At 52.3% G+C, this 61,029-nt stretch overlaps 2 protein-coding genes across 2 annotated transcripts; both read left to right on the top strand.

Moving 5' to 3' along the window:
* The first annotated feature begins 2,773 nt into the window (after nucleotides 1-2,773).
* LOC133362927 (claudin-15-like) lies at nucleotides 2,774-13,295 on the top strand. Its single transcript, XM_061581908.1, has 4 exons — nucleotides 2,774-3,095; nucleotides 3,347-3,428; nucleotides 10,845-10,958; nucleotides 11,840-13,295. Exons 1-4 carry the CDS (start codon nucleotides 3,011-3,013, stop codon nucleotides 11,952-11,954), a joined length of 396 nt encoding a protein of 131 aa, XP_061437892.1. The 5' UTR covers nucleotides 2,774-3,010; the 3' UTR covers nucleotides 11,955-13,295.
* Nucleotides 13,296-38,724: 25,429 nt separating this feature from the next.
* On the top strand, nucleotides 38,725-52,506 carry LOC133362974 (claudin-15-like). The gene is made up of 4 exons (XM_061581953.1): nucleotides 38,725-38,935; nucleotides 49,950-50,114; nucleotides 51,725-51,806; nucleotides 52,389-52,506. Exons 1-4 carry the CDS (start codon nucleotides 38,725-38,727, stop codon nucleotides 52,504-52,506), a joined length of 576 nt encoding a protein of 191 aa, XP_061437937.1.
* Nucleotides 52,507-61,029: the final 8,523 nt, after the last annotated feature.

The following is a 61,029-nucleotide window of genomic DNA, read 5'->3' as shown; positions in this document are numbered from 1 at the left end:
AGAACCAAGAAGATGAATCCCTGCAGTCACAAAAGAAGCTTTAAATCGAAATTTAGGCTGGAAGGGGTTCACGTGAGCTGGGCAGAGCGCTCAGGGCCGACCCTCCGGCTTTATTTTCTTTAAACGCCGAATGTCTCGCTCGGAATCGGTCGAAGCGACGTTGCTATCTTCTCACCGGCAGTGCAACGCCGCGTGGAAGCCGCGTGGGATCCCGTGCTTCCAAGGGTCATTCTCAAAGGCCTCCGAGCGATGATGGAGACAACCAGGATCGTAACGCAACTCGAGTTTCAATTCGTCTTCTTTCTTCCTTCTTCATGCTTCTTCATTCGTATTTTTCTTCTCCTCCAATTCATTCATTCTTCTTTCTCTCATTCTTCTCTTCATTCTAATTCTGCTTCTCTTCCTCTTCATCCTTCTTCATTCTTTTCCTCTTCCTCTTCTTGCGCGTGTCATTTGCGGGGACTCTGCACGCGATGGCAAAAACGTGACGTCCACGACCTGACGTCCCGTCCGACTGCTTCGCCAGTTGGCCGCGTGGAATTTGTTTCCAGAAATCGCCCGTCGAACGATCCGATCGTTCGCGAGTTTCATCGGTGCCGGAAATCACCATCACAAGAGTCATCGTGACCCCCCCCGCCCCCTACGTGTGAGTGAGCGAGTGAGCCGTGGAGTGGAGTGGAGAGCGGGTGGATACCGATGAATTGCTCTCAATAGCAAAACAACAACAACAATAACAACTTCTCACTCGAGTTTCAATTGCCACTGGAAATCCCCGTGTCGAAAGCCGTGACCCACCCCACGCTACGCAGGCCCAGACCTCATGGCATCATCGCATTCAACCTTTGTGGCAAAGCGTTAGAGCAAAAGCACCTGCCTGTAACGTCAGAGGGCTCGTGACCACTGCACGCCCAGTTAATGTGCCAACGTTGGCAACATCGGCGCCACGGTGGCTAGGAGATGTTGACTACCTCGCCTGGTGTACAGGAGGTCGTGGGTTCGATCTCGACCCTGACGGCTGCTGCTGCTGTGTGTTTGGAGTCTGTGTCTCTCTCTCATCATCACGGTGGCTAGGAAATGTTGATTACCTCGCCTGGTATGGAGGAGGTTGTGGGTCCGATTCCGACCCCGACGCCACGGTAGCTAGGAAATGTTAACTACCTCGCCTGGTCTACAAGAGGTCGTGGGTTCAATCCCGACCCTGACGGCTGCTGCTGTAGATTTGGAGTCTGCGTCTCTCTCTCATCATCACGGTGGCTAGGAGATGTTAATTACCTCGCCTGGTATGCAGGAGGTCGTGGGTTCGATCCCGACCCTGACAATGGCTGCTGCTGTATATTTGGAGTATGCGTCTCTCTCTCATCATTACGGTGGCTAGATGTTGACTACCTCGCCTGGTATGCAGGAGGTCGTGGGTTCGATCCCGACCCTGACAATGGCTGCTGCTGTATATTCGGAGTTTGCGTGTCTCTCGCTTTCTCTCTCCGTGGCCGCGTGAATATTTTTTCTCCGGTTTCCTCTGGGTTTTTCCCCTCCATATTTAGTGAACATGCCAGGGTCGCTTCTGTAAAAGAAAAAAAAGTAGCTACCCAGCTCAGTGTCTCATTATTACCTGCTAAAAATACAATCTATTTGTTTTAGTGTTTTATTAATGTAATAGTTAAACCGACGTTGGCTTGTGGCTGGGAGCGAACATTCACCATCCGCCGGGCGCCTACCAACCTCGGGCACCAGTCTGACCTTTGAACCTGGGCCACCATCCTGTGCCGCCCAACCCACAACCCCCAATCACGGCCGCCTTGGCAACCCCGGCTGCCTTGGCCTCGTGGTACACCAATTAGCGCCGTCAGCTCGATGGCCTATCAGTCGGAGACGAAGATGACAGACGTAAAGCCGCCAAGATCGCTCAGGACACGTTGACGCACCATCTCTGTGGCAATCGTTACCCCCCCACCCCCCATGCCCGTGGTGTTTGCTCAGAGCTCTTGGCGTTATCTCGAGATTACTTCACCAAATCCAGAGTCCCCAGGGCTTTAGTCTGCCCTGACCAACTGCAGGTTGGAGGAGGGGGAGGAATTGAGACGCTGTTTTAACATCACGGCCATGCGCAGACAACCACCCCTGTGAATGTTTATTGGGGCCGTAAAGTCAAGTTGAGTTATTTGCCCGTCTGTCTGACCTTCTACCCATCTCTCGGTCCATGCTGACTCTTGTTTATCCATCCGCGCGTTTGTCCGTCTCGCCGTCCGTGCACGAATCTGTCCGTTTGTCTCTCCATGCGTTCACTTACCCATCCATCCAGCAAGCCGTCTGTAAAACCATCCGTCCGTTGTTCTATAGATAGTGCTTCCAGCCGTCCGTCACTCTAACCCTCCGTCCGACCATCCGTCGAACCCTTTGTCCGTCTATCTGTCTAACCCTCCGTCTATCCATCTCACCCTCCATCCGTCTTTCTAACCCTCCTTCCGTCTAACCCTCCGTCCGTCCGTGGGTCCATCCATCTAACCCTCCTTCCGTCTAACCCTCCGTCCGTCCGTGGGTCCATCCATCTAACCCTCCTTCCGTCTAACCCTCCGTCCATCCGTTGGCCCATCCATCTAACCGTCCGTCCGTCTAACCCTCCATCCATCCGAGGGTCCATCCATCTAACCCTCCTTCCGTCTAACCCTTCGTCCAGTCCGTGGGTCCATCCATCTAACCCTCCTTCCGTCTAACCCTCCGTCCGTCCGTTGGCCCATCCATCTAACCGTCCGTCCGTCTAACCCTCCGTCCACCCGTGGGTCCATCCATCTAACCGTCCGTCCGTCTAACCCTCCATCCATCCGAGGGTCCATCCGTCTAACCCTCCTTCCGTCTAACCCTCCGTCCGTCCGTGGGTCCATCCATCTAACCGTCCGTCCGTCTGCCCTCCCGTCCGCCCCCACGTGCGCCAGGCCACGTGCAGGCGTGCCGGGCTCTGGTCATCACGGCGATCGTGCTCGGATTCTTCGGCACGCTGCTCGCCTTCCTGGGTATGCGCTGCACCAACATCGTGAGCAGCGACCCCGCGGTGAAGGGTCGCATCGTCTTCTCCGCGGGCATCATCTACATCCTGGAAGGTGAGAGAGCGCGCCCGTGGCCGCTGTTGCAGCACTTGGCCCCAAAACAGTCTGTCAAGGCTACATGGGGGAGCTTTACCTGTGCATTTGTGTGTCCGACTCAGCCTCAAATGAGTACCTGGTGCGGTGTGTAAACGTCGTCACTGCGGAGACAAAGGCGTGCCGGCCTTCATAGGTGCTCGCGAATAGCACTTGCCCAAACAGTCTCTTAAGGCTACACGGGGGACCTTTGTCTTTTGCGTGTCCGGCAGGGCTGAGCTCCATCATCGCGGTGTCGTGGTACGCGGCGCAGGTGGTTGCAGAATTCTTCGACCCCTTCTACGCCGGCACAAAGTGAGTGCTTGTACTGACCTACCGGAGCCCCTGACCATGACCCTGACACTACCAGTCCAGCAAACACAAGTCCTGACCCTGACACTATCAATCCAGCAAACACAGGTCCTGAACCTGACCCTGACACTATCAATCCTGCAAACACAGGTCCTGAGCCTGACCCTGACACTATCAATCTAGCACACACAGGTTCTGACCTTGACCCTGACACTATCAATCCAGCAAACACAGGTCCTGAACCTGACCCTGACACTATCAATCCAGCAAACACAGGTCCTGAACCTGACCCTGACACTATCAATCTAGCACACACAGGTTCTGACCTTGACCCTGACACTATCAATCCAGCAAACACAGGTCCTGAACCTGACCCTGACACTATCAATCCAGCAAACACAGGTCCTGAACCTGACCCTGACACTATCAATCCAGCAAACACAGGTCCTGACCCTGACCCTGACACTATCAATCCAGCAAACACAGGTCCTGACCATGACCCTGACACTATCAATCCACCAAACACAGGTCCTGAACCTGACCCTGACACTATCAATCCAGCAAACACAGGTCCTGAACCTGACCCTGACACTATCAATCTAGCACACACAGGTTCTGACCTTGACCCTGACACTATCAATCCAGCAAACACAGGTCCTGAACCTGACCCTGACACTATCAATCCAGCAAACACAGGTCCTGAACCTGACCCTGACACTACCAGTCCAGTACACACAGGCTCTGACCTTGACCCTGACACTATCAATCCAGCAAACACAGGTCCTAACCCTGACCCTGACACTATCAATCCAGCAAACACAGGTCCTGACCCTGACCCTGACACTATCAATCCAGCAAACACAGGTCCTGAACCTGACCCTGACACTATCAATCCAGCAAACACAGGTCCTGAACCTGACCCTGACACTATCAATCCAGCAAACACAGGTCCTGAACCTGACCCTGACACTATCAATCCAGCAAACACAGGTCCTGAACCTGACCCTGACACTATCAATCCAGCAAACACAGGTCCTGACCCTGACCCTGACACTATCAATCCAGCAAACACAGGTCCTGAACCTGACCCTGACACTATCAATCCAGCAAACACAGGTCCTGAACCTGACCCTGACACTATCAATCCAGCAAACACAGGTCCTGAACCTGACCCTGACACTATCAATCCAGCAAACACAGGTCCTGAACCTGACCCTGACACTATCAATCCAGCAAACACAGGTCCTCAACCTGACCCTGACACTATCAATCCAGCAAACACAGGTCCTGACCCTGACACTATCAATCCAGCAAACACAGGTCCTGACCCTGACACTGACACTATCAATCCAGCAAACACAGGTCCTGAACCTGACCCTGACACTATCAATCCAGCAAACACAGGTCCTGACCCTGACACTGACACTATCAATCCAGCAAACACAGGTCCTGACCCTGACACTATCAATCCAGTACGTAGGTCCTGAGCCTGACCCTGACACTATCAATCCAGCAAACACAGGTCCTGAACCTGACCCTGACACTATCAATCCAGCAAACACAGGTCTTGAACCTGACCCTGACACTATCAATCCAGCAAACACAGGTCCTGAACCTGACCCTGACACTATCAATCCAGCAAACACAGGTCCTGAACCTGACCCTGACACTATCAATCCAGCAAACACAGGTCCTGAACCTGACCCTGACACTATCAATCCAGCAAACACAGGTCCTGACACTGACACTATCAATCCAGCAAACACAGGTCCTGAACCTGACCCTGACACTATCAATCCAGCAAACACAGGTCTTGAACCTGACCCTGACACTATCAATCCAGCAAACACAGGTCCTGAACCTGACCCTGACACTATCAATCCAGCAAACACAGGTCCTGAACCTGACCCTGACACTATCAATCCAGCAAACACAGGTCCTGAACCTGACCCTGACACTATCAATCCAGCAAACACAGGTCCTGACCCTGACACTGACACTATCAATCCAGCAAACACAGGTCCTGAACCTGACCCTGACACTATCAATCCAGCAAACACAGGTCCTGAACCTGACCCTGACACTATCAATCCAGCAAACACAGGTCCTGAACCTGACCCTGACACTATCAATCCAGCAAACACAGGTCCTGAACCTGACCCTGACACTATCAATCCAGCAAACACAGGTCCTGACACTGACACTATCAATCCAGCAAACACAGGTCCTGAACCTGACCCTGACACTATCAATCCAGCAAACACAGGTCTTGAACCTGACCCTGACACTATCAATCCAGCAAACACAGGTCCTGAACCTGACCCTGACACTATAAATCCAGCAAACACAGGTCCTGAACCTGACCCTGACACTATCAATCCAGCAAACACAGGTCCTGAACCTGACCCTGACACTATCAATCCAGCAAACACAAGTCCTGAACCTGACCCTGACACTATCAATCCAGCAAACACAGGTCCTGAACCTGACCCTGACACTATCAATCCAGCAAACACAGGTCCTGAACCTGACCCTGACACTATCAATCCAGCAAACACAGGTCCTGAACCTGACCCTGACACTATCAATCCAGCAAACACAGGTCCTCAACCTGACCCTGACACTATCAATCCAGCAAACACAGGTCCTGACCCTGACACTATCAATCCAGCAAACACAGGTCCTGACCCTGACACTGACACTATCAATCCAGCAAACACAGGTCCTGAACCTGACCCTGACACTATCAATCCAGCAAACACAGGTCCTGACCCTGACACTGACACTATCAATCCAGCAAACACAGGTCCTGACCCTGACACTATCAATCCAGTACGTAGGTCCTGAGCCTGACCCTGACACTATCAATCCAGCAAACACAGGTCCTGAACCTGACCCTGACACTATCAATCCAGCAAACACAGGTCTTGAACCTGACCCTGACACTATCAATCCAGCAAACACAGGTCCTGAACCTGACCCTGACACTATCAATCCAGCAAACACAGGTCCTGAACCTGACCCTGACACTATCAATCCAGCAAACACAGGTCCTGAACCTGACCCTGACACTATCAATCCAGCAAACACAGGTCCTGAACCTGACCCTGACACTATCAATCTAGCACACACAGGTTCTGACCTTGACCCTGACACTATCAATCCAGCAAACACAGGTCCTGAACCTGACCCTGACACTATCAATCCAGCAAACACAGGTCCTGAACCTGACCCTGACACTATCAATCCAGCAAACACAGGTCCTGACCCTGACCCTGACACTATCAATCCAGCAAACACAGGTCCTGACCATGACCCTGACACTATCAATCCACCAAACACAGGTCCTGAACCTGACCCTGACACTATCAATCCAGCAAACACAGGTCCTGAACCTGACCCTGACACTATCAATCTAGCACACACAGGTTCTGACCTTGACCCTGACACTATCAATCCAGGCAAACACAGGTCCTGAACCTGACCCTGTCACTATCAATCCAGCAAACACAGGTCCTGAACCTGACCCTGACACTACCAGTCCAGTACACACAGGCTCTGACCTTGACCCTGACACTATCAATCCAGCAAACACAGGTCCTAACCCTGACCCTGACACTATCAATCCAGCAAACACAGGTCCTGACCCTGACCCTGACACTATCAATCCAGCAAACACAGGTCCTGAACCTGACCCTGACACTATCAATCCAGCAAACACAGGTCCTGAACCTGACCCTGACACTATCAATCCAGCAAACACAGGTCCTGAACCTGACCCTGACACTATCAATCCAGCAAACACAGGTCCTGAACCTGACCCTGACACTATCAATCCAGCAAACACAGGTCCTGACCCTGACCCTGACACTATCAATCCAGCAAACACAGGTCCTGAACCTGACCCTGACACTATCAATCCAGCAAACACAGGTCCTGAACCTGACCCTGACACTATCAATCCAGCAAACACAGGTCCTGAACCTGACCCTGACACTATCAATCCAGCAAACACAGGTCCTGAACCTGACCCTGACACTATCAATCCAGCAAACACAGGTCCTCAACCTGACCCTGACACTATCAATCCAGCAAACACAGGTCCTGACCCTGACACTATCAATCCAGCAAACACAGGTCCTGACCCTGACACTGACACTATCAATCCAGCAAACACAGGTCCTGAACCTGACCCTGACACTATCAATCCAGCAAACACAGGTCCTGACCCTGACACTGACACTATCAATCCAGCAAACACAGGTCCTGACCCTGACCTGACACTATCAATCCAGCAAACACAGGTCCTGACCTGACCCTGACACTATCAATCCAGCAACACAGGTCCTGACCTGACCCTGACACTATCAATCCAGCAAACACAGGTCCTGAACCTGACCCTGACACTATCAATCCAGCAAACACAGGTCCTGAACCTGACCCTGACACTATCAATCCAGCAAACACAGGTCCTGAACCTGACCCTGACACTATCAATCCAGCAAACACAGGTCCTGAACCTGACCCTGACACTATCAATCCAGCAAACACAGGTCCTGAACCTGACCCTGACACTATCAATCCAGCAAACACAGGTCCTGAACCTGACCCTGACACTATCAATCCAGCAAACACAGGTCCTGAACCTGACCCTGACACTATCAATCCAGCAAACACAGGTCTGAACCTGACCCTGACACTATCAATCCAGCAAACACAGGTCCTGAACCTGACCCTGACACTATCAATCCAGCAAACACAGGTCCTGAACCTGACCCTGACACTATCAATCCAGCAAACACAGGTCCTGAACCTGACCCTGACACTATCAATCCAGCAAACACAGGTCCTGACCCTGACACTGACACTATCAATCCAGCAAACACAGGTCCTGAACCTGACCCTGACACTATCAATCCAGCAAACACAGGTCCTGAACCTGACCCTGACACTATCAATCCAGCAAACACAGGTCCTGAACCTGACCCTGACACTATCAATCCAGCAAACACAGGTCCTGAACCTGACCCTGACACTATCAATCCAGCAAACACAGGTCCTGAACCTACCTGACACTATCAATCCAGCAAACACAGGTCCTGAACCTGACCCTGACACTATCAATCCAGCAAACACAGGTCTTGAACCTGACCCTGACACTATCAATCCAGCAAACACAGGTCCTGAACCTGACCCTGACACTATCAATCCAGCAAACACAGGTCCTGAACCTGACCCTGACACTATCAATCCAGCAAACACAGGTCCTGAACCTGACCCTGACACTATCAATCCAGCAAACACAGGTCCTGAACCTGACCCTGACACTATCAATCCAGCAAACACAGGTCCTGAACCTGACCCTGACACTATCAATCCAGCAAACACAGGTCCTGAACCTGACCCTGACACTATCAATCCAGCAAACACAGGTCCTGAACCTGACCCTGACACTATCAATCCAGCAAACACAGGTCCTGAACCTGACCCTGACACTATCAATCCAGCAAACACAGGTCCTCAACCTGACCCTGACACTATCAATCCAGCAAACACAGGTCCTGACCCTGACACTATCAATCCAGCAAACACAGGTCCTGACCCTGACACTGACACTATCAATCCAGCAAACACAGGTCCTGAACCTGACCCTGACACTATCAATCCAGCAAACACAGGTCCTGAACCCTGACACTGACACTATCAATCCAGCAAACACAGGTCCTGACCTACCCTGACACTATCAATCCAGTAACACAGGTCCTGAGCCTGACCCTGACACTATCAATCCAGCAAACACAGGTCCTGAACCTGACCCTGACACTATCAATCCAGCAAACACAGGTCCTGAACCTGACCCTGACACTATCAATCCAGCAAACACAGGTCCTGAACCTGACCCTGACACTATCAATCCAGCAAACACAGGTCCTGAACCTGACCCTGACACTATCAATCCAGCAAACACAGGTCCTGAACCTGACCCTGACACTATCAATCCAGCAAACACAGGTCCTGACACTGACACTATCAATCCAGCAAACACAGGTCCTGAACCTGACCCTGACACTATCAATCCAGCAAACACAGGTCTTGAACCTGACCCTGACACTATCAATCCAGCAAACACAGGTCCTGAACCTGACCCTGACACTATCAATCCAGCAAACACAGGTCCTGAACCTGACCCTGACACTATCAATCCAGCAAACACAGGTCCTGAACCTGACCCTGACACTATCAATCCAGCAAACACAGGTCCTGACCCTGACACTGACACTATCAATCCAGCAAACACAGGTCCTGAACCTGACCCTGACACTATCAATCCAGCAAACACAGGTCCTGAACCTGACCCTGACACTATCAATCCAGCAAACACAGGTCCTGAACCTGACCCTGACACTATCAATCCAGCAAACACAGGTCCTGAACCTGACCCTGACACTATCAATCCAGCAAACACAGGTCCTGAACCTGACCCTGACACTATCAATCCAGCAAACACAGGTCCTGAACCTGACCCTGACACTATCAATCCAGCAAACACAGGTCCTGAACCTGACCCTGACACTATCAATCCAGCAAACACAGGTCCTGAACCTGACCCTGACACTATCAATCCAGCAAACACAGGTCCTGAACCTGACCCTGACACTATCAATCCAGCAAACACAGGTCCTGAACCTGACCCTGACACTATCAATCCAGCAAACATAGGTCCTGAACCTGACCCTGACACTATCAATCCAGCAAACACAGGTCCTGAACCTGACCCTGACACTATCAATCCAGCAAACACAGGTCCTGAACCTGACCCTGACACTATCAATCCAGCAAACACAGGTCCTGACCCTGACCCTGACACTATCAATCCAGCACACACTTGTCCTAACCCTGACCCTGACACTATCAATCCAGCATACATAGGTCCTGACCATGACCCTGACACTACCAGTCCAGCATACACAGGTCCTGAACCTGACCCTGACACTATCAATCCAGCAAACACAGGTCCTGAACCTGACCCTGACACTATCAATCCAGCAAACACAGGTCCTGAACCTGACCCTGACACTATCAATCCAGCAAACACAGGTCCTGACCATGACCCTGACACTATCAATCCAGCACACACAGGTCCTAACCCTGACCATAACCTCAACCCAGAGCCTGTGTACGTGTGTGTATGTACACAAGTACCTGTGTGTGTACACAAGTACCTGTGGGTGTACACAAAGGCAGCAGAGCCGGTGGGCGGGCGTGGTGTTGGGCGGGCGTGGTGTTGGCCACCCACCCCCTCGTGTGCCACAGTGTTGGCTGGCCTCCATAGGCGCTACAAATCGCGAACAACAACTTGCCCCAAAAGTCTGTTAAGGCTATACGGGGGGAAAACAAATCTTTGTCTCTTGCGTGCAGGTATGAGCTGGGGCCCGCTTTGTACATGGGTTGGGCCGGCTCGGGTCTGGCCATCCTAGGCGGCGGGTTGCTGTGCTGCGTCTGCTGTACTGGGGCCCGGTCTTCTACGCAGAGGTAACTGGGCTGAGCCTCGATTGCTTGCATCACACGAAAGATCAGAGTTCGGAGCGGAGGTTTTCTTATTAAAACCTGGCCCTCAGAACGAGGTCACTCACGCGGAGAGAGAATGGTGGTCGCCCTACCGGTGAACCATCGCCGGGGCAGTGTGTGTGTGTGTGTGGCTGATGGGATGAGTCAAATAACAATGCTTGTGCATCTTCTTGGTTCTTTCGGTAAAGTCACGTAGAAGGGAAATAATAAAATAATGAAAATAAAACATTATAAAATAATTCTCACGACGTTTCGGCCACAACGCAAGCAGCCGTCCTCAGGTGAAGAACAGGTCTGTCGGAAAGACAGAAAGACATTCAGACGCTGTCTTTCCGACAGACCTGTTCTTCACCTGAGGACGGCTGCTTGCGTTGTGGCCGAAACATCGTGAGAATTGTATTTTATTATGTTTTATTTTTATAAATTAATTATTTCCCTTCTACGTGACTTTACCGAAAGAACCAAGAAGATGAATCCCTGCAGTCGTGAAAGCCTTAAATCGAAAAATGCTTGTGCATTTCGCATGCACGGCCTGAGTGACGTGGGAAGGAAGCGTGCTGTCCACGTGTTGGCTTTGCTGCTAAACCACGTGTCCATTGTGAGGTCACAATGGTCCATTGTGAGGTCACGGTGGTCGCCATCCCATTAATCGATGTGGAAAACTTGCCGAGGCGTTCGCGCGGTGACTCAATGAGCATCGCTCCGACAGTGACGAGCATCCGCTGAGCGGGGGCATCGGTAATTGTTTGGCCTGGAGTCGCAGGTCGCGTGCAGCGGTGTGCTAAAGTGTGGGTACCCCCCCCTTCCCCGTCCACCCTCCCCCCTCCGCCCCATGCACTCCGCAGAGACCACACGTTCAAGTACGCGGCGGCGCGTGCGGCGACCCCGATCAGCGCTGCCGCCCCACGGACGATCCTCGATATGGAGGGGCAGACGTACGCCCGGCAGGGCTACGTCTAGCAGCCTCCCCCAGAGGGGGGGCGGGGGGGAGGGGGCCGACATGGTGGCTCCCCCAGAAGGCCGCCCTGCCCTGCCACCCACCACCAACCCCGTCGTCTGGGAGGCCCTGCACCGGCGACTGGGTCGTCGTGAACTTCTCACCCCCCCAGACTTCCCTCGGTGACGCCCGCGCCCCCAACAGTGGCAGCTCCGTGCAAGGATTGTGGGAGGTTTTACGGTGACCCCGGCCGCCATTGCATCACAACCCCGGCCGCCACTGGGTTAGGACGTTGGCCTCTACTGCTTTATGACCATGGCCGCCATTGCATCACGACCATGGCCGCCATTGCGTCACGACGACGTCAACCCGCGGCCAGGACTTTCACGAGGCCGCCCCTGGGCCCCGACGGCAAAATCTTTGCACAAAGTTTGAAATCCCGCCGGTGATGAACAGAGAGTTGGCGGGGGGCGGGGGAAGGGGAGGGGAGTGGCAGCAGCATGGGCCGGGTGCACGACAGAAGAGACTGTTTTGGATTCCGCATTGTTTGCTCGCCGCCCCCACGAATCGGAGGCGGCGATCGTCGTCTGTCGCCACACATTTCCGATCGTGGGTGCCGATGTCCTCCGCCGTCGTCCTCGTCGTCCTCGTCGTCCTCGTCGTCCTCGTCGCCGCCATCGCGGTTGTCCCGCAAGATGTTTAATCATTTCCATCTGCAACGTAATCAAGGGATGTTGCTGCTGCCGCTGCTGCCGTGGTGTCATGGTTAGCAGAGCGGACTTGCGATCCACTCACGGGAGTTGGCCACTTCCTCCGTCGTACGAGGCCCCGGGATCAATCACACACCGATACACATGCAGGCATGCTTGCTGCTGCTAATGGTGCTGCGGTGGTGTGATGGTTAACAACGCTGGGAACTCCGGAGGTCACCCGGTTCGATTCTGTCTCCCAGCACGGCAGTCGAAACAATGGCGCAAGCCCCGCACACCATCACGGCCTCCGTCTCCACCCGGTGATGTTAAGTGGGTTCACTACGATTAAGTTAACTTGCGGGTCGCACGCGATGGGGGGTTAAAATGTGGGCACTCCTATCCCTTCCAAGATGCCAAGCCGGCTTGGAAGAGGAGGCTGAAATGCTCTTAAAAAAGGGCTGCTTTGAGCAAGCAATAGCAGAGCTCCACCCGTATCGTTTTTGTTTGCATTTGACTGCAAGTATTGTGATTAATGTAAGCATGATTCCTTGAAAAAGGTGTCAGTTTTGTTGCCAGAAAAAAGGGGAAAAACCCTATTAGTATATTTTGGTACCGGCAAAGGAGGTCCCATGATGCACCTTCTAACACTTAACGGGGGTTGCGGGGGGTGGTGGCGGGCGGGGGGGGGGGGATGAATTCTCGTCGGTATTTTTGTTGTATTTTATCAGGGCCTGGTGTTTACAGAATTTGCTGTTTTCGTTAATGGAATCGCGGTTGCGACGGTTCGTCTGTGAGAATAACGTGGACACGTTACGTTTGTGTGCCAGCGAAAAGACGCGCGCGCACAAACCTTCCCGCGCACTCGCAACACACACACTCAGGCCCCTGGTTCACAGGTGTGTGTGGTTTGGCTCAGGTTTGGGTCTGGCTTAAAAGCCACGCCACTTAACTTGAGCCCGCTCGGAGCACGGCGGTTCTCCACGAGCTCGAGGCCAGGACCAGGAACTCGGCTGAGCGTCTTTGTAAGCAACTGAGCGACTCAAGCCTGAGCTGGGCTGTGATAGAGGCTAATTCTGAGCCGGATCGCGTTGGAGGCCAATGCTGAGCTGGGCTGTGATAGAGGCCAAACCTGGGCTGGCTATGTTAGATGCAAAACCTGGACCGGGCAATGTTAGAGGCCAAGTCTGAACTGGGCCATGATAGAGGCCAAGCTTGAGCCGGCTGTGTTAGAGGCCAAGTCTGAACTGGGCCGTGATAGAGGCCAAGCTTGAGTCAGGCTGTGTTAGAGGCCAAGCCTGAGTCAGGCTGTGTTAGAGGCCAAGCCTGAGTCAGGCTGCGTTAGAGGCCAAGCTTGAGTCAGGCTGTGTTAGAGGCCAAACCTGAGTCAGGCTGTGTTAGAGGCCAAGCCTGAGTCAGGCTGTGTTAGAGGCCAAGCCTGAGTCAGGCTGTGTTAGAGGCCAAGTCTGAACTGGGCCATGATAGAGGCCAAACCTGAGTCAGGCTGTGATAGAGGCCAAGCCTGCGCTAGGCCGTATCCATAGTCACGACCCCAAGTCCATCGACCCTCTGTCCCGTGTACAAAACTTCACGAACCTCTCACCGCAACAACAACAACCAACAACAAAAAACGCCACAGAGGCAATCTGGATTGTCGCCGTCAGACTTTGGACTCCCACGGGGCACGTGCCAAGAAACCGCGCCGCCAATTCTCAAATTCCCCCCCCCCCTCCCCCCCTCCCGTCGGCTCCAAATTGTAGCTGGAAGCAGCGACAAAAAAAACAAATACTCGACACATTCGTTAATTACGCCGCCGTTTCAGATAAATGTTTTTTTTTCACAGCACAAAAAAGGCAGGCCTGAAGGAGAGCGAGTGGACAATAAGGGTTGTGGACTACACTCCGTGGGATAATGTGCAGTCTCCAACTCGTATTATCCACTGCATCCCTTCCGCTCGCTCAGAAATTACTTCACGGGATCTTTAAATGCCCGTTGCTGCGAGTGAAGCGGACGGTGCGTGGGTAGTTGCACTAATTGCTACGGTTAATTCCCGCCTCGCGGCATTAACCAGGGCGGCCTGTCGGATTCAATCCGGGCACATTTTAATGTCCTGCTCCCTTGCTTTGTTCCAACGCCATACGAACTGTTGAGACTCGCACATTCGCACGATTCAATCCAGCAACCCAGGATCACATCCACTGTGAACCTCCTATCACCCATGGGGGAGGTTCTCCCAAACCCAATTAGTGCTTCAGATTCCCGCCAGCACCTCCGGTTTAGCATGCTTGGCTACGTACGTTGGGAAAGAGGTGATCTCTCTACTGGAGGTCAGATGACTGGAGGTCCTACAGAAGGCCAAAGGGAGGCTCACGTGTGAGCCCACACTGACTGGGCTGGCCCTTTGGACACTTAAGCAAGTCCTGATGGCCATAATGGCATCCTTATGGCATGAAGACACACACACGCACACAGGAGACAAAGATTTCCCATGCAGCCTACCAAAAGCTCTTGCTTTGAGCAAGTGCTTTGAGCGAGCACCTATGGAGGCCAGCACTGCACACCTATAAGGGTGGTGTAGCCAGAAATAAAAGCTCGGCCGCCTTTGTCTCTACATACAAACCCAAGAGGTCGATCACTCGATCTCCTCTGCTGCTCCCCCCCCCCCCCCCCATACCCATATCAACGACCCCGGTGTCTGGAATTCCCTCCCCGCGGTTGAACCCGTTTCCATCCCAAAATGTTTCGCGGCCACATCTCCACCTCTCCCGGCTCCATTCCGACCGCCAGCTCTCCGTCCCCCGCAAAAACACGGAAATCTCCCGGCTGGCCGCTTCGAACCATAGCACCGACCGATGGCCAGGAACCGGAAGGTTCCATCCATCCGTCGCCGGTAAAGTGTGGCGAGCGCGGCGCTGTCCGCCCGGCAGAGGTCACAACCGGGTACCCGATACCCGTACCCTACCCGATACCCGGCTACCCGTAACCGGCCGGGTACAGTTATCCGTTTGTGAACCTGGTGCGGCCGGGTACGGGTAGACCGTGAGTCACTGGTGAGTAACTGTTTGTCACTCATTTCCCAACGTCTTGTCTCTTCTCACAATTCAAGTTCCTAGAATCAACCCACCCGCAACTGCAACATGGCTTAATCTCAGAGGTCGCAATCGGGTACCCGATACCCACACCCTACCCGATACCCGGCCGGGTACGGGTAGGGTACCCGTTTGTGACCCTGGTGCAGCCGGGTACGGGTACGGGTAAGGAATGAAAACCCGTTTGCGACCTCTGTCCGCCCGGTCTCTCCCACCCCCGTTGTCCGTCGTCGCGAGTAGTTTTTAACCGCTTTTGTCGTTGTCGTCGTCGTCGTCGTTAAATATTCGTTTTCCATTTGTTACTCTCGCGTTTTCGCTGTCGGTACAGGTCGTCTCGTACGACGTCTTGAGTAAAGGCACTTGTATTTTTAGGGGGAGGGTTTGGGGGGGGGTGGTGGTTCTGTATATTCGGATCGTCGTTTTCCCGTCGTTATTTGTCGTCGTCGATTGGTTCTTAGGTGAATTCCGCTGGTGATAGGATGGGTGCGTGTGGTTTTTGTCACAGTAACGAGGTGGGAAAGGCGGCGATCGCTTGCCCATGTGTATCATCCACAGTTGAGTAAAAAAAAACTAAGAAAATAAGCTGCGGTGTAATCGTTTGAATGTGGACCGTGGCGCTGTAACAGGATGAAAGGAATCTGCGACAAGAATTAACGATGATATTCTTAGGTTTTTTCGGTAAAATCACGTAGGTAAAAATTTTAAATTAATAAAAGTAAAATAAAAAGAAAATAACAATCACGACGGTTTCGGAGGCAACACAAGCTTCCGTCTTCAGGTGGAACCGTCACAGCATGATTGATGTATCAAGTAAAGAGTATCAAATAAATTTATTTAGATATTTACACGATCTAACCCCCCAACAAAACCTGTATCATGCATGATATTGGTCGTGAAAGCCTCTTACATGTTAAACGTCGAAATCCGCTCCGTCACAATCAAGTCGTCGGCTCTGGACACAAATCGATTTGCCGCTACCCCGAAACAACCGGATAGGTAATATCCCCCGGACGGGCCCAGGTCAAAACCGTGCAGCGATCGATTTGGCCGCATGAGGCCTTGCCTGGCTGTGGGAACACGGAGCCCAGAGGTCGCAACTGGGTACCCGATACCCGTACCCTACCCGATACCCGGCTACCCGTACCCGGCCGGGTACGGGTACCCGTTTGCGACCCTGGTGCGGCCGGGTACGGGTAGGCCGTGAGTCACTGGTGAGTAACTGTTTGTCACTCATTTCACAACGTCTTGTCTCTTCTCACAATTCAAGTTCCTAGAATCAACCCACCCGCGCCTGCAACATGGCTTCATCCCAGAGGTCGCAATCAGGTACCCGATACCCGTACCCTACACGATACCCGGCCGGGTACGGGTATCCGTTTGCGACCCTGGTGCGGCCGGGTACGGGTAAGGAATCAAAACCCGTTTGCGAACTCTGCCTTGCTTGGGCCACCACGGCAAGATGGCTGATGGGTCCTACGGAAGGCCCAAGCAAGGCCCACGCTTGAGCCCATGCAGACGGTAGTGACCTTGTGGCAAGAAGTCTCAACAGCAATACGTGCCATGCGCCACCTGGTGACGGTGGCGTCACCACGGCGCCTGTGCCAGGCCAGGTGCACGAAGTCTCAACAAAGCTCCTCTGGATAGCCCAGTGCCGGATGAAACCAATGCGGGGACTGGAGCATAAAGTGGCTTTAAATTAACGAAAAAAAAACACGTAAATATTAAAAACACTAATTTTTTTGCTTGCACAGTAAAGTAATTGTATTTTTTTCATTTGCTATGCAGCCGGATAATACGACAAACCGCTAAACTTCAACACCCAGCCGTTCGTAAAAGTCGGAGGCAGTATAGACCTATAGTAATAGAGCAAGTGCAGAATCACTGAACCGGAATTGATAGCTTGAAAGCATTTAGCGCGGGGCCCTTGAAACTTCGGGGCCCGTAGCTACTGCATATATCGAAGCTACTACTTTTGTTGTAGCTACTACATTTGTTGTAGCTACGACATGTGTTGTAGCTACTTTTGCTTCCGGATAATCCGGCATTGACCCACCACCCACCCACATCCCCCCCCCCCAAAAAAAATGTGCCGAAGCCAGTCCGGGATTTGTCCGTGGTGTCTAAAAAGCTTTCTGGTCTAAATTTCGATTCAAAGCTTTCGTGACTGCAGGGATTCATCTTCTTGGTTCTTTCGGTAAAGTCATCACGTAGAATGGAAATAATAAAATAATAAAAAGAAAACTTCGTGAGAAATTTTTAAATCATGTTAATTTTTTATTATTTTATTACTTCCATTCTACGTGACTTTACCGAAAGAACCAAGAAAACTTTCTGGTCTAGTCCAGGGCGATGGGGGGTAGAGGTGAAAGTGGAAGACAAGAGAGGAAGAGGGGGGGCACAGTGAAGGTGGCGTTTCAAAACGCTGGGGGCAGTCGATTTTTTCTCCTACACCACCACCACCCCCCCCACAACTCCCCTGTTCTCATTCAGCAAGTTGAACGCCGTTGAGCCATTGGTACAGCAAAGAGCTGAGAATGGCGCCTGGCACACTTAATAAAAGACTCCGTTTACTGCCTGCCTGCCTGCTTGCCCCCATAATACTCGCTCTCTCTTAAACGAGGGGGGGGGGGATTAAAGGTTAAATTCCGTAAACGATAATCTCGGCCGACGGTGGTACGTTGGTTGGTTGTGGTTTGGGAGCGCTTAAAACGTGGCTTAGACCGGTGGTGGAGGTGGTGGTGGCGATGATGGTGGCAGCGGTGGCAAACTCCACGTTGCCACCACGGTTATTACCTCCCCCCGTTTTCTTGCACAGGCGAATTGAGTTTGCAGGTCTGCGAGGCTTGCAGCCGTTTCAATGCGGGCTTTTTAGGGTGAAGGTTGTGATTGATAGGGGCACGGGGTGGCCAATAAGGTCTGAGTTGGTCTGTGGTTGGTAAGGTATGGCACTGATAAGGGGTTGACAGGTATGTCGTAGTGTAGTGTATAGTAGTGTCGTGTGTAGTGTATAGTGTAGTGTATAGTAGTGTAGTGTATAGTAGTGTAGTGTATAGTAGTGTAGTGTATAGTATAGTATAGTAGTGTAGTGTGTAGTGTATAGTGTAGTGTATAGTAGTGTAGTGTGTAGTGTATAGTGTAGTGTATAGTAGTGTAGTGTATAGTAGTGTAGTGTGTAGTGTATAGTGTAGTGTATAATAGTGTAGTGTATAGTAGTGTAGTGTATAGTAGTGTAGTGTGTAGTGTATAGTAGTGCAGTGTATAGTAGTGTAGTGTATAGTAGTGTAGTGTATAGTATAGTAGTGTAGTGTGTAGTGTATAGTGTAGTGTATAGTAGTGTGTAGTGTATAGTGTAGTGTATAGTAGTGTAGTGTATAATAGTGTAGTGTATAGTAGTGTAGTGTATAGTAGTGTAGTGTGTAGTGTATAGTAGTGTGGTGTATATCAGTGTCGTGTATAGTTGTGTGGTGTACAGTATAGTGTAGTGTGAGGGTGGGGATGGTGGGGCTGGGTGGGGGGTGGGAGGGGAGGGGCTGGGTGGGGAGGGGTGGGGAGGGGTGGGGCTGGGTGGGGAGGGGCTGGTCACCCCGTGGTGCCCTTATAAACTCAACGTTTCACCTACTCACGCCGGCTTGTGCCCGCCCTCACAGTCGGGCATATTTGCGGAATACACCACGCCGCCGTTGACCCTGCAGGCCGTTGACCGAGCAACCCGACGTTCCTACCAGCTCCCTCCGCAGGAATGTGTTAACGTACAACCATAATCACAATCACATAAGCAGAAATCTATTATAATTATGGTCTTGGTTCGAAGAGTGAATCCACACCATTTAGAATTAAAGTAGTACAACGTTGATCAACGGAAGGTTGAAATCGGATCAATTGCTTATGCGGTAAACGCTATATTGGACAGACTGGACGTAACATCAGCGAAAGATTTAAAGCTTTCGTGACTGCAGTGATTCATCTTCTTGGTTCTTTCGGTAAAGTCACGTAGAAGGGAAGTAATAAAATAATAAAAATAAAACATAATAAAATAATTCTCATGTTTTATTTTTATTATTTTATTACTTCCCTTCTACGTGACTTTACCGAAAGAACCAAGCAGATCAGCGAAATACTAAAATAATATTTTTAAAAAACTTGATGATGATCAGAGAGAGAGAGAGAGACGCAGACTCCAAATATACAGCAGCTGCAGGCGTCGTCAGAGTCGGGATCGCACTCACGACCTCCTGCACCCCAGGCGAGGTAGTCAACATCTCCTCGCCTCCGTGGGGGGGGGGGGGGGGGACGCGATGTGCGTCTCGCTCGCCTCTCCTGCCAAGACTCACAGGATGAAACGGGGAAGTAATATTCATTTGAACTGTCACCGCTGTTTCCAGAGCAATCACACAACAACAACACACACACACACACAAATACACAAACACTAATGGCCCAATTAGAATTTGAGCTGAGCATGTAATTGGTTCAGCTTCAGGCAGGCCCGAGTGTTGGCTAGGAGATGTTAATTACCTCGCCCGGGATGCAGGAGGTCGTGGGTTCAATCCCGTCCCCTGACGCCTGCTGCTGTATATTTGGAGTTTGCGTGTCTCTCTCATCATCATCATTACGGTGGCTAGGAGATGGTTGACTACCTCGCCTGGTCTACAGGAGGTCGTGGGTTCAATCCCGACGCTGACGACGCGTGCTGCTGCTGTATATTTGGAGTCTGCGTCTCTCTCTCTCATCATCATCATCAGGGTGGCTAGGAGATGTTGACTACCTCGCTTGGTATACAAGAGGTCGTGGGTTCAATCCCGACCATGATGCCTGCTGCTGCTGTATATTTGGAGTCAGCGTCTCTCTCTCTCATCATCATCATCAGGGTGGCTAGGAGATGTTGACTACCTCGCTTGGTATACAAGAGGTCGTGGGTTCAATCCCGACCATGATGCCTGCTGCTGCTGTATATTTGGAGTCTGCGTCTCTCTCTCATCATCATCATCACGGTGGCTAAGAGATGTTGACTACCTCGCCCAGTATGCAGGAGGTCGTGAGTTCCATCCCGACCCTGATGCCTGCTGCTGCTGTAGATTTGGAGTCAGCGTCTCTCTCTCATCATCATCATCACGGTGGCTAGATGTTGACTACCTCGCTTGGTCTACAGGAGGTTGTGAGTTCCATCCCGACCCTGACGCCTGCTGCTGTATAATTGGAGTCTGCGTCTCTCTCTCATCATCATCATTACGGTGGCTAAGAGATGTTGACTACCTCGCCTGGTGTGCAGAAGGTCGTGGGTTCGATCCCGACCCTGACGACGCCTGCTGCTGCTGTAGATTTGGAGTCTGCGTCTCTCTCTCTCTGTGTGTCTCTCCCCGGGTCCTCCCGGTTTTTCCTCCTCCACCTTTAGAGTCTCCCTCTCACGTTGAGGTTGATAAGCGGCACGGGGTGAGGAGCGAGGTCTGAGTTGGTCTGTGATAAGGTAGGGCGCTGATAAGGGGTTGACAGGTGTGGTATAGAAGTGTAGTGTGTAGTAGTGTAGTGTATAGTAAAGTGTGTAGTAGTGCAGTGTTTAGATGTGTAGTCTATAGTAGTGTAGTGTATAGTGTGTGTATAGTAGTGTAGTGTATAGTAGTGTAGTGTATAGTGTAGTGTATAGTAGTGTAGTGTATAGCAGTGTAGTGCATAGTGTAGTGTATAGTAGTGTATAGTATATAGTAGTGTATAGTAGTGTAGTGTATAGTAGTGTATAGTGTGTGTATAGTAGTGTAGTGTATAGTAGTGTATTGTATAGTAGTGTAGTGTATAGTATAGTGTATAGTAGTATAGTGTATAGCAGTGTAGTGTATAGTGTAGTGTATAATAGTGTAGTGTATAGCAGTGTAGTGCATAGTGTAGTGTATAGTAGTGTATAGTATATAGTAGTGTATAGTAGTGTAGTGTATAGTAGTATAGTGTATAGTAGTGTAGTGTATAGTAGTGTAGTGTGTAGTGTATAGCAGTGTAGTGTATAGTGTAGTGTATAGTCGTATAGTACAGTCTATAGTAGTATAGTGTATAGTAGTGTAGTGTATAGTAGTGTAGTGTATAGTGTAGTGTATAGTAGTGTAGTTTATAGTGTAGTGTATAGTAGTGTAGTGTATAGTGTAGTGTATAGTAGTGTAGTGTATAGTAGTGTAGTGTATAGCAGTGTAGTGTATAGTGTAGTGTATAGTAGTGTAGTGTATAGCAGTGTAGTGCATAGTGTAGTGTATAGTATATAGTAGTGTATAGTGTATAGTAGTGTAGTGTATAGTAGTATAGTGTATAGTAGTATAGTGTATAGCAGTGTAGTGTATAGTGTAGTGTATAGTCGTATTGTACAGTCTATAGTAGTGTAGTGTATAGTAGTGTAGTGTATAGTAGTGTAGTGTATAGTGTAGTGTATAGTGTAATGTATAGTGTAGTGTATAGTGTAGTGTATAGTAGTGTAGTGTATAGTGTAGTGTATAGTGTAGTGTATAGTAGTGTATAGTGTAGTGTATAGTAGTATAGTGTAGTGTATAGTGTGTAGTGTAGTGTATAGTAGTGTATAGTGTAGTGTATAGTAGTATAGTGTAGTGTATAGTAGTGTATAGTGTAGTGTATAGTGTAGTGTATAGTAGTATAGTGTAGTGTATAGTAGTGTATAGTGTAGTGTATAGTAGTATAGTGTAGTGTATAGTGTAGTGTATAGTGACTTTGTAGGATGAACGTTGATATTTGTAACTGGCACGGGCTGCACCAATGAGGTCTGAATTGTAACAAGGTAGGGCACTGATAAGGGGTTTGACAGGTATTGCGCTCAGCTTACAAGTTGCGTAGACTCTTAAGCAACAGACGCATTGAAGTCGCTTCGCTATTTACAAAACATTTTGACCACGAAAAAAAAATCAATTGTTGACGTTTTAATTTCCTCAAGCACGACAACCTTCTTCTTGGTTCTTTCGGTAAAGTCGTCACGTAGAAGGGAAGTAATAAAATAATAAAAATAAAACATAATAAAATAATTCTCACGACGTTTCGGCCACAACGCAAGCAGCCGTCTTCAGGTGAAAACCAGGTCCGTCGAGGCGACAGAGTCTGAATGAAACAGCACACGAGCTTGGAGCATGTATATAAGCTGGGCGCCTTGACAAAGGAATTTGCATATCAAGAGGAATTTAGCATATTTATGGGAAATGCAGGATTGTGATTAGTACTACTTATGCATGTGCATTATGCAGGAATTAACAGCACTTCCTCACCCCCCCCCCCGTCTTCCTGCCTCCCACAGTTGGTATCACCCATCTGAAAAACGGGGGGGGGGGGGGTAAATTTCGCGATCAAACCAATGCTGAGAAGACAAGGGGGAGGGGGGCAGTGTCTAAGATTACCCCCGACCACTGCCACAGTTGGTATCACCCATCTGCTACAGCCGTACATTACCTTTGAACCAGGTCACGTGCTGAGAAGAGAAGGGGGGGGGCAGTGTATCTAAGAAGAGAAGGGGGGGCGGCAGTGTCTAAGAAGAGAAGGGGGGGGGGCAGTGTCTAAGAAGAGAAGGGGGGGGCAGTGTCTAAGAAGAGAAGGGGGGGCAGTGTCTAAGAAGAGAAGGGGGGGGGCAGTGTCTAAGAAGAGAAGGGGGGGGGCAGTGTCTAAGAAGAGAAGGGGGGGGCAGTGTCTAAGAAGAGAAGGGGGGGGGGCAGTGTCTAAGAAGAGAAGGGGGGGGCAGTGTCTAAGAAGAGAAGGGGGGGGCAGTGTCTAAGAAGAGAAGGGGGGGGGGCAGGTCTAAGAAGAGAAGGGGGGGGCAGTGTCTAAGAAGAGAAGGTGGGGCAGGTGGTCTAAGAAGACGAAGTGGGGGGGGGGCAGTGTCCTAAGAATAGAAGGGGGGGGCAGTGTCTAAAAGAGAAGGGGGGCAGTGTCCTAAGAAGAGAAGGGGGGGGCAGTGTCTAAGAAGAGAGGTGGGGGCAGTGTCTATATAAGAGAAGGGGGGTGGGGGCAGTGTCTAATTATCCACATCAGATCCCTGCTCCCAGAGTTGGGTATCACCCATCGGCAACCGCTGGCATTACACTTGTACCCAGGTCACATGCTGAGATAGAAGAGAAAGGGGGGGGGCAGTTCCTAAAAGAGAAGGGGGGTGTGCAGTGTCTAAGAAGATAATGGGGGGGGGCATGTCCTAAGAAGAGAAGGGGGGGCCCGTGAAACAGAAGAGAAGGGGGCAGTTTCGTAAGAGAGAAGGGGGTGCAGTGTCTAAGAAGAGAAGGGGGGGGGCAGTGTCTAAGAAGAGAAGGGGGGGGGCAGTGTCTAAGAAGAGAAGGGGGGGGAGTGTGTCTAAGAAGAGAAGGGGGGGGGGGGCAGTGTCTAAGAAGAGAAGGGGGGGGCAGTGTCTAAGAAGAGAAGGGGGGGGGCAGTGTCTAAGAAGAGAAGGGGGGGGGGCAGTGTCTAAGAAGAGAAGGGGGGGCAGTGTCTAAGAAGAGAAGGGGGGGGGCAGTGTCTAAGAAGAGAAGGGGGGGCAGTGTCTAAGAAGAGAAGGGGGGGCAGTGTCTAAGAAGAGAAGGGGGGGGGCAGTGTCTAAGAAGAGAAGGGGGGGGCAGTGTCTAAGAAGAGAAGGGGGGGGCAGTGTCTAAGAAGAGAAGGGGGGGGCAGTGTCTAAGAAGAGAAGGGGGGGCAGTGTCTAAGAAGAGAAGGGGGGGGGGGGCAGTGTCTAAGAAGAGAAGGGGGGGGGGCAGTGTAAGAGAGAGAAGGGGGGGGGCAGTGTCTAAGAAGAGAAGGGGGGGGCAGTGTCTAAGAAGAGAAGGGGGGGGGCAGTGTCTAAGAAGAGAAGGGGGGGGCAGTGTCTAGAAGAGAAGGGGGGGGGCAGTGGTCTCAGAAGAGAAGGGAGGGGGCAGTGTCTAAGAAGAGAAGGGGGGGGGCAGTGTTAAGAAGAGAAGGGGGGGGCAGTGTCTAAGAAGAGAAGGGGGGGGGGCAGTGTCTAAGAAGAGAAGGGGGGGGGCAGTGTCTAAGAAGAGAAGGGGGGGGGCAGTGTCTAAGAAGAGAAGGGGGGGGGCAGTTGTTAAGAAGAGAAGGGGGGGCAGTGTTCTAAGAAGAGAAGGGGGGTGGCAGTGTCTAAGAAGAGAAGGGGGGGGCCCAGTGTCTAAGAAGAGAAGGGGGGGGGGGGCCAGTGTCTAAGAAGGAAGGGGGGGGGCAGTGTCTAAGAAGAGAAGGGGGGGCAGTGTCTAAGAAGAGAAGGGGGGGGGGGCCAAGGCAGTGTCTAAGAAGAGAAGGGGGGGGGGCAGTGTCTAAGAAGAGAAGGGGGGGGGCAGTGTCTAAGAAGAGAAGGGGGGGCAGTGTCTAAGAAGAGAAGGGGGGGGCAGTGGTCTAAGAAGAGAAGGGGGGGCAGTTGTCTAAGAAAGAAGGGGGGGGGCAGTGTCTAAGAAGAGAAGGGGGGGGCAGTGTCTAAGAAGAGAAGGGGGGGGCAGTGTCTAAGAAGAGAAGGGGGGGCAGTGTCTAAGAAGAGAAGGGGGGGGGCAGTGTCTAAGAAGAGAAGGGGGGGGGCAGTGTCTAAGAAGAGAAGGGGGGGGGGGGCAGTGTCTAAGAAGAGAAGGGGGGGGGCAGTGTCTAAGAAGAGAAGGGGGGGGCAGTGTCTAAGAAGAGAAGGGGGGGGGCAGTGTCTAGAAGGAAGGGGGGGGGGCAGTGTCTAAGAAGAGAAGGGGGGGCATGTCTAAGAAGAAGGGGGGGGCGGGCAGTGTCTAAGAAGAGAAGGGAGGAGGGGGGGGCAGTGTCTAAGAAGAGAAGGGGGGGGCCGTGGCAGTGTCTAAGAAGAGAAGGGGGGGGCCATGTCTAAGAAGAGAAGGGGGGGGCAGTGTCTAAGAAGAGAAGGGGGGGCAGTGTCTAAGAAGAGAAGGGGGGGGCAGTGTCTAAGAAGAGAAGGGGGGGGGCAGTGTCTAAGAAGAGAAGGGGGGGGCAGGTGTCTAAGAAGAGAAGGGGGGGGCCAGTGTCAAGAAGAGAAGGGGGGGCAGTGTCTAAGAAGAGAAGGGGGGGCAGTGTCTAAGAAGAGAAGGGGGGGACAGTGTCTAAGAAGAGAAGGGGGGGGCAGTTGTCTAAGAAGAGAAGGGGGGGGCGCAGTGTCTAAGAAGAGAAGGGGGGGGCAGTGTCTAAGAAGAGAAGGGGGGGGGTGGCAGTGTCTAAGAAGAGAAGGGGGGGGCAGTGTCTAAGAAGAGAAGGGGGGGGCAGTGTCTAAGAAGAGAAGGGGGGGGCAGTGTCTAAGAAGAGAAGGGGGGGGGCAGTGTCTAAGAAGAGAAGGGGGGGGCAGTGTCTAAGAAGAGAAGGGGGGGGGGCAGTGTCTAAGAAGAGAAGGGGGGGCAGTGTTAAGAAGAGAAGGGGGGGGCAGTGTCTAAGAAGAGAAGGGGGGGGCAGTGTCTAAGAAGAGAAGGGGGGGGCAGTGTCTAAGAAGAGAAGGGGGGGGCAGTGTCTAAGAAGAGAAGGGGGGGGGCAGTGTTAAGAAGAGAAGGGGGGGGGGGGCAGTGTCTAAGAAGAGAAGGGGGGGCAGTGTCTAAGAAGAGAAGGGGGGGGCAGTGTCTAAGAAGAGAAGGGGGGGGCAGTGTCTAAGAAGAGAAGGGGGGGGCAGTGTCTAAGAAGAGAAGGGGGGGGGCAGTGTCTAAGAAGAGAAGGGGGGGCAGTGTCTAAGAAGAGAAGGGGGGGCAGTGTCTAAGAAGAGAAGGGGGGGGCAGTGTTAAGAAGAGAAGGGGGGGGCAGTGTCTAAGAAGAGAAGGGGGGGGGGCAGTGTCTAAGAAGAAGAAGGGGGGGCAAGTCGGCAGTGTCTAAGAAGAGAAGGGGGGGGGCCTTCGTGTCTAAGAAGAGAAGGGGGGGGCAGTGTCTAAGAAGGAGGATAGGGGGGGGGCAGTGTCTAAGAAGAGAAGGGGGGGGGCAGTGTCTAAGAAGAGAAGGGGGGGGCAGTGGTCTAAGAAGAGACGGGGGGGCAGTGTCTAAGAAGCGAAGGGGGGGGGCAGTGTCTAAGAAGAGAAAGGGGGGGGCAGTGTCTAAGAAGAGAAGGGGGGGGCAGTGTCCTAAGCAGAGAAGGGGGGGGCAGTGTCTAAGAAGAGAAGGGGGGGGCAGTGTCTAAGAAGAGAAGGGGGGGGGCAGTGTCTAAGAAGAGAAGGGGGGGGGCGGGGGCTGGGGGGGCAGTCGGCAGGTCTAAGAAGAGAAGGGGGGGCAGTGTCTAAGCAGAGAAGGGGGGGGGCAGTGTCTAAGAAGAGAAGGGGGGGGCAGAGTCTGTCTAAGAAGAGAAGGGGGGGCAGTGTCTAAGAAGAGAAGGGGGGGGGCAGTGTCTAAGAAGGGAAGGGGGGGCAGTTGTCTATAAGAGAAGGGGGGGCAGTGTTAAGAAGAGAAGGGGGAGGGCAGTGTCTCTAAGAATAGAAGGGGGTGCAGTGTCTAAGAAGGAAAGGGGGGGTGGGGAGGCAGTGGCTAAGAAGAGAAGGGGGTGCAGGTCTAGAAGAGAAGGGGGGGGGCGCAGTGTCTAAGAAGAGAAGGGGGGGGGCAGTGTATAGAATGAGATAGGGGGGGGGCAGTGTTCAGAAAGAGAAGGGGGGGGCAGTGTCTAAGAAGAGAAGGGGGGGCAGGTCTAAGAAGAGAAGGCGGGTTGGCAGTGTCTAAGAAGAGTAGGGCGGGGCGTGGGCAGTTGTTAAGAAGAGAAGGGGGGTGGCAGTGTCTAAGAAGAGAAGGGGGGGCAGTGTCTAAGAAGAGAAGGGGGGGGCAGTGTTAAGAAGAGAAGGGGGGCAGTGTCTAAGAAGAGAAGGGGGGGGCAGTGTCTAAGAAGAGAAGGGGGGGGGCAGTGTCTAAGAAGAGAAGGGGGGGCAGTGTCTAAGAAGAGAGGGGGGGGGCAGTGTCTAAGAAGAGAAGGGGGGGGGCAGTGTCTAAGAAGAGAAGGGGGGGGGCAGTGTCTAAGAAGAGAAGGGGGGGGGGCAGTGTCTAAGAAGAGAAGGGGGGGGCAGTGTCTAAGAAGAGAAGGGGGGGGCTGTCTAAGAAGAGAAGGGGGGGGCAGTGTCTAAGAAGAGAAGGGGGGGCAGTGTCTAAGAAGAGAAGGGGGGGGCAGTGTCTAAGAAGAGAAGGGGGGGGCAGTGTCTAAGAAGAGAAGGGGGGGCAGTGTCTAAGAAGAGAAGGGGGGGGGGGCAGTGTCTAAGAAGAGAAGGGGGGGCAGTGTCTAAGAAGAGAAGGGGGGGCAGTGTCTAAGAAGAGAAGGGGGGGGCAGTGTCTAAGAAGAGAAGGGGGGGGGCAGTGTCTAAGAAGAGAAGGGGGGGGGCAGTGTCTAAGAAGAGAAGGGGGGGGCAGTGTCTAAGAAGAGAAGGGGGGGGCAGTGTCTAAGAAGAGAAGGGGGGGGCAAGTGTCTAAGAAGAGAAGGGGGGGGCAGTGTCCTAAGAAGAGAAGGGGGGGGGCAGTGTCTAAGACGTAGAAGGGGGGGGCAGTGTCTAAGAAGAGAAGGGGGGGGGCAAATGTCTAAGAAGAGAAGGGGGGGGGCAGTGTCTAAGAAGAGAAGGGGGGGGCATGTCTAAGAAGAGAAGGGGGGGGCAGTGTCTAAGAAGAGAAGGGGGGGGGCAGTGTCTAAGAAGAGAAGGGGGGGCAGTGTCTAAGACGAGAAGGGGGGGGGCAGTGTCTAAGAAGAGAAGGGGGGGGCAGTGTTTAAGAAGAGAAGGGGGGGCAGTGGTCTAAGAAGAGAAGGGGGGGTGGCTAGTGTCTAAGAAGAGAAGGGGGGGGGCAGTGTCTAAGAAGAGAAGGGGGGGGCAGTGGTCTAAGAAGAGAAGGGGGGGCAGTGTCTAAGAAGAGAAGGGGGGCAGTGTCTAAGAAGAGAAGGGGTGGGCCGGCAAGTGTCTAAGAAGAGAAGGGGGGGGCAGTGTCTAAGAAGAGAAGGGGGGGGCAGTGTCTAAGAAGAGAAGGGGGGGGGCAGTGTCTAAGAAGAGAAAGGGGGGCAGTGTCTAAGAAGAGAGGGGGGGGCCGTGTCTAAGAAGAGAAGGGGGGGGGGAGTGTCTAAGAAGAGAAGGGGGGGCAGTGTCTAAGAGAGAGAAGGGGGGGGCCCTAGTGGTCTAAGAAGAGAAGGGGGGGGGGGCGCAGTGTCTAAGGAAGAGCAGTGTGGGGGGGGGGGCAGTGTCTAAGAAGAGAAGGGGGGGGGGGCAGTGTCTAAGAAGAGAAGGGGGGGGGCAGTGTCTAAGAAGAGAAGGGGGGGGGCAGTGTCTAAGAAGAGAGGGGGGGGGCAGTGTCTAGAGAGAAGGGGGGCCAGTGTCTAAGAAGAGAAGGGGGGGGCAGTGTCTAAGAAGAGAAGGGGGGGCAGTGTCTAAGAAGAGAGAGGGGGGGCAGTGTCTAAGAAGAGAAGGGGGGACAAGTGTCTAAGAAGAGAAGGGGGGGGCAGTGTCTAGAAGAGAAGGGGGGGCAGTGTCTAAGAAGAGAAGGGGGGGCAGTGTCTACGAAGAGAAGGGGGGGCAGTGTTAAGAAGAGAAGGGGGGACAGTGTCTAAGAAGAGAAGGGGGGGGGCCAGTGTCTAAGAAGAGAAGGGGGGGGGGGGCAGTGTCTAAGAAGAGAAGGGGGGGGCAGTGTCTAAGAAGGAAGGGGGGGCAGTGTCTAAGAAAGAGAAGGGGGGGGCAGTGTCTAAGAATAGAAGGGGGGGGGCAGTTTAGGCAGTGTCTAAAAGAGAAGGGGGGGGCAGTGTCTAAGAAGAGAAGGGGGGGCAGTGTCTAAGAAGAGAAGGGGGGGGCAGTGTCTAAGAAGAGAGGGGGGGGGCAGTGTTAAGAAGAGAAGGGGGGGGCAATGTCTAAGAAGAGAAGGGGGGGGGGCAGTGTCTAAGAAGAGAAGGGGGGGGGCAGTGTCTAAGAAGAGAAGGGGGGGGCAGTGGCTAAGAAGAGAAGGGGGGGCAGTGCAGTGTCTAAGAAGGAGAGGTGGGGGGCAGTGCTTAAGAAGAGAAGGGGGGGTGCAGTTAGTGTTCTACTAAGCAAAAAGGGGGGGGCCAGTGTCTAAGAAAAGGAAGGGGGGCAGTGTTCTAAGAAGAGAAGGGGGGGGGCAGTGTCTAGAAGAGAAGGGGGGGGCAGAGTGGTCCTACGAATGCGAAGGGGGGGGTTGGCAGTGTCTCAGAAGAGAAGGGGGGGGGGCAGTCCAGTTGTTCTAAGAAGAGTCAGGGGGGGGGCCAGTGTCTAAGAAGAGAAGGGGGGGGCAGTGCTCTAAGAAGAGACGGGGGGCAGTGTCTAAGAAGAGAAGGGGGGGGCAGTGTCTCAAGAGAGACGAGGGGGGGCAGGTGTCTAAGAAGAGGAAGGGGGGGCCAGTGTCTAAGAAGAGAAGGGGGGGGGCAGAGTGTTTAAGGAAGAGAAGGGGGGGGCAGTGTCTAAGAAGAGAAGGTGGGGCCAGTGTCTAAGAAGAGAAGGGGGGCGAGTGTCTAAGAAGAGAAGGGGGGGGCAGTCGTGTCTAAGGAAAGAAGGTGGGGGCAGGTGTCTAAGAAGAGAAGGGGGGGGGGCTAGTGTCTTAGAAGAGAAGGGGGGGGCAGGTGTCTAAGAAGAGAAGGGGGGGCAGGTCTAAGAAGAGAAGGGGGGGGCAGTGTCTAAGAAGAGAAGGGGGGGCCAGTGTCTAAGAAGAGAAGGGGGGGGGCAGTGTCTAAGAAGAGAAGGGGGGGGCAGTGTCTAAGAAGAGGAAGGGGGGGGCAGTGTCTAAGAAGAGAAGGGGGGGGCAGTGTCTAAGAAGAGAAGGGGGGGCAGTGTCTAAGAAGAGAAGGGGGGGGCAGTTGTCTAAGAAGAGAAGGGGGGGGCAGTGTCTAAGAAGAGAAGGGGGGGGCAGTTGTCTAAGAAGAGAAGGGGGGGCAGTGTCTAAGAAGAGAAGGGGGGGGCAGTGTCTAACAAGAGAAGGGGGGGGCAGGTCTAAGAAGAGAAGGGGGGGCAGTGTCTAAGAAGAGAAGGGGGGGCAGTGTCTAAGAAGAGAAGGGGGGGCAGGTCTAAGAAGAGAAAGGGGGGGGCAGTGTCTAAGAAGAGAAGGGGGGGGGCAGTGTCTAAGAAGAGAAGGGGGGGGGCAGTGTCTAAGAAGAGACGGGGGGGGCAGTTGTCTAAGAAGAGGAAGGGGGGGGCAGTGTCTAAGAAGAGAAGGGGGGGCTAGTGTCTAAGAAGAGAAGGGGGGGCAGTGTCTAAGGAAGAGAAGGGGGGCCGGCTCTAAGAAGAGAAGGGGGGGGGCTAGTGTCTAAGAAGAGAAGGTGGGGGCAGTGTCTAAGAAGAGAAGGGGGGGGCAGTGTCTAAGAAGAGAAGGGGGGGGCAGTGTCCTAAGAAGAGAAGGGGGGGGCAGTAAGTCAGGTCTAAGAAGAGAAGGGGGGGCTAGTGTCTAAGAAGAGAAGGGGGGGGCAGTGTCTAAGAAGAGAAGGGGGGGGGGCAGTGTCTAAGAAGAGAAGGGGGGGCAGTGTCTAATAAGAGAAGGGGGGGCAGTGTCTAAGAAGAGAAGGGGGGCAGTGCAAGTGTCTCAGAAGAGAAGGGGGGGGGCAGGGTATAAGAAGAGAAGGGGGGGGCAGTGTCTAAGAAGAAAGGGGGGGGCAGTGTCTAAGAAGAGAAGGGGGGGCAGTGTCTAAGAAGAGAAGGGGGGGGGGCAGTGTCTAAGAAGAGAAGGGGGGGGCAGTGTGTCTAAGAAGAGAAGGGGGGGCAGTGTCTAAGAAGAGAAGGGGGGGGGGCAGTGTCTAAGAAGAGAAGGGGGGGCAGTGTCTAAGAAGAGAAGGGGGGGGGCAGTGTCTAAGAAGAGAAGGGGGGGCAGTGTCTAAGAAGAGAAGGGGGGGGCAGTGTCTAAGAAGAGAAGGGGGGGGCAGTGTCTAAGAAGAGAAGGGGGGGGCAGTGTGCTAAGAAGAGAAGGGGGGGCAGTGTCTAAGAAGAGAAGGGGGGGGGCAGTGTCTAAGAAGAGAAGGGGGGGGCAGTGTCTAAGAAGAGAAGGGGGGGGCAGTGTCTAAGAAGAGAAGGGGGGGGCAGTGTCTAAGAAGAGAAGGGGGGGGCAGTGTCTAAGAAGAGAAGGGGGGGGCAGTGTCTAAGAAGAGAAGGGGGGGGCAGGTCTAAGAAGAGAAGGGGGGGCAGTGTCTAAGAAGAGAAGGGGGGGGCAGTGTCTAAGAAGAGAAGGGGGGGGCAGTGTCTAAGAAGAGAAGGGGGGGGCAGTGTCTAAGAAGAGGAAGGGGGGTGGCAGTGTCTAAGAAGAGGAAAGGGGGGCAGTGTCTAAGAAGAGAAGGGGGGGGGGGCAGTGTCTAAGAAGAGAAGGGGGGGGGCAGTGTCTAAGAAGAGAAGGGGGGGCAGTGTCTAAGAAGAGAAGGGTGGGGCAGTGTCTAAGAAGAGAAGGGGGGGGGCAGTGTCTAAGAAGATAAGGGGGGGGGGCAGGTGTTAAGAAGAGAAGGGGGGGGCAGTGTCTAAGAAGAGAAGGGGGGGGCAGTGTCTAAGAAGAGAAGGGGGGGGGCAGTGTCTAAGAAGAGAAGGGGGGTGCAGTGGCAGTGTCTAAGAAGAGAAGGGGGGGGGGCAGTGTCTAAGAAGAGAAGGGGGGGCAGTGTCTAAGAAGAGAAGGGGGGGCAGTGTCTAAGAAGAGAAGGGGGGACAGTGTCTAAGAAGAGAGGGGGGGCAGTGTCTAAGAAGAGAAGGGGGGGCAGTGTCTAAGAAGAGAAGGGGGGGGGCCAGTGTCTAAGAAGAGAAGGGGGGGGTCAGTGTCTAAGAAGAGAAGGGGGGGGCAGTGTCTAAGAAGAGAAGGGGGGGGGCAGTGTCTAAGAAGAGAAGGGGGGGGGCAGTGTCTAAGAAGAGAAGGGGGGGGGCAGTGTCTAAGAAGAGAAGGGGGGGCAGTGTCTAAGAAGAGAAGGGGGGGGCAGTGTCTAAGAAGAGAAGGGGGGGGGCAGTGTCTAAGAAGAGAAGGGGGGGGCAGTGTCTAAGAAGAGAAGGGGGGGGCAGTGTCTAAGAAGAGAAGGGGGGGGCAGTGTCTAAGAAGAGAAGGGGGGGGCAGTGTCTAAGAAGAGAAGGGGGGGCACGTGTCTAAGAAGAGAAGGGGGGGCAGTGTCTAAGAAGAGAAGGGGGGGGCAGTGTCTAAGAAGAGAAGGGGGGGGCAGTGTCTAAGAAGAGAAGGGGGGGGCAGTGTCTAAGAAGGAAGGGGGGGGCAGTGTCTAAGAAGAGAAGGGGGGGGGGGGGCAGTGTCTAAGAAGAGAGGGGGGGGCAGTGTCTAAGAAGAGAAGGGGGGGGCCGTGTCTAAGAAGAGACAGGGGGGGGCAGTGTCTAAGAAGAGAAGGGGGGCAGTGTCTAAGAAGAGAAGGGGGGACAGTGTCTAAGAAGAGAAGGGGGGGGCAGTGTCTAAGAAGAGAAGGGGGGTGGGCAGTGTACTAGAAGAGAAGGGGGGGCAGTGTCCTAAGAAGAGAAGGGGGGGGCAGTGTCTAAGAAGAGAAGGGGGGTGACAAGTGTATAAGAAGAGAAGGGGGGGGCAGTGTCTAAGAAGAGAAGGGGGGGGGGCAGTGTCTAAGAAGCGAAGGGGGGGGGCAGTGTCTAAGAAGAGAAGGGGGGGGGCCAGTGTCTAAGAAGAGAAGGGGGGGGCAGTGTCTAAGAAGAGAAGGGGGGGACAGTGTCTAAGAAGGCAGTGTCTAAGAAGAGAAGTGGGGGGGCAGTGTCTAAGAAGAGAAGGGGGGGCAGTGTCTAAGAAGAGAAGGGGGGGGCAGTGTCTAAGAAAGAAGGGGGGGGGCAGTGTCTAAGAAGAGAAGGGGGGGGGGCAGGTCTAAGAAGAGAAGGGGGGTGGGCAGTGTCTAAGAAGAGAAGGGGGGGGGGGGCAGTGTCTAAGAAGAGAAGGGGGGGCAGTGTCTAAGAAGAGAAGGGGGGGGGGCAGTGTCTAAGAAGAGAAGGGGGGGGGCAGTGTCTAAGAATGAGAAGGGGGGGCAGTGTCTAAGAAGAGAAGGGGGGGGCAGTGTCTAAGAAGAGAAGGGGGGGGCAGTGTCTAAGAAGAGAAGGGGGGGGGGCAGTGTCTAAGAAGAGAACGGGGGGGGCAGTGTCTAAGAAGAGAAGGGGGGGGGCAGTGTCTAAGAAGAGAAGGGGGGGCAGTGTCTAAGAAGAGAAGGGGGGGGCAGTGTCTAAGAAGAGAAGGGGGGGCAGTGTCTAAGAAGAGAAGGGGGGGGCAGTTGTCTAAGAAGAGAAGGGGGGGGGCAGTGTCTAAGAAGAGAAGGGGGGCAGTGTCTAAGAAGAGAAGGGGGGGGGGAGTGTCTAAGAAGAGAAGGGGGAGGGGCAGTGTCTAAGAAGAGAAGGGGGGGGCAGTTGTCTAAGAAGAGAAGGGGGGGGCAGTGTCTAAGAAGAGAAGGGGGGGGCAGTGTCTAAGAAGAGAAGGGGGGGGCAGTGTCTAAGAAGAGAAGGGGGGCAGTGTCTAAGAAGAGAAGGGGGGGCAGTGTCTAAGAAGAGAAGGGGGGGGCAGTGTCTAAGAAGAGAAGGGGGGGGCCGTGTCTAAGAAGAGAAGGGGGGGGCAGTGTCTAAGAAGAGAAGGGGGGGCAGTGTCTAAGAAGAGAAGGGGGGGGGGCAGTGTCTAAGAAGAGAAGGGGGGGCAGTGTCTAAGAAGAGAAGGGGGGGGGCAGTGTCTAAGAAGAGAAGGGGGGGGGCAGTGTCTAAGAAGAGAAGGGGGGGGCAGTGTCTAAGAAGAGAAGGGGGGGGGGCAGTGTCTAAGATTCTCCCCATCAGTATCCCGGCTCCCAGAGTTGGTATCACCCATCTGGCATCGCTGGGCATTACACTTGGACCAGGTCACATGCTGAGAACAGAAGAGAAGGGGGGGGGGGGCAGTGTCTAAGAAGAGAGGGGGGGGGCAGTGTCTAAGAAGAGAGGGGGGGGGCAGTGTCTAAGATTCTCCCCATCAGTATCCCGGCTCCCAGAGTTGGTATCGACCATCTGAACAACGGGGGGGGGGGGGGTAAATTTCGCGGCTACCCATTACCAACCCCCCCCTCTCAACACCTTCTCAAATGGTATCACCCAATCGGCACCGGCATGCATTGCGTTTGGAGCAGGTCACATGATAAGGAACGAGGGTTCATATTCTTAGCTAGATTTGAAGCTTTCGTGACTCCAAGGATTCATATTCATAGGTTTTTTCGGTAAAGTCACGTAGGTACAAGATTTAAATTAAAATTGGACATTTTTTGTTGCTATTTCATTTACACCTCATGATGATGGTGATTGCTTGTGTTGCAATCGAAACGTCGTGATTTTTATTTCATTTTACTTTTTTTAATTTTAATTTTTTAACCTACGTGACTTTACCGAAAAAAACATAAGAATATAGTTCATATTAATAGGTTTTTTCAGTAAAGTCACGTAGGTAAAAAATAAAAATTAATAAAAGTAAAAATAAAATAAAAATCACGACGTTTCGGAGGCAACACTAGCTTCCGTCTTCAGGTGGAACCGTCACAGCACGATAGCTGTATCAAGTATATACTTTTATTAATTTTAATTTTTTAACCTACGTGACTTTACCGAAAAAACCCAAGAATATGAATCCTTGCAGTCACGAAAGCTTCAAATCTAGAAGGAACGAGGGGTTGGGGTAAAATTCGCGGCTACCCAATACCACTACCCCCTCGCCCACCTCACCCCCTTCTCAAATGGTTTCGTCCAATTGCCACCAGCGCGGATGACCTCTGCACAAAACCACATGCTGAGAAGAGAAGGGGGCTGAACAGTATCTCCGATTCTCCACCACCTCAATCCCGGCTCTCACAGTTCGTATGGCCCATTTGACGTTTTCGTGCATCAGCTTTGGACCAAACCAAAAGCTGCGAAAAGGGGTCTTAGGGGGTGAAGTGTTTCAGATTCTCCCCCCTCGTACCCCGGCTCGCAGAGTTCGTATGGCCCATTTGGCATCTTCTTGGTTCTTTCGGTAAAGTCACGTAGAAGGGAAGTAATAAAATAATAAAAATAAAACATAATAAAATAAAATAATTCTCACGACGTTTCGGCTACAACGCAAACGTCGTGAGAATTATTTTATTTTATTATGTTTTATTTTTATTATTTTATTACTTCCCTTCTACGTGATTTTACCGAAAGAACCAAGAAGGTGAATCCCTGCAGTCACGAAAACCATTTGGCATCCTCATGCGTTACCTTTGGACGAAACCAAACGCTGCGACAAGAGGGTGTGGAGGGTGGGGTCTCAGATTCCCCCTCTCACCCATCCCACCCCCCCGTACTCCGGCTCCGACAATTGGTATCGTCCGTTTGGCTCAGGCCATGCCTTACCTTTGGACCAGATCATCGCATGCCGGCAGGGTGGCGAGGTTGGGTTGGTGAGCGGCTATAAACTTAAAGGCAGCCCAAGAATGTTTGCAAAAGCTTTCCAAATTGGCAGTAAAGGATTATGGAGAATAAAATCATTACAACACCACCACTGCCACCACCACCATCACAACAAACACTCGGTACCGTGATGACCTCACCGCCCTCAGCGGCGGTGAGGTCACCACGGCGCCTGTGCCAGGCTAGGTGCAGGAGGTCACGGGACAGACCCAGCAGGTGCCGTGGGTTGACTGCTGTGCCAGGCTAGGTGCAGGAGGACACGAGACAGACCCAGCAGGTGCCGTGGGTTGACTGCTGTGCCAGGCTAGGTGCAGGAGGAAGTCACGGGACAGACCCAGCAGGTGCCATGGGTTGACTGCTGTGCCAGGCTAGGTGCAGGAGGTCACGGGACAGACCCAGCAGGTGACGTGGGTTGACTGCTGTGCCAGGCTAGGTGCTGGAGGTCACGGGACAGACCCAGCAGGTGCCATGGGTTGACCGACTGAGATGACTATCGGTAGGTGCCACCACCAGCTGTACCCCCCCCCCTACTGTGCCAACTCGCTGCGTTTTATCCACCCGGCGCTCCGCTCGTTGTTGTGAGCGTCGCCCCTCCGCCCTCTGTTGTTGCTGGAGGGCGACTGCCTCCAACTGGCCAGTAGCGTCCTTCACGAGCCTCCTTCTCCACAGAGGCCGATCTTGACACCGCTGATGCGGCCACGCGCATGCCCGACCACACACGGCATGTCAGCCAATGCAGAGGCAGCGGTGGAAATTCCACGTTCCCGTGGCGGGCACGGGTAAGAGGCATTACGGCAGCATCCACAGGACAATCCCACTGCTGTTGTTAATCTTCAGGCTACAAAGTGGTACTGATTTTATCGACTCACTACCCCCCCCCCCCACCCACTGCTGTTGTTAATCTTTAGGCCACAAAGTGGTACTGATTTTATCGACCCACTACTCCCCACCCACTGCTGTTGTTAATCTTCAGGCCAACCACCACCTACAACCACCACCACCATCACCATCAACCACCACCTACAACCACCATCAGATGGTGGTGATGTTTGTGATGGTGGTGATGTGATGGTGGTGATGTTGTGATGGTGCTGGTGGTGATGGTGTCGTAATGATGGTGTTGGTGGTGACGCTGGTGGTGATGTTGGTGATGGTGTTGCTGATGTTGGTGATCGTTTTGGTGATGCTGGTGATGATGGTATTGTTGGTGATAGTTTTGGTGATGTTGGTGATGGTTTTGGTGATTATGGTGATGATGGTGATGGTTTTGGTGATGGTTTTGTTGGTGATGATGTTGGTGATGATGTTGGTGATGTTGGTGATGTCATGGTCGTGATGGTGGTGATGATGTTGGTGATGGTTTTGGTGATGGTTTTGGTGATGGTGGTGTTGGTGATGGTTTTGGTGATGGTGCTGTTGGTGATGTTAGTGATGATGTTGGTGATGATGTAGTTGGTGATGATATTGGTGATGATGTTGGTAATGTTGGTGATGATGTTGGTGATGATGTTGATGATGTTGGTGATGATGTTGGTGATGATGTTGATGATGTTGGTGGTGATGTAGTTGGTGATGATATTGGTGATGATGTTGGTAATGTTGGTGATGATGTTGGTGATGATGTTGATGATGTTGGTGATGATGTTGATGATGTTGGTGATGATGTTGGTGGTGTTGGTGATGATGTTGGTGGTGATGTAGTTGGTGATAATGTTGGTGATGATGTTGGTGGTGATGTTGCTGCCGATGATGATGGTGATGATGTTGATGATGTTGGTGATGATGTTGATGATGTTGGTGATGATGTTGGTGGTGTTGGTGATGATGTTGGTGGTGATGTAGTTGGTGATAATGTTGGTGATGATGTTGGTGGTGATGTTGCTGATGATGTTGGTGGTGATGTTGGTGATGTTGGTGATAATGTTGGTGATGATGTTGGTGATGATGTCGGTGATGGTTTTGGTGATGTTGGTGATGTTGGTGATCATGTCGGTGATGGTTTTGGTGATGTTGTTGATGATGTCGGTGATGGTTTTGGTGATGTTGTTGATGTCCTTCAACGCGCAACCTTCACAGCTGACGCCGCGCTCCACGGCGCAGAACGGCACGGAGTGATGGGGGCCATGGGGGAACCACGTGGGGCCATGGGGGGACCACGTGGGTCGTGAGGGGCCACGTGGGGCCGTGGGGGAACCACGTGGGGTCGTGGGGAAGCCACGTGGGGCCCCCACGCGTCACCACCATCACGGGGCGGACACTCCAAGGAGACACGCGGAGACACGCGGAGACACGGGAACATACTCTAACCCCACCATCACCACTGTCTCCTGCACCATCATCACCATCATCACCACTGTAACTGTCACCACCACCACCATCAGCATCACCTGCACCACCACCGTCACCACAACCACCATCACCACTCCCACCATCACCATCACCACTGTCACCACCACCACCATCACCACCATCATCATCACCATCATCATCACCTGCACCACCACCATCACCACTCCCACCATCACCATCACCACTGTCACTACCACCACCATCACCACCATCATCACCACCTGCACCACCACTATCACCACCCTCAACATCATCATCACCACCATCACCGCTGTTACCATCACCACCACCATCATCACCACCACTACCACCATCGCTTTCACCATCATCATCATCATCACCATCACCACCCCCACCATCACCACCACCCCCACCCCCACCACCATCACCCCCACCACCACCACCACCACCGCCATGCAGAGAGACCTCGCCGGCACGCTGATCGCCATCAGCGGCTGGGCGTGCATTGGCACCACGATCACCAACGACTTCTGGAAGACGTCGACGGTTGCGGGCAGCGTGGTGACGGCCAACACCGTCTACGAGAACCTGTGGACCTCGTGCGGCACAGACTCGATGGGCGTCTCCAACTGTAGGGACTTCGACTCCTTGCTCAACCTGCCCGGTCCGGCGGAAATCCTCTAACACCACCAGCAGCAGCAGCAGTACAACTACCACCACTAACAGCACTACTACCACCACTAACATCACTACTACCACCACTGCCACCACCACTGCCACCGCAACCATTACTACCACGACTACCACCACCACTACTACCACAAGCACCACCACCACTACCTTCACCACCACTAACACCACTACTACCACCACTGCCACCAGCACCACCACTGCCACCACCACCACTAATACCACCACTACCAGCACTACCACCACCACCATTACTACCACTATACTACCACCACCACTACTACAACAAGCACCACCACCACTACCACCACTGCCACCAGCACCACTACTGCCACCAGCACCACCACTACCACCACCACTGCCACCACTACCACCACAACCAGCACCACCACTACCACCAGCACTACCACTACCACCGCCACCATTATTACCACCACTACCACCAACACTACTACCACCAGCACCACCACCACCACTACCACCATCACAACTACCACAAGCAACACCACCACTATTACCACAACTACCACCACTACTACCACCACTACCATTACTATCACCACCACCATTACTACCACCACTAGCACCTCTACCACCACAACTACCACCACCACCACAACCACTACCACCAGTACCACCACTGCCTCCACCACCACCACTACTACCACCACCATTACTACCACCACTACCACCACCACTACTGCCACAAGCACAACCACCACTACCACTACCACCACTAGTACCACCACTACCAGCACTACCACCACCATCATTACGACCACTACTACCACCACCACTACTACCACAAGCACCACCACCACTACCACCTCTACTACTACCACCACTACCACCACCATTACTACCACCACTACCACCACCACCACCACAACCACCACCACCAGCACCACCAGCACTACCACCTCTATTACCACCACTACTACCACCACTACAACCACCACCACAACCACCACCAAGAGCACCACCAGAACTACCACCTCTATTACCACATCCACCACCAGCACCACCACCATTACCACCAGCACCACCACCAGCACCACAACCACCACCACCACAACTACCACAACTACTACCGCTACCACCACCACAGCCACTACTACCACCACTACCACCTCCACCACAACCACCACCACTACCACCACCACCACTACCACCACCACCAGCACCACCACTACTACCACCACTACTACCACCACCACTACCACCACCGCTACGATGTTCACGATTTTGTTTTCGATACGAACAAACACTGAAGTTGGTGACGATCCTAAGACAACGTTCATCAGCTCGGGGCGAGTTGAGTTCTATAGGTGAGCGAGTCGCTAGTTCTATAGGTGAGTGAGTCGCTAGTTCTATAGGTGAGTGAGTCGCTAGTTCTATAGGTGAGCGAGTCGCTAGTTCTATAGGTGAGTGAGTCGCTAGTTCTATAGGTGAGTGAGTCGCTAGTTCTATAGGTGAGTGAGTCGCTAGTTCTATAGGTGAGCGAGTCGCTAGTTCTATAGGTGAGTGAGTCGCTAGTTCTATAGGTGAGTCGCTAGTTCTATAGGTGAGCGAGTCGCTAGTTCTATAGGTGAGCGAGTCGCTAGTTCTATAGGTGAGTGAGTCGCTAGTTCTATAGGTGAGCGAGTCGCTAGTTCTATAGGTGAGTGAGTCGCTAGTTCTATAGGTGAGCGAGTCGCTAGTTCTATAGGTGAGTGAGTCGCTAGTTCTATAGGTGAGCGAGTCGCTAGTTCTACAGGTGAGTGAGTCGCTAGTTCTATAGGTGAGCGAGTCACTAGTTCTACAGGTGAGTGAGTCGCTAGTTCTATAGGTGAGTGCGTCGCTAGTTCTACAGGTGAGTGAGTCGCTAGTTCTATAGGTGAGTGAGTCGCTAGTTCTATAGGTGAGTTAGTCGCTAGTTCTACAGGTGAGTGAGTCGCTAGTTCTATAGGTGAGTGAGTCGCTAGTTCTATAGGTGAGTGAGTCGCTAGTTCTATAGGTGAGTGAGTCACTAGTTCTACAGGTGAGTGAGTCACTAGTTCTATAGGTGAGCGAGTCACTAGTTCTACAGGTGAGCGAGTCGCTAGTTCTATAGGTGAGTGAGTCGCTAGTTCTATAGGAGAGTGAGTCGCTAGTTGTGTGGGTGAGCGAGTCGCTAGTTCTATAGGTGAGTGAGTCGCTAGTTCTATAGGTGAGCGAGTCGTTAGTTCTATAAGTGAGTGAGTCGCTAGTTCTATAGGTGAGTGAGTCGCTAGTTCTATAGGTGAGTGAGTCACTAGTTCTATAGGTGAGTGAGTCGCTAGTTCTATAGGTGAGCGAGTCGTTAGTGCTATAGGTGAGTGAGTCGCTAGTTCTATAGGTGAGTGAGTCGCTAGTTCTACAGGTGAGTGAGTCGCTAGTTCTATAGGTGAGCGAGTCGCTAGTTCTATAGGTGAGTGAGTCGCTAGTTCTATAGGTGAGTGAGTCGCTAGTTCTATAGGTGAGCGAGTCGCTAGTTCTATAGGTGAGTCGTTAGTTCTATAGGTGAGCGAGTCGCTAGTTCTATAGGTGAGTGAGTCGCTAGTTCTATAGGTGAGTGAGTCGCTAGTTCTATAGGTGAGCGAGTCGCTAGTTCTATAGGTGAGTGAGTCGCTAGTTCTACAGGTGAGCGAGTCGCTAGTTCTATAGGTGAGTGAGTCGCTAGTTCTATAGGTGAGTGAGTCGCTAGTTCTATAGGTTAGTGAGTCGCTAGTTTTATAGGTGAGTGAGTCACTAGTTGTGTGATTGAGCGAGTCGCTAGTTCTATAGGTGAGTGAGTCGCTAGTTCTATAGGTGAGTGAGTCGCTAGTTCTATAGGTGAGTGAGTCGCTAGTTCTATAGGTGAGTGAGTCGCTAGTTATATAGGTGAGTGAGTCACTAGTTCTATAGGTGAGTGAGTCGCTAGTTCTATAGGTGAGCGAGTCGCTAGTTCTATAGGTGAGTGAGTCGCTAGTTCTATAGGTGAGTGAGTCGCTAGTTCTATAGGTGAGCGAGTCGCTAGTTCTATAGGTGAGTGAGTCGCTAGTTCTACAGGTGAGCGAGTCGCTAGTTCTATAGGTGAGTGAGTCGCTAGTTCTATAGGTGAGTGAGTCGCTAGTTCTATAGGTGAGCGAGTCGCTAGTTCTATAGGTGAGTGAGTCGCTAGTTCTATAGGTGAGCGAGTCGTTAGTTCTATAGGTGAGTGAGTCGCTAGTTCTATAGGTGAGTGAGTCGCTAGTTCTATAGGTGAGTGAGTCGCTAGTTCTATAGGTGAGTGAGTCGCTAGTTCTATAGGTGAGCGAGTCGCTAGTTCTATAGGTGAGTGAGTCGCTAGTTCTACAGGTGAGTGAGTCGCTAGTTCTATAGGTTAGTGAGTCGCTAGTTCTATAGGTTAGTGAGTCGCTAGTTCTACAGGTGAGCGAGTCGCTAGTTCTACAGGTGAGTGAGTCGCTAGTTCTACAGGTGAGTGAGTCGCTAGTTCTATAGGTGAGCGAGTCGCTAGTTCTATAGGTGAGTGAGTCGCTAGTTCTATAGGTGAGCGAGTCGCTAGTTCTATAGGTGAGTGAGTCGCTAGTTCTATAGGTGAGTGAGTCGCTAGTTCTATAGGTGAGCGAGTCGCTAGTTCTATAGGTGAGCGAGTCGCTAGTTCTATAGGTGAGTGAGTCGCTAGTTCTATAGGTGAGCGAGTTGCTAGTTCTATAGGTGAGTGAGTCGCTAGTTCTATAGGTGAGCGAGTCGCTAGTTCTATAGGTGAGCGAGTCACTAGTTCTATAGGTGATTGAGTCGCTAGTTCTATAGGTGAGCGAGTCGCTAGTTCTATAGGTGAGTGAGTCGTTAGTTCTATAGGTGAGCGAGTCGCTAGTTCTATAGGTGAGTGAGTCGCTAGTTCTATAGGTGAGTGAGTCGCTAGTTCTATAGGTGAGCGAGTCGCTAGTTCTATAGGTGAGTGAGTCGCTAGTTCTACAGGTGAGCGAGTCGCTAGTTCTATAGGTGAGTGAGTCGCTAGTTCTATAGGTGAGTGAGTCGCTAGTTCTATAGGTGAGCGAGTCGCTAGTTCTATAGGTGAGCGAGTCGCTAGTTCTATAGGTGAGTGAGTCGCTAGTTCTATAGGTTAGTGAGTCGCTAGTTCTATAGGTTAGTGAGTCGCTAGTTCTACAGGTGAGCGAGTCGCTAGTTCTACAGGTGAGTGAGTCGCTAGTTCTACAGGTGAGTGAGTCGCTAGTTCTATAGGTGAGCGAGTCGCTAGTTCTATAGGTGAGTGAGTCGCTAGTTCTATAGGTGAGCGAGTCGCTAGTTCTATAGGTGAGTGAGTCGCTAGTTCTATAGGTGAGTGATTCGCTAGTTCTATAGGTGAGTGAGTCGCTAGTTCTATAGGTGAGCGAGTCACTAGTTCTATAGGTGAGCGAGTCGCTAGTTCTATAGGTGAGTGAGTCGCTAGTTCTATAGGTTAGTGAGTCGCTAGTTCTATAGGTTAGTGAGTCGCTAGTTCTACAGGTGAGCGAGTCGCTAGTTCTATAGGTGAGTGAGTCGCTAGTTCTACAGGTGAGTGAGTCGCTAATTCTATAGGTTAGTGAGTCGCTAGTTCTACAGGTGAGCGAGTCGCTAGTTCTACAGGTGAGTGAGTCGCTAGTTCTACAGGTGAGTGAGTCGCTAGTTCTATAGGTGAGCGAGTCGCTAGTTCTATCGGTGAGTGAGTCACTAGTTCTATAGGTGAGCGAGTCGCTAGTTCTATAGGTGAGCGAGTCGCTAGTTCTATAGGTGAGTGATTCGCTAGTTCTATAGGTGAGTGAGTCGCTAGTTCTATAGGTGAGCGAGTCACTAGTTCTATAGGTGAGCGAGTCGCTAGTTCTATAGGTGAGTGAGTCGCTAGTTCTATAGGTTAGTGAGTCGCTAGTTCTATAGGTTAGTGAGTCGCTAGTTCTACAGGTGAGCGAGTCGCTAGTTCTACAGGTGAGTGAGTCGCTAGTTCTACAGGTGAGTGAGTCGCTAATTCTATAGGTGAGCGAGTCGCTAGTTCTATAGGTGAGTGAGTCGCTAGTTCTATAGGTGAGCGAGTCACTAGTTCTATAGGTGAGTGAGTCGCTAGTTCTATAGGTGAGTGAGTCGCTAGTTCTATCGGTGAGTGAGTCACTAGTTCTATAGGTGAGCGAGTCGCTAGTTCTATAGGTGAGCGAGTCGCTAGTTCTATAGGTGAGTGAGTCGCTAGTTCTATAGGTGAGCGAGTCGCTAGTTCTATAGGTGAGTGAGTCGCTAGTTCTATAGGTGAGCGAGTCGCTAGTTCTATAGGTGAGTGAGTCGCTAGTTCTATAGGTGAGTGAGTCGCTAGTTCTATAGGTGAGCAAGTCGCTAGTTCTATAGGTGAGTGAGTCGTTAGTTCTATTGGTGAGCGAGTCGCTAGTTCTATAGGTGAGTGAGTCGCTAGTTCTATAGATGAGTGAGTCGCTAGTTCTATAGGTGGGCGAGTCGCTAGTTCTATAGGTGAGTGAGTCGCTAGTTCTACAGGTGAGCGAGTCGCTAGTTCTATAGGTGAGTGAGTCGCTAGTTCTATAGGTGAGTGAGTTGCTAGTTCTATAGGTTAGTGAGTTGCTAGTTCTATAGGTGAGTGAGTCGCTAGTTCTATAGGTGAGTGAGTCGCTAGTTCTATAGGTGAGTGAGTCGCTACTTCTATAGGTGAGCGAGTCACTAGTTCTATAGGTGAGTGAGTCGCTAGTTCTATAGGTGAGTGAGTCGCTAGTTCTATAGGTGAGTGAGTCACTAGTTCTATAGGTGAGCGAGTCGCTAGTTCTATAGGTGAGCGAGTCGCTAGTTTTATAGGTGAGCGAGTCACTAGTTCTATAGGTGAGCGAGTCACTAGTTCTATAGGTGAGTGAGTCGCTAGTTCTATAGGTGAGTGAGTCGCTATTTCTATCGGTGAGTGAGTCACTAGTTCTATAGGTGAGCGAGTCGCTAGTTCTATAGGTGAGCGAGTCGCTAGTTCTATAGGTGAGTGAGTCGCTAGTTCTATAGGTGAGCGAGTCGCTAGTTCTATAGGTGAGTGAGTCGCTAGTTCTATAGGTGAGCGAGTCGCTAGTTCTATAGGTGAGTGAGTCGCTAGTTCTATAGGTGAGTGAGTCGCTAGTTCTATAGGTGAGCAAGTCGCTAGTTCTATAGGTGAGTGAGTCGCTAGTTCTATAGGTGAGCGAGTTGCTAGTTCTATAGGTGAGTGAGTCGCTAGTTCTATAGGTGAGCGAGTCGCTAGTTCTATAGGTGAGCGAGTCACTAGTTCTATAGGTGATTGAGTCGCTAGTTCTATAGGTGAGCGAGTCGCTAGTTCTATAGGTGAGTGAGTCGTTAGTTCTATAGGTGAGCGAGTCGCTAGTTCTATAGGTGAGTGAGTCGCTAGTTCTATAGGTGAGTGAGTCGCTAGTTCTATAGGTGAGCGAGTCGCTAGTTCTATAGGTGAGTGAGTCGCTAGTTCTACAGGTGAGTGAGTCGCTAGTTCTATAGGTGAGTGAGTCGCTAGTTCTATAGGTGAGTGAGTCGCTAGTTCTATTGGTGAGCGAGTCACTAGTTCTATAGGTGAGCGAGTCGCTAGTTCTATAGGTGAGTGAGTCGCTAGTTCTATAGGTTAGTGAGTCGCTAGTTCTATAGGTTAGTGAGTCGCTAGTTCTACAGGTGAGCGAGTCGCTAGTTCTACAGGTGAGTGAGTCGCTAGTTCTACAGGTGAGTGAGTCGCTAGTTCTATAGGTGAGCGAGTCGCTAGTTCTATAGGTGAGTGAGTCGCTAGTTCTATAGGTGAGCGAGTCGCTAGTTCTATAGGTGAGTGAGTCGCTAGTCTATAGGTGAGTGATTCGCTAGTTCTATAGGTGAGTGAGTCGCTAGTTCTATAGGTGAGCGAGTCACTAGTTCTATAGGTGAGCGAGTCGCTAGTTCTATAGGTGAGGTGAGTCGCTAGTTCTATAGGTTAGTGAGTCGCTAGTTCTATAGGTTAGTGAGTCGCTAGTTCTACAGGTGAGCGAGTCGCTAGTTCTACAGGTGAGTGAGTCGCTAGTTCTACAGGTGAGTGAGTCGCTAATTCTATAGGTGAGCGAGTCGCTAGTTCTATAGGTGAGTGAGTCGCTAGTTCTATAGGTGAGCGAGTCACTAGTTCTATAGGTGAGTGAGTCGCTAGTTCTATAGGTGAGTGAGTCGCTAGTTCTATCGGTGAGTGAGTCACTAGTTCTATAGGTGAGCGAGTCGCTAGTTCTATAGGTGAGCGAGTCGCTAGTTCTATAGGTGAGTGAGTCGCTAGTTCTATAGGTGAGCGAGTCGCTAGTTCTATAGGTGAGTGAGTCGCTAGTTCTATAGGTGAGCGAGTCGCTAGTTCTATAGGTGAGTGAGTCGCTAGTTCTATAGGTGAGTGAGTCGCTAGTTCTATAGGTGAGCAAGTCGCTAGTTCTATAGGTGAGTGAGTCGTTAGTTCTATTGGTGAGCGAGTCGCTAGTTCTATAGGTGAGTGAGTCGCTAGTTCTATAGATGAGTGAGTCGCTAGTTCTATAGGTGGGCGAGTCGCTAGTTCTATAGGTGAGTGAGTCGCTAGTTCTACAGGTGAGCGAGTCGCTAGTTCTATAGGTGAGTGAGTCGCTAGTTCTATAGGTGAGTGAGTTGCTAGTTCTATAGGTTAGTGAGTTGCTAGTTCTATAGGTGAGTGAGTCGCTAGTTCTATAGGTGAGTGAGTCGCTAGTTCTATAGGTGAGTGAGTCGCTACTTCTATAGGTGAGCGAGTCACTAGTTCTATAGGTGAGTGAGTCGCTAGTTCTATAGGTGAGTGAGTCGCTAGTTCTATAGGTGAGTGAGTCACTAGTTCTATAGGTGAGCGAGTCGCTAGTTCTATAGGTGAGCGAGTCGCTAATTTTATAGGTGAGCGAGTCACTAGTTCTATAGGTGAGCGAGTCACTAGTTCTATAGGTGAGTGAGTCGCTAGTTCTATAGGTGAGTGAGTCGCTATTTCTATCGGTGAGTGAGTCACTAGTTCTATAGGTGAGCGAGTCGCTAGTTCTATAGGTGAGCGAGTCGCTAGTTCTATAGGTGAGTGAGTCGCTAGTTCTATAAGTGAGCGAGTCGCTAGTTCTATAGGTGAGTGAGTCGCTAGTTCTATAGGTGAGCGAGTCGCTAGTTCTATAGGTGAGTGAGTCGCTAGTTCTATAGGTGAGTGAGTCGCTAGTTCTATAGGTGAGCAAGTCGCTAGTTCTATAGGTGAGTGAGTCGCTAGTTCTATAGGTGAGCGAGTCGCTAGTTCTATAGGTGAGTGAGTCGTTAGTTCTATTGGTGAGCGAGTCGCTAGTTCTATAGGTGAGCGAGTCGTTAGTTCTATTGGTGAGCGAGTCGCTAGTTCTATAGGTGAGTGAGTCGCTAGTTCTATAGGTGAGTGAGTCGCTAGTTCTATAGGTGAGCGAGTCGCTAGTTCTATAGGTGAGTGAGTCGCTAGTTCTACAGGTGAGCGAGTCGCTAGTTCTATAGGTGAGTGAGTCGCTAGTTCTATAGGTGAGTGAGTTGCTAGTTCTATAGGTTAGTGAGTTGCTAGTTCTATAGGTGAGTGAGTCGCTAGTTCTATAGGTGAGTGAGTCGCTAGTTCTATAGGTGAGTGAGTCGCTAGTTCTATAGGTGAGCGAGTCACTAGTTCTATAGGTGAGTGAGTCGCTAGTTCTATAGGTGAGTGAGTCGCTAGTTCTATAGGTGAGTGAGTCACTAGTTCTATAGGTGAGCGAGTCGCTAGTTCTATAGGTGAGCGAGTCGCTAGTTCTATAGGTGAGCGAGTCACTAGTTCTATTAGTGAGCGAGTCACTAGTTCTATAGGTGAGTGAGTCGCTAGTTCTATAGGTGAGTGAGTCGCTAGTTCTATAGGTGAGTGAGTCGCTAGTTCTATAGGTGAGTGAGTTGTTAGTTCTATAGGTGAGTGTGTCGCTAGTTCTATAGGTGAGTGAGTCGCTAGTTCTATAGGTGAGTGAGTCGCTAGTTCTATAGGTGAGTGAGTCGCTAGGTTCTATAGGTGAGCGAATCACTAGTTCTACAGGTGAGTGAGTCGCTAGTTCTATAGGTGAGTGAGTCACTAGTTCTATAGGTGAGTGAGTCGCTAGTTCTATAGGTGAGTGAGTCGTTAGTTCTATAGGTGAGTGAGTCGCTAGTTCTATAGGTGAGTGAGTCGCTAGTTCTATAGGTGAGTGAGTCGCTAGTTCTATAGGTGAGTGAGTCGCTAGTTCTATAGGTGAGTTAGTCGCTAGTTCTATAGGTGATTGAGTCGCTAGTTCTATAGGTGAGCGAGTCGCTAGTTCTATAGGTGAGTGAGTCGCTAGTTCTATAGGTGAGTGAGTCGCTAGTTTTATAGGTGAGTGAGTCGCTAGTTGTGTGATTGAGCGAGTCGCTAGTTCCATAGGTGAGTGAGTCGCTAGTTCTATAGGTGAGTGAGTCGCTAGTTCTATAGGTGAGTGAGTCACTAGTTCTATAGGTGAGCGAGTCGCTAGTTCTATAGGTGAGCGAGTCGCTAGTTCTATAGGTGAGCGAGTCACTAGTTCTATTAGTGAGCGAGTCACTAGTTCTATAGGTGAGTGAGTCGCTAGTTCTATAGGTGAGTGAGTCGCTAGTTCTATAGGTGAGTGAGTCGCTAGTTCTATAGGTGAGTGAGTTGTTAGTTCTATAGGTGAGTGTGTCGCTAGTTCTATAGGTGAGTGAGTCGCTAGTTCTATAGGTGAGTGAGTCGCTAGTTCTATAGGTGAGTGAGTCGCTAGTTCTATAGGTGAGCGAATCACTAGTTCTACAGGTGAGTGAGTCGCTAGTTCTATAGGTGAGTGAGTCACTAGTTCTATAGGTGAGTGAGTCGCTAGTTCTATAGGTGAGTGAGTCGTTAGTTCTATAGGTGAGTGAGTCGCTAGTTCTATAGGTGAGTGAGTCGCTAGTTCTATAGGTGAGTGAGTCGCTAGTTCTATAGGTGAGTGAGTCGCTAGTTCTATAGGTGAGTTAGTCGCTAGTTCTATAGGTGATTGAGTCGCTAGTTCTATAGGTGAGCGAGTCGCTAGTTCTATAGGTGAGTGAGTCGCTAGTTCTATAGGTGAGTGAGTCGCTAGTTTTATAGGTGAGTGAGTCGCTAGTTCTATAGGTGAGTGAGTCGCTAGTTGTGTGATTGAGTGAGTCGCTAGTTCTATAGGTGAGTGAGTCGCTAGTTCTATAGGTGAGTTAGTCGCTAGTTCTATAGGTGATTGAGTCGCTAGTTCTATAGGTGAGTGAGTCGCTAGTTCTATAGGTGAGTGAGTCGCTAGTTCTATAGGTGAGTGAGTCGCTAGTTCTATAGGTGAGTGAGTCGCTAGTTCTATAGGTGAGTGAGTCGCTAGTTGTGTGATTGAGTGAGTCGCTAGTTCCATAGGTGAGTGAGTCGCTAGTTCTATAGGTGAGTGAGTCGCTAGTTGTGTGGGTGAGTCGCTAGTTCTATAGGTGAGTGAGTCGCTAATTCTATAGGTGAGTGAGTCGCTAGTTCTATAGGTGAGTGAGTCGCTAGTTGTGTGGGTGAGTCGCTAGTTCTATAGGTGAGTGAGTCGCTAATTCTTTAGGTGAGTGAGTCGCTAGTTCTATAGGTGAGTGAGTCGCTAGTTGTGTGGGTGAGCGAGTCGCTAGTTCTATAGGTGAGCGAGTCGCTAGTTGTGTGGGTGAGCGAGTCGCTAGTTCTATAGGTGAGTGAGTCGCTAGTTGTGTGGGTGAGCGAGTCGCTAGTTCTATAGGTGAGCGAGTCGCTAGTTGTGTGGGTGAGTGAGTCGCTAGTTCTATAGGTGAGTGAGTCGCTAGTTGTGTGGGTGAGCGAGTCGCTAGTTCTATAGGTGAGCGAGTCGCTAGTTGTGTGGGTGAGTGAGTCGCTAGTTCTATAGGTGAGCGAGTCGCTAGTTGTGTGGGTGAGCGAGTCGCTAGTTCTATAGGTGAGTGAGTCGCTAGTTGAGTGGGTGATACTCCCCTCACCACCCCCTACACCCCCACGGCCACTACCCTGGCAGGCTTCATCCAGGCGTGCCGGGCCCTCGTCATCACATCCATCATCCTGGGCTTCTTCGCCAGCCTGCTCGCCTTCCTGGGCATGCAGTGCACCTCGCTGCTGACCGTCGACGTCGCCACAAAGGGACGCATCACTTTCGCCGCGGGGGTCATCTACATCATGGAAGGTGGCTCGCACACTGCTCCGACCCAGAGATTGAGACCCGGTGGCTCCGAGTCTCAATCGGCGCTCTCTCAGAGTCTCAATCGGAGCCTCATTCGGAGCTCCACCCTGAGACCCGGTGGCTCCGAGTCTCAATCGGAGCTCCGACGCTGAGACCCGGTGGCTCCGAGTCTCAATCGGAGCTCCACCCTGAGACCCGGTGGCTCCGAGTCTCAGTCGGAGCTCCGACGCTGAGACCCGGTGGCTCCGAGTCTCAGTTGGAGCTCCGACCCAGAGACCCGGTGGCTCCGAGTCTCAATCGGAGCTCCACCCTGAGACCCGGTGGCTCCGAGTCTCAATCGGAGCTCCACCCTGAGACCCGGTGGCTCCGAGCCTCAGTCGGAGCTCCAACCCTGAGACCCGGTGGCTCTGAGCCTCAGTCGGAGCTCCGACGCTGAGACCTAGTGGCTCTGAGCCTCAATCGGAGCTCCACCCTGAGACCCGGTAGCTCTGAGTCTCAATCGGAGCTCCACCTTGAGACCCGGTGGCTTCGAGCCTCAATCGGAGCTCCACCCTGAGACCCGATAGCTCTGAGTCTCAATCGAAGCTCCACCCTGAGACCCGGTGGCTCCGAGTCTCAGTCGGAGCTCCACCCTGAGACCCGGTGTCTCCGAGTCTCAGGGTGGAGCTCCGAGCGAGTCACTCCGAGTCTCAGGGTGGAGCTCCGACCTCATTCGGAGCTCCACCCTGAGACCCGGTGGCTCCGAGTCTCAATCGGAGCTCCGACGCTGAGACCCGGTGGCTCCGAGTCTCAGTTGGAGCTCCGACCCAGAGACCCGGTGGCTCCGAGTCTCAATCGGAGCTCCACCCTGAGACCCGGTGGCTCCGAGTCTCAATTGGAGCTCCACCCTGAGACCCGGTGGCTCCGAGCCTCAGTCGGAGCTCCAACCCTGAGACCCGGTGGCTCTGAGCCTCAGTCGGAGCTCCGACGCTGAGACCTAGTGGCTCTGAGCCTCAATCGGAGCTCCACCCTGAGACCCGGTAGCTCTGAGTCTCAATCGGAGCTCCACCTTGAGACCCGGTGGCTTCGAGCCTCAATCGGAGCTCCACCCTGAGACCCGGTAGCTCTGAGTCTCAATCGAAGCTCCACCCTGAGACCCGGTGGCTCTGAGTCTCAGTCGGAGCTCCACCCTGAGACCCGGTGGCTCAGAGTCTCAGTCGGAGCTCCACCCTGAGACCCGGTGGCTCCAAGCCTCAATCGGAGCTCCACCCTGAGACCCGGTGGCTCCGAGTCTCAGTCGGAGCTCCACCCTGAGACCCGGTGGCTCCAAGCCTCAATCGGAGCTCCACCCTGAGACCCGGTGTCTCCGAGTCTCAGGGTGAAGCTCCACCCTGAGACCTGGTGGCTCCGAGTCTCAGGGTGGAGCTCCGAGCGAGTCACTCCGAGTCTCAGGGTGGAGCTCCGACCCTGAGACCCGGTGGCTCCGAGTCTCAATCGGAGCTCCACCCTGAGACCCAGTGGCTCCGAGTCTCAGTCGGAGCTCCACCCTGAGACCCTGCGCGTGTGTGTGTGTGTGCCACCCTGTGTGTGTGCCACCCTGTGTATGTGTGTGTATGTGTGTGTGTGCGTGCCAGGGCTGTCCGAGCTGATCGCCATCTCGTGGTACGCCACGCAGGTCGTCAACGAGTTCTTTGACCCGCTCTTCCCGGGCACCAAGTGAGGGTCCGAGTCGTGACGCGGTGGGGGGGGGGGGGGGTCTTGGGGGGGGGGGTGGTGTAGTGGTGGTGGTGGGGTCTTGGGGGGGGGTGTCAACCTCACATATTGTTAACGTCACCCAACAACCTCGATCATTGTGTGTCTGCGAGTATCGGTGTGTGTGGTGATGATTGATGCAATGGTTAGCGCTACGCTGCTAGGTGCTGCTACTCGCTACTAACAGCACTTGCCCCTACAGTCTGTCAAGGCTACACGGGGATCTTTGTCTGTGTCTACCTTCATAGGTGCTGCTGCTACTCGCTACTAACAGCACTTGCCCCTACAGTCTGTCGAGGCTACACGGGGGATCTTTGCCTGTGTCTACCTTCATAGGTGCTGCTACTCGCTACTAACAGGACTTGCCCCTACAGTCTGTGGAGGCTACACGGGGGATCTTTGCCTGTGTCTACCTTCATAGGTGCTACTCACGTGTGTATCTCCGCGTGTATCACGGTTGTACGTAGGCAACTGCCACTCGCTAGGAGGCAAGCACTTGCCCCGTCAGCCTGCCTGAGGCTACGCGGGGGACCTTTGTCTTTGCAGGTACGAGCTGGGCGAGGCGCTGTACGTGGGCTGGGCAGGCTCGGCGCTCTGCGTGTCGGGGGGCCTCATCCTGTGCACCGTGTGCTTCACCAACGCTCGCTCCGCCGCGGCCGGGTGAGTCCTCCTCCACCGTGGGGACCTCTTCCATCCATGGGGCGCTCCTCCAGCGTGGGGCGCTCCTCCACCGTGGGGACCTCCTCCATCCATGGGGCGCTCCTCCAGCGTGGGGCGCTCCTCCACCGTGGGGACCTCCTCCATCAGTGGGGTCCTCCTTCATCGTGGAGTTTTCCTCCATCATGAGGTCCTCCTCCACCCGTGGGGTCCTCCTCCATCAGTGGGGTTCTCCTCCACCGTGGGGTCCTCCTCCATCAGTGGGGTTCTCCTCCACCGTGGGGTTCTCCTCCTCCATCAGTGGGGTTTTCCTCCACCGTGGGGCGCTCCTCCACCGTGGGGTTCTCCTCCATCGTGGGGTTCTCCTCCACCGTGGGGTTCTCCTCCTCCATCCGTGGCGTTCTCCTCCATCTGTGGGGTCCTCCTCCACCGTGGGGTTCTCCTCCTCCATCAGTGGGGTTTTCCTCCACCGTGGGGCGCTCCTCCACCGTGGGGTTCTCCTCCATCGTGGGGTTCTCCTCCATCGTGGGGTTCTCCTCCATCCATGGGGTTCTCCTCCACCGTGGGGACCTCCTCCACCGTGGGGCGCTCCTCCATCCATGGGGTTCTCCTCCACCGTGGGGTTCTCCTCCACCGTGGGGACCTCCTCCACCGTGGGGCGCTCCTCCATCAGTGGGGTTCTCCTCCACCGTGGGGCGCTCCTCCACCACGGGGTTCTCCTCCACCCGTGGGGTTCTCCTTCATCCGTGGGGTTCTCCTCCACTGTGGGGCGCTCCTCCATCAGTGGGGTCCTCCTCCATCAGTGGGGTTCTCCTCCACCGTGGGGTCCTCCTCTACTGTGGGGTTCTCCTCCATCGTGGGGCGCTCCTCCATCAGTGGGGTCTTCCTCCATCCATGGGGTTCTCCTCCATCATGAGGTCCTCCTCCACCCGTGGGGTTTTTCTCCATCTCTGGGGTCCTCCTCCACTGTGGGGCGCTCCTCATTTCATGGATTCTCCTCCGCCGTGGGGTCATCTCGACCTTGGGGGCCCTCCATAGTAATACCCCTCCGTCGAGTGACGTCACTTGACGTCCAGTGACGTCATGTCACGTCCAGTGACGTCACGTGACGTCACTGTACTTCCAGTGACGTCCAGTGACGTCCGGCGATGTCACGTGACGTCACATGACACCGCGTGACGTCACGTGACGTAGCTTGACCTCCCCTCCGTTGTGGAGGCTCAACCTTAGGAGGATGTTTCTCAGGACCTTGAACAGCGAGTCCAGGCTCTTGCACTCCACGTATTGGTGCGCCACCGTCTCCACTTTACCGCAGAACCGGCACTCCGGGGACGTGTTGGTGAAGCGCGCCGGGGAGGCGTTGGTGGTGACGGTGCTGTGGGCGATGCTCCGGCTGAGGCCGCCGATGCGGTTGTACGTCGGGCTGGATGACGGGGAGCTCTGCATGTTGATATGAGCTACCCGTCGGAGGCCGTCGGACTGCGAGAAGGGCTGCGTGCAGAACGAGAGAGAGCGTGAGAGAGTGAGCGAGAGAGCGAGCGAGAGAGTGAGCGAGAGAGCGAGCGAGAGGGCGAGCGAGAGAGCGAGCGAGAGAGCGACCGAGAGAGCGAGCGAGAGAGCGAGCGAGAGGGCGAGCGAGAGGGCGAGCGAGAGAGCGAGCGAGTGAGCGAGCGAGAGGGCGACCGAGAGGGCGAGCGAGAGGGCGAGCGAGAGGGCGAGCGAGAGGGCGACCGAGAGAGCGACCGAGAGAGCGAGCGAGAGAGCGAGCGAGCGAGTGAGCGAGAGGTGGGGGTTTACATAAAGCAAAGTTTAAAAAAATAAAATTACGAAATTGATGATCGAAGCAAAATGGCGACTACACTGAGCATCTTCTTGTTTCCACTGATCGTAAAAAATAAGGAGTAGAGTCTTACTCTCTCCCCCCCCTCTCTCTCCCATCTCTCTCCTCCCTCTCTCCTCCACGTGCACACTCCTCTCCACAGGCAGTACAACTACGGAGGGCTCGTCCCCATGGCGACCGTGCAGACGATGGAGGCCGGCAGCATGGACCGCAGGAGGCCGTCGTCGCTGCGACAGAACCCGCAGGGCGAGCGACTCCGGGCGGCCAGGTGAGTTCTAGAGGTCGCAAACGGGTTTTGATTCCTTACCCGTACCCGTACCCGGCCGCACCAGGGTCGCAAATGGGTACCCGTACCCGTACCCTACCTGATACCCGGCTACCCGTACCCGGCCGGGTATCGGGGAGGGTACGGGTATCGGGTACCTGATTGCGACCTCTGGGATGAAGCCACGTTGCAGGCGCGGGTGGGTTGATTCTAGGAACTTGAATTGTGAGAAGAGACAAGACGTTGGGAGATGAGTGACAAACGGTTACTCACCAGTGACTCACGGCCTACCCGTACCCGTACCCGGCCGCACCAGGGTCGCAAACGGCTACCCGTACCCGTACGGGTAGCCGGGTAGCCGTTCCCTACCCGTACCCGTACCCTACCCGAAATGAGTGACAAACGGTGACCTCGCTCCGCCCTCGGCCACGCCTTCTTCTGGATCTCACCAGAAGGTTCTCAGCCACTCACCACGTGCCCCGTCGCTACCCTATCCCGGTCACGTGCCCTCTCAGGTTCACCCAGACTGTCACGTGTTCATACTCTTAGTTCTTTCGGTAAAGTCACGTAGGTCAAAAATGAAATAAAAATAAAATAAAAATCACGACGTTTTGGAGGCAGCACAAGTCTTGAAAACAAAATTAATAAAAATGAAATAAAAATCACGACGTTTCGGAGGCAACACAAGACTTGTGTTGCCTCCGAAACGTGACAGACCTGTTCTTCACCTGAGGACGGCTGCTTGCGTTGTGGCCGAAACGTCGCGAGAATTGTATTTTATTATGTTTTATTTTTTATTATTTTATTATTTCCCTTCCACGTGACTTTACCGAAAGAACCAAGAAGATGAATCCTATTGCTTTATTGGAATTGTTTTATTTCTTATTGTTATTATAATTTTATTTACTTAACTTAACAATTCTTCTACGTTTGATTGTTCCATTTCAATTAGAGCGTTTTAAAACATTAATTGAAAATGTTATTATTTTATTATTTCCCTTCTACGTGACGTTACCGAAAGAACTAAGAGTATGAACATGTGACAGTCACGAAAGCTTCAAATCTAGAAGTCACGTGCTCACTTGCCCTCGCTGTGACGGTCACCAGAACGATGCCCCCTAGCGCCCGCTCCCAATGCCCTACCCACTCTGGTGCCAGAGGGAGACTCAAGACGCGCAGTTTCCACTCTCGTGGCAGTAGCTGGCACTGAACGCACTCGTGACTCCATTTACGTCACCACACTAGTACAGCACCACAACGGTTGTGTGTTGGAGGGCCAAGCCACGGCATTTACAATTTGATCCTGAACCCTGACGCTGCCTGCTGCTGTATATTCGTAGTCTGCGTGTCTCTAGAGAGAGAGAGACACGCAGACTCCAAATCTACAGCAGCAGGCGTAAGGGTCGAGATCGTACCCACGACTTCCTGCACACCAGGCGAGGTAGTCAACATCTCCTAGCCACCCTGATGATGATGATGAGTGAGAAGTCAATTGCATACACCATTATTATTATTATAAGAGCATGTTTGTTTGCATGGTTTGCCACAAGTATGTGTGGCGAACACAGGCGTGATGCCTTGCAATAGGCGTATCTATTTGGTGTTTGAACAGCTTAACACCTCCTGTTTGATTGCCAGAAAGGGTAAAGTCTATTCTTATACTCAACACTGCACCATAGACTCAGCACTGCCCATAGACTCAACACTGCACCATATACTCAACACTGCACCATAGACTCAACACTGCCCATAGACTAACACTGCACCATAGATTCAACACTGCCCATAGACTCAACACTGCCCATAGACTCAACACTGCACCATAGACTCAACACTGCCCATAGACTCAACACTGCCCATAGACTAAACACCGCCCGTAGACTCAACACTGCACCATAGACGCAACACTGCCCTTAGACTCAACACTGCCCTTTGACTCAACACTGGCCATGGAATCAACACTGCCCAAATAATCAACACTGCACCATAGACTCAACACTGCCCAATAGACTCAACACTGCCCATAGACTCAACACCGCCCTTAGACTCAACACTGCCCATAGACTCAACACTGCCCATAGACTCAACACTACCCATAGACTCAACACTGCCCATAGACTCAATAATACTGCACCATAGACTCAACACTGCCCATAGACTCAGCACTGTCCATGAGTGGCTGGGTGGATTGGTAGCTGGGTGGTTGAGTGGCTGGGTAGTTGAGTGGCTGCGTGGCTGGGTAACTGGGTGACTGGCTAACTTGGTGGGTGGCTGGATGGTTTTGTTTCTGGGTGGTTGAGTGGCTGGGTAGTTAGGTAACTGGGTAACTTGGTAACTGGGTTAATTGGGTGGCTACACGGGCCGCCCTGTCCGCTGTGTGTGTCCGCGCGCAGCCGGGGCCGCCACTTCAGTTTCTCGTCGTCCCAAATGCCGGACATCGAGGAGGACGTGGGGATGTCGTCATACGGGGGCGGCAATCAGCCGGTGCGCTGGCCCGACTCGGAGAGCCAGATGAAGAACGTGCGCCGGGGATACGTCTAGTGGTGGTCACCAACGCCACCGCCGCCGCCACCACCGCCACCACTGCCACCGCTACCACCACCAACACCGCCGCCACCGCCACCACCACCACCGCCACCACCGCCACCACCGCCATCACCGCCACCACCGCCACCGCCGCCGCCACCACTGCCGCCACCGCCGCCACCACCACCTCCACCACCGCCACCACCTCCATCTCCACCACCACCGCCACTGCCAGCACTACCACCACCGCCACCACCTCCACCACCACCACCACCGCCACCACCTCCATCTCCACCACCACCACCGCCACCACCTCCACCACCACCGCCACCACCACCGCCACCACCACCTCCACCACCTCCACCACCACCTCCACCGCCACCACCTCCATCTCCACCACCACCACCGCCACCACCTCCACCACCACCACCACCGCCACCACCTCCATCTCCACCACCACCACCGCCACCACCTCCACCACCACCGCCACCACCACCGCCACCACCTCCACCGCCGCCACAACCTCCACCACCGCCGCCACCACCACCACCACCGCCACCACCATCACTACCACGGTGCGATGTCAGCCAGCTTCAGGGCAACCTCTCTACCGGCTCTACCTCCAGCCGGCCCGACCAATCACGAGGCAGCTGCACCACCTTGCAGCACGTCCAGCGACCAATCACCGTCCAGCTCCACTGACCTATCACCAGCCAGTCCCACCGCCGGCTAGCTCAACCAATCACCATCCAGCTCCACTGACCTATCACCAGCCAGTCCCACCGCCTGGCAGCCTGACCAATCACCATCCAGCACCACCGACCAATTGCCATCCAGCCTTACGACCGCCTGCCAGCATCACCAACCAATCACCATCCAGCTCCACTGACCTATCACCATCGAGCCCCACCACCGCCTGCCAGCGCGACCAATCACCAGTCAGCACCACGGACAAATCACCGCCTGGCAGCCCGCCCCACAGACAGCCGTGCGAGGCAATGCGTTGCGTGACGCTGCACCGCCCTCTGCTGTTGCCCAGGGCTCAGTGCCACATGGGGGGGCCGGGAACCTGCCCCCCTGCCTCCTCTCAACGTGGCTTGGCTTCCGAAATCGGTGAGGAGTTGGAGGGAGGGGTTTCCGATTCCGGATGATTGCAAACTGAACTGTGAAAAAAAATTTGGGGGGTATTTTACCAGATGTAAGACACCCCAACACAACAAGCTCGTTTTGTTCGGAAGCGAGCAAATGATCGCTCGGCGAATTTATAGGATAAGGCTAAAAAAATTTACCCGTAAAAACAAAGTTTTTCACTATAAATCCTTTATATGCGTGGCATCGGGGCGGCTAGAGTCCTTTCGTCCTCTGGCTTGAGATGGCTGCCACCTATGGGTCAGATGATTGTCTGCCAGCATTAAACAATTGGTAATTAAATATTTAAAATTTTTCCCCTAAACCGTGTAAAATTTTGGAAAAAAAATTTTCACGAAAATAAATTGTCACGCACAACGAGTCTGTGTGCAAAATGTCAGCTCGATTGGATTACGGGAAGTGAGTTAAAAAAATGACCGAAAGATTTGCACGGTCCTAAGCAAGCAAGCGAACTTAATATAAAGGATTTAAAAAGTATAACCCGTAAAAACAAAGTTTTTCACTCTAAATCCTTTATATGCGTGGCGGCTAGAGTCCTCTCGTCCTCTGGCTTGAGATGGCTGCCACCTATGGGTCAGATGATTGTCTGCCAGTATTAAGCAATTGGTAATTAAATATTTAATTTGTTTTCCCTAAACAGTGTAAAATTTTGGAAAAAAATTTCACGAACATTAATTGTCTCGCACAACGAGTCTGTGTGCAAAATGTCAGCTCGATTGGATCACGGGAAGTGGGTTTAAAAACGACCGAAAGATTTGCACGGTCCTAAGCAAGCAAGCACGCACACAAGCACGCAAGCGAGCGAACTTAATATAAAGGATTTAAAAATAAGAGGAGTCTCCTCCTCCTCTTAACGACGCTAATTGGTTCCACGAAACTGGTCGTCAAGTTATTTGGTCGTTAAGCGAGGAGAGGAAAAGTGCACGGGGCAAAGGGTTAATTCGTTCCGATGGCATCAAAGGATAACCCCCCCTTTTTTCACTCAATAAATAAACGTACTTGATAATATTTAAACGATGGATAGTTATAGATATTGGCACTAACAACCTGATAAACACGTGATGTTATACTGAACGTGGTTAATCGATGCATTGGTATTTGCTGTACATACAATGGTTCGTCGTTAATAGGGGAGAGGTCAGAAAGCTAACACATTGGGCTCTATGGAGGCACTTATACTACTATACACTACACTATACACTACACTATACACTACACTACTATACACTACACTATACACTACACTATACACTACACTACTATACACTACACTATACACTACACTACTATACACTACACTATACACTACACTATACACTACTATACACTACACTATACACTACACTACTATACACTACTATACACTACACTATACACTACACTACTAAACACTACACTACTATACACTACACTACTATACACTACACTATACACTACACTATACACTACACTACTATACACTACACTACTATACACTACACTACTATACACTACACTATACACTACACTACTATACACTACACTATACACTACACTACTATACACTACACTATACACTACTATACACTACACTATACACTACACTATACACTACACTATACACTACACTATCACAGACCAACTCAGACCTTATTGGTCACTCCATGCCCTTTATAATTCTCAACCTTCATCCTACAAAGTCCCACCATCGCAAGGGAGAAACACAACGAAATAGACAATCAATTTCGATTTAAAGCTTTCGTGACTGCAGGGATTCATCTTCTTGGTTCTTTCGGTAAAGTCACGTAGAAGGGAAATAATAAAATAATCAAAATAAAACATAATAAGATACAATTCTCACGACGTTTCGGCCACAACGCAAGCAGCCGTCCTCAGGTGAAGAACAGGTCTGTCGGAAAGACAGCGTCTGAATGAAACACCACCAAGCTTGGCAGCGTATATTTGGTGGTGTTCATTCAGACGCTGTCTTTCCGACAGACCTGTTCTTCACCTGAGGACGGCTGCTTGCGTTGTGGCCGAAACGTCGTGAGAATTGTATTTTATTATGTTTTATTTTTATTATTTTCTTGGCTACTACAATCGGTGGTGGTGCGTGAAATGATGATTATGATGATAATAAAGCAATACATCACATTTTCCGCAATCATTATTTATTTATTGCAACCACCACCCCCCAAACCGAGGGCGGTTCCTTCAGAGAAATCGCTTCATTCGTGACGTCGAAAGCGGTCGAGTTAGACGGAACGGGTAGCTGGGTGACAGGGTAGTTGAGTGGCTGTGTAGTTGAGTGGCTGGATAGATGGGTAACTGGGTGACAGGGTAGTTGGGTGGCTGTGTAGTTGAGTGGATGTGTAGCTGGCTGGCTGAATAGTTGAGTGGCTGGATAGTTTGGTGGCTGTGTAGTTGAGTGGCTGTGTAGTTTGGTAATGGGTGACAGGGTAGTTGGGTGGCTGTGTAGTTGAGTGGCTGGATAGTTGGGTGGCTGTGTAGTTTGGGAACTGGGTGACAGGGTAGTTGGGTGGCTGGGTGGCTGTGTAGCTGAGTGGATGGATAGTTGGGTGACAGGGTAGTTGGGTGGCCGTGTAGTTGAGTGGCTGGATAGATGGGTAACTGAGTGGCTGTGTAGCTGAGTGGCTGGATAGTTGAGTGGCTGGGTGACAGGGTAGTTGGGTGGCTGTGTAGTTGAGTGGATGTGTAGCTGGGTGGCTGAATAGTTGAGTGGCTAGATGGATGGGTAACTGGATGACAGG

Source organism: Lethenteron reissneri, unplaced genomic scaffold (assembly GCF_015708825.2).
Source record: "Lethenteron reissneri isolate LAM-NWPU_2019-01 unplaced genomic scaffold, ASM1570882v1 scaffold_1638, whole genome shotgun sequence".
NCBI classification, from domain to species: domain Eukaryota; kingdom Metazoa; phylum Chordata; class Hyperoartia; order Petromyzontiformes; family Petromyzontidae; genus Lethenteron; species Lethenteron reissneri.
This window is presented reverse-complemented; position numbering and strand designations above follow the sequence as displayed.

What these genes read in the sequence shown, in the direction of transcription:
- LOC133362927 (XM_061581908.1), top strand. Translation starts at nt 3,011, where the DNA reads ATGCGCTGCACCAACATCGTGAGCAGCGACCCCGCGGTGAAGGGTCGC. An exon ending in CATCATCTACATCCTGGAAG is followed by an intron (nt 3,096 to 3,346) that starts GTGAGAGAGCGC and finishes CGTGTCCGGCAG; the next exon opens with GGCTGAGCTCCATCATCGCG. An exon ending in CCCTTCTACGCCGGCACAAA is followed by an intron (nt 3,429 to 10,844) that starts GTGAGTGCTTGT and finishes TCTTGCGTGCAG; the next exon opens with GTATGAGCTGGGGCCCGCTT.
- LOC133362974 (XM_061581953.1), top strand. Translation starts at nt 38,725, where the DNA reads ATGCAGAGAGACCTCGCCGGCACGCTGATCGCCATCAGCGGCTGGGCG. An exon ending in CTCCTTGCTCAACCTGCCCG is followed by an intron (nt 38,936 to 49,949) that starts GTCCGGCGGAAA and finishes CTACCCTGGCAG; the next exon opens with GCTTCATCCAGGCGTGCCGG. An exon ending in GGTCATCTACATCATGGAAG is followed by an intron (nt 50,115 to 51,724) that starts GTGGCTCGCACA and finishes TGTGCGTGCCAG; the next exon opens with GGCTGTCCGAGCTGATCGCC.